Below are 72,089 nucleotides of genomic sequence, written 5' to 3'. Positions count from 1 at the left end.
TTTTGTTCTTTTCGCACGTGTGCGTGTTTTTCGCTCGTTTCGCTCGTGTGTATTTTTTGCTCGTTTCGCACGTGTGCGTGTTTTTTATTTTTTATGTTTTTTTTGTGTATTATTTTCTCGTTTCGCACGTGTGTGTTTTTCGCTCGTTTTCCATGTGTGTGTTTTTTTTATTATGTTTGTGTTTTTCTCTCGTTCCGCACGTATGCGTTTTTTTTTGTGTTTTTCGCTCGTTTCACACGTGTGTGAATTTTTTTTGCTGATTTCGCACGTGTATGTTTTTTGTGATTTTTGCTCTTTTCGCACATGTGCGTATTTTTTGTTCGTTTCGTACGTGTGTTTTTTTGTGTTTTTCGCTCATTTCACCAATGTGCGTTTTTCGCTCGTTTCACACTTGTGTGTTTGTTTTTTATTTATTTTTTTGTGTTTTTCGCTCGTTTCACACATATGTGTGTATTTTTTATATTTTTCGCTTATTTCGCACGTGTGCGTGTTTTTCACTCGTTTCGCACATGTGTGTGTGTATGTGCATGTGTGCATGTGTATTTTTTCATTTTTGTGTTTTTCGATAGTTTTGCACGTGTGCGTGTTTTTTGCTCGTTTCGCATGTGAGCGTGTTTTTCGTTTGTTTCGCACGTGTTCGTGTTTTTTGTTCTTTTCACACGTGTGCTTGTTTTTCGCTCGTTTCGCATGGGGGTGTGGTTTTTGTGTTTTTCGTTTGTTTTGCACTTGTGTGTGTTTTTTTGTGTTTTTCACTCGTTTCGCACGTGTCTTTTTTGTTCATTTTGCTCGTGTGTGTTTTTTGTTCGTTTCGCACAGGTGGGTATTTTTCGCTCGTTTCGCACGTGTATCTGTTTTTCGTTTGTTTCGCACGTGTGTGTTTTTTATGTTATTTGCTCTTTTCACACGTGTGTTTTTCGCTTGTTTCTCACGGGGGGGGTGTGTGTGTGTGTGTGTGTGTGTGTGTGTGTGTTTGTCGCTTGTTACGCACGGGTGTGTTTTTTTATTTTTTATTTTTTTCTATTTTTCGCTCATTTCGCACATTTGCGTGTTTTTTATTCATTTCGCACGTGTGGGTGTTTATCGCTCGTTTCGCACGTATGTGTGTTTATCGCTCGTTTCGCACGGGCGTGTGTTTTTTTTGTTTTTCGGTCGTTTTGCATGTGTGTTTTTTATTTATTTTTTTGTTTTTCACTCGTTCCGCATGTGTGTTTGTTTTTTTGTGTTTTTCACTCGTTTCGGACGTGTGTGTTGTTTTTTTTTGTGTTTTTCGCTCGTTTCGCACGTGTGTGTGTTTTCGTGTTTTTCGCTCATTTTGCACGTATGCGTGTTTTTCACCAGTTTTTTGCGCATGTGTGTGTTTTTTGATTGTTTTGCAGGTGTGTGATTGTTTTTTTTTTGTTTTTTTGCTGGTTTTACATGTGTGTGTGTTTTTTGCTTGTTTCGCACATATGCGTGTTTTTCGTTTGTTTCGCACGTATGTGTGTTTATTGCTCGTTTTGTAGGTGTGTATGTTTTTCGCTCGTTTCGCACGTGTGTATTTTTTTGTGTTTTTCGCTCATTTCGCACGTGTGTTTGTTTTTCGCTTGTTTTGCACGTATGTGTATGTGTTTTTTCTTTTGGGTTTTTCACTCGTTTCGCACGGGGTCTGTGTTTTTTCGCTCGTTTTACACGTGTGTGTATTTTTCGCTCGTTTCACATGTGTATGTTTTTGTGATTTTTGCTCTTTTCGCACATGTGCGTGTTTTTCTTTTGTTTCGCACGTGTATGTTTATTGCTTGTTTCGTACGTGTATATTTTTTTGTGTTTTTCGCTCATTTCGCCCATTTGCGTTTTTCCCTCATTTCGCACTTGTATGTTTGTTTTTTATTTACTTTTTTGTGTTTTTCGCTCGTTTCACACATTTGTGCGTATTTTTTTGTTTTTCGCTCATTTCGCACATGTGTGTTTTTCAATCGTTTCGCACGTGTGTGTGTTTTTTAATTTTTTTGTGTTTTTCAATAGTTTTTACACGTGTGTGTTTTTTTGTGTGTTTTTTGCTTGTTTCGCACGTGTGTGTGTTTTACACTCGTTTCGCACGTGTGCATGTTTTTCGCTCGTTTCGCACGTGAGCATATTTTTTGCACGGAGTGTGTGGTTTTTTTGGTTTTTTGGGTCGTTTCGCACATATGTGTATTTTTCGCTCATTTCGCATGTGCATGTGGTTTTTTTGTGTTTTTCGCTCGTTTCGCACGTGTATGTATTTGTCTGTGTGTTTCTTTTGTTGTTTTTTGCTAGTTTCACATTGTGTGTTTTTCGCTTGTTTCGCATGTGTTTGTCTGTGTTTGTTTATGTTTTTTGCTCGTTTCGCAAGTGTGTGTATTTTTCGCTTGTTTCGCACGCGTGTGTGTTTTTCTTTTTTTCCGCTCTTTTCGCTTGGCTGTGTGTTTTTCGCTCGCGTATGTGTGTGTTTTTTTGTGTTTTTCGCTCATTTTGAATGTGTGCGTGTTATTCCCTCGTTTCGTACGTATTTGTATTTTTCGCCCGTTTCGCACGAGTGTAGTGTATTTTTCTGTGTTTTTCACTCGTTTCGCACGCTCGTCTGTGTTTTTCTTTGTGTTTTTCGTTCTTTTCGCACGTGTGCGTATTTTTTGTTTGTTTCGCACGTGTGTGTTTTTTTATTTTTTTTGTTATGTTTTTTGTGTATTTTTCCCTCATTTCGCACGTGTGTTTTTTGCTCATTTTGTATGTGTGTGTGTTTTTTTTTATTTTGTTTGTGTTTTTCGCTCGTTTCGCACGTATGTGTGTTTTTTTTGTGTTTTTCGCTTGTTTCACACGTGTGTCTATTTTTTTGTGTTTTTTGTTCGTTTCGCACGTCTGCGTGTTTTTGCTCGTTTCGCACGGGGTGTGTGGTTTTTTTGTGTTTTTCGTTTGTTCTGCACATGTGTGTGTGTTTTTTTGTGTTTTTCGCTCGTTTTGCACGTGTGTGCTTTTCTCTCGTTCTATATTGTGTGTTTTTCGCTCGTTTCGCATGTGTGTCCGTATTTTTCGCTTGTTTCGTATGTGTTTGTGTTTTTTGCTCGTTTCGCACGTGTGGGTATTTTTCTTGTATTTTTCGCTCGTTTCGCACGCGTGTGTGTTTTTCTTTGTTTTTCGCACGGCTGAGTGTTTTTCGCTCGTTTCGCACGTGTATGTGTGTATTTTTGTGTTTTTCGCTCGTTTCGAACGTGTGCATGTTATTCGCTCGTTTTGTACGTATTTGTATTTCTCGCCCGTTTTGCACGAGTGTGTGTATTTTTCTATGTTTTTCACTCGTTTCGCACACGCGTGTGTGTTTTTCGTTCTTTACGCACGTGCGCGTGTTTTTCGCTCGTTTTGCACATCAGTTTTTTTTTTAATTTTTTGTGTATTTCCCCCTTGGTTTGCACGTGTGTGTTTTTCGCTTGTTTTGCATGTTTGTATGCGTGTGTGCTTTTTTTATTTTGTTTGTGTTTTTCGCTCGTTTCGCACGTATGTGTGTTTTTTGTGTTTTTTGCTCGTTTCACATGTGTGTATTTTTGTTTGTGTTTTTTCTTCATTTCGCACGTGTGCGTATTTCTCGCTCGTTTTGCACGTGTGCATGTTTTGTTTCTCGTTCGTTTCGCACGTGTACATGTTTTTGCTCGTTTCGCACGTGGTGTGTGGTTTTTTGTGTTTTTCGTTTGATTTGCACATATGTGTGTTTTTTTGTGTTTTTCGCTTGTTTCGCACGTGTTTGTTTTTAGCTAGTTTTGCACGTGTGTGTTTTTCGCTCGTTTCGCACTTGTGTGTCTTTCGCTCGTTTTGCATGTGTGTATGTGTGTTTTGTGTTTTTTGCTCGTTTCGCACGTGTGTTTTTAGTTCATTTTGATCGAGTGTGTTTTCGCTCATTTCGCACATGTGCGTATTTTTTGCTCGTTTCGCATGTGTATCTGTTTTTCGCTCGTTTTGCACGTGTGTTTTTTTATGTTATTTGCTCTTTTCACATGTGTGCGTGTTTTTACTTGTTTCGCACGTCTATGTGTTTTTCGCTTGTTTCTCACGTGTGTGTGTGTTTGTTGCTCGTTTTGTACGTGTGTGTGTTTTTTTATTTTATTTTTTTCTGTTTTTCGCTCATTTTGCACATTTGCGTATTTTTCGCTCGTTTTGCACGCGCGCGTGTTTATCACTCGTTTTGCACGTGTGTGTGTGTGTGTTTTTCAATCGTTTTCGCACGTGTGTGTGTGTGTTTTTTTTGTTTTTCGGTCGTTTCGCATGCGTTTTTTTAGTTAATTATTTTTGTTTTTCACTCGTTCCGCATGTGTTTGTTTTTTTGTGTTTTTCACTCGTTTCGCACGTGTGTGTTATTTTTTTGTGTTTTTCGCTCGTTTTGCATGTGTGTTTTTTTCGTGTTTTTCGCTCCTTTTGCACGTATGCGTGTTTTTCGCCAGTTTTCGCGCATGTGTGTGTTTATCGATCATTTAGCACGTGTGTGATTTTTTTTATATTTTTGTGTTTTTTGCTTGTTTCACATGCGTGTGTTTTTCGCTTGTTTCGCACATATGCGTGTTTTTTGCTTGTTTCGCACGTATGTGTGTTTATTGCTCGTTTCGCAGGTGTGTATGTTTTTCGCTCGTTTCGCACGTGTGTTTTTTTGTGTTTTTCGCTCATTTCGAACGTGTGTTTGTTTTTCGCTCGTTTCGCATGTGTGCATGTTTTTGCTCATTTCACACGGGGTGTGTGGGTTTTTTTGGTTTTCTCGTTTGTTTCGCACGTATGTGTGTTTTTCGCTTATTTCACACGTGCATGTGGTTTTTTTTTGTGTTTTTCGCTCGTTTCGCACGTATGTGTGTTTTTCGCTCATTTCGCACGCGATGCGTTTTTTCGCTCGTTTCGCACGTGTATGTGTGTGTCTGTGTGCTTCTTTTGTTGTTTTTTTGCTAGTTTCACATTATGTGTTTTTCGCTTGTTTCGCATGTGTTTGTTTATATTTTTTGTTCGTTTCGCATGTGTGTGTATTTTTCTTGTATTTTTTGCTTGTTTCGCAAGCTCGTGTGTGTTTTTCTTTGTTTTTCGCTTGTTTCGCACGCGTACGTGTGTGTTGTTTTGTGTTTTTCGCTCATTTCGAATGTGTGCGTATTATTCGCTCGCATCGTACGTATTTGTATCTTTCGCTCGTTTCGCACGTGTGTGTTTTTTTATTTTTTTACTCTTTTCACACTTGTGCGTGTTTTTTGCTCGTTTCTCACGTTTATGTGTTTTTCGCTTGTTTCTCACGTGTGTGTGTGTGTGTGTGTGTGTGTGTGTGTGTGTGTGTGTGTGTGTGTGTGTTTGTATGTGTGTGTGTGTGTGTGTTTGTTGCTCGTTTCACACATGTGTGTGTTTTTTTATTTTTTTTGTTTTTCGCTCATTTAGCACATTTGCATGTTTTTCGCTCGTTTTGCACGTATGTGTGTTTATTGCTCGATCCGCATGTGTGTGTGTTTTTCGATCGTTTCGCATGTGTGTGTTTTTTTCGATCGTTTTGCACGTGTGTGTTTTTTTCAGTCGTTTCGCATGTATGTTTTTTTATTTATTTTTTTTGTTTTTCACTCGTTCCGCATGTGTGTGTGTTATTTTTGTGTTTTTCACTCGTTTCGCATGTGTGTGTTGTTTTTTTTCGCTCGTTTCGCACGTGTGTGTGTGTTTTCATGTTTTTTGCTCCTTTTGCACATATGCGTGTTTTTCGCCAGTTTTTGCGCATGTGTGTTTTTCGATCGTTTCGCACGTGTGTGATTGTTTTTTTATTTTTTTGTGTTTTTGCTGGTTTCACATGTGTGTATTTTTTTGCTTGTTTCGAACATATGCGTGTTTTTCGCTTGTTTCGCACGTATGTGTGTTTATTGCTTGTTTCGCAGGTGTGTATGTCTTACGCACGTTTCACACGTGTGTGTGTTTTTTTGTGTTTTTCCTTCATTTCGCACATGTGTTTGTTTTTCACTCGTTTCGCACGGGGTCTGTGGTTTTTTTTGTTTTTTTTCTCGTGTTGCACGTGTGTGTATTTTTTGCTCGTTTCGCACGTGTATGTTTTTTTGTGATTTTTTCTCTTTTCGCACGTGTTTGTGTTTTTCGTTCGTTTCGCACGTGTGTGTGTTTTTTGCTTGTTTCGTACGTGTCTGTTTTTTTGTGTTTTTCGCTGATTTTGCCCATGTGCGTTTTTCGCTCGTTTCTCACTTGTTTGTTTGTTTTTTATTTATTTTTTTGTGTTTTTCGCTCGTTTCACACATGTGTACGTATTTTTTTATGTTTTTTGCTCGTTTCGCACGTGTGTGTTTTTTTAATTTTGTGTTTTTCGATCGTTTCACACGTGTGTTTTTTTGTGTGTTTTTCGATCGTTTCGCACGTGTGCGTGTTTTTTACTCGTTTTGCACATGTGTGTGTGTGTGTTTTGCTCCTTTCGCACGCGTGTGTGTGTTTTTTCAGTTTTGTATTTTTTGCTCTTTTCGCACTCGTGCGTGTTTTTCGCTCGTTTTACACTTGAGCGTGTTTTTCGTTCGTTTCGCACGTATGCGTGTTTTTGCTCATTTCACACGGAGTGTGTGGTTTTTTTTGGTTTTTTCGCTCGTTTCGCACGTATGTGTATTTTTCGCTCATTTCGCACGTGTATATTCTTTTGTTGTTTTTCGCTAGTTTCACATTATGTGTTTTTCGCTTGTTTCGCATGTGTTTATTTATGTTTTTCGCTCATTTCGCACGTGTGTGTATTTTTCTTGTATTTTTCATTTGTTTTGCACGCGTGTGTGTTTTTCTTTGTTTTTTACCCTTTTCGTACGGCTGTGTGTTTTTCGCTCGTTTCACACGCGTATGTGTGGGTTTTTTGTGTTTTTCGCTCATTTCGAACGTGTGCGTGTTTTTCGCTCGTTTCATACGTATTTGTATTTTTTGCTCGTTTCGCACGAGTGTGTGTATTTTTTCTATGTTTTTCACTCGTTTCGCACGCGTGTGTGTTTTTCTTTGTATTTTTCGTTCTTTTCGCACGTGTGCGTGTTTTTTGCTCGTTTTGCAGGTGTGTATTTTTCCCTCGTTTCGCACGTGTGGGTGTTTTTTTATTTTTTTATGTTTTTTTGTTGTGGGTGTTTTTCACTTGTTTTGCATGTGTGTGTTTTTTTTACTTTATGTGTTTTTCGCTCGTTCCGTACGTATGTGTATTTTTTTGTGTTTTTTGCTCGTTTCACACGTGTGTGAATTTTTTTGGTCGTTTCGCACGTTTATGTTTTTTTTGTGATTTTTACTCTTTTTGCACGTGTGCGTGTTTTTCGTTTGTTTCGCACGTGTGTTTTTTTGTGTTTTTCGCTCATTTCACCAATGTGAGTTTTTCGCTCATTTCACACTTGTGTGTCTATTTTTTATTCATTTTTTTGTGTTTTTCACTCGTTTCACACATGTGTGCGTATTTTTTTATATTTTTCGCTCGTTTTGCACGTGTGTATTTTTTTGTGTATTTGTCGCTTATTTCGCATGTGTACGTGTTTTTCACTCGTTTCGCACATGTGTGTTTATTTTTTGCTCTTTTCGCACGCGTGTGTGTTTTTTCATTTGTGTTTTTCGCTAGTTTCGCACGTGTGCGTGTTTTTCGCTCGTTTCGTACGTGAGCGTGTTTTTCGTTTGTTTTGCACGTGTACGTGTTTTTCGTTCTTCTCGCACGTGTGCATGTTTTACGCTTGTTTCGCACGGGGGTGTCGTTTTTTTTGTGTTTTTCGTTTGTTCTGCACATGTGTGTGTTTTTTTGTGTTTTTTGCTCGTTTCGCACGTGTTTGTTTTTCGCTCGTTTCGTATGTTTGTGTATGTTTGTTTTGTGTTTTTCACTCGTTTTGCACGTGTCTTTTTTGTGATTTTTGCTCTTTTTTGCACGTGTGCGTGTTTTTCGTTCGTTTTGCATGTGTGCGTGTTTTTCGTTCGTTTTGCACGTGTGTGTTTTTTGCTTGTTTCGTACGTGGGTTTTATTGTGTTTTTCGCTCATTTCGCTCATGTGTGTTTTTCGCTCGTTTCGCACTTGTGTATTTGTTTTTTATTTACTTTTTTTGTTTTTCGCTCATTTCGCACGTGTGTGTTTTTCGCTCGTTTTGCACGTGTGTATGTTTTTTAAGTTTTTTTTGTGTTTTTCGACCGTTTTTACACGTGTGTGTTTTTTGCTTGTTTCGCACGTGTGCTTGTTTTTCACTCGTTTCGCACATGTGTTTGTGTTTTTTGCTCCTTTCGCACGTGTGCATATTTTTCGCTCGTTTCGCACGTGAGCGTATTTTTCGTTCATTTCGCATGTGTGCGTGTTTTTGCTTATTTCACACGGAGTGTGTGGTTGTTTTGGTTTTTTCGCTCGTTTCGCACGTATGTGTGTTTTTCGCTCATTTCGCACGTGTATGTGGTTTTTTGTATTTTTCGCTCGTTTCGCACGTGTATGTGTGTGTCTGTGTATTTCTTTTGTTGTTTTTTGCTAGTTTCACATTGTGTGTTTTTCGCTTGTTTTGCATGTGTTTGTATGTGTTTGTTTATGTTTTTTGCTCGTTTCGCAAGTGTGTGTATTTTTCGCTTGTTTCGCACGCGTGTGTGTTTTTCTTTGTTTTTCGCTCTTTACGCACGACTGTGTATTTTTTGCTCGTTTCGCACGCGTATGTGTGTGTTTTTTTGTGTTTTTCGCTCATTTTGAACGTGTGCGTGTTATTCCCTCGTTTCGTACGTATTTGTATTTTGCCCGTTTCGCACGAGTGTAGTGTATTTTTTCTGTGTTTTTCACTCGTTTTGCACGTGCGTGTGTGTTTTTCTTTGTGTTTTTCATTCTTTTCGCACGTGTGCGTATTTTTCGCTCGTTTCGCACGTGTGTATTTTTCGCTCGTTTCGTACGTGTGTGTATTTTTTTTGTTATGGTTTTTTGTGTATTTTCCCTCGTTTCGCACTTGTGCGTGTTTTTCGCTCATTTTGCATGTGTGTGTGTGTTTTTTCTATTTTGTTTGTGTTTTTCACTCGTTTCGCACGTATGTGTATTTTTTTGTATTTTTCGCTCGTTTCACACGTGTGTCTATTTTTTTGTGTGTTTTGTTTAAGGGTGCACAAGACCCGGTCCGGCCCGAAGACCTGGACCGGACCCGATGACTTCGGGGCTAATTTGGCCCGGCTTCGTTATGGCCCGGTCGGACCTGAGGTTTCAATAGATGGCCCCGGTTATTTATCAAATCGGGTTCAGGCCAAGCCTCGGGTCACCCGGCCCTGGCCTGTTGGACCCGTGTAGTTGTTTGTTACTTAATATTTTGTTGTTATTGGTTGGTATGCCACTATAAATTATTATTATTATGTTAATCTTGTGTTAGTTGTTAACTTTGTTTTAATTGTCTTTTGAACTTTGAATGTTTAATGTGTAATTGATATAATTATTATTATGAAATTTTAAATTATTATTGTTAGATTCTAAATTATTATTATGTGAATGTTGCAATGTTATGGAATAATTATTTTCCAAAATTTAGAGGTTCCAAAAATGTAGAATCTAATTTTTTGTGATGTCGTGATAAAGTTGATCAAGACCCGGGCTTCACCCGATCTAGACCCGGCTTAAGTGTGGCTCGAAAGTAACACGATTTCATCGGGTCTAGGGTCGGGTAAGGGTCTCATAAATAGACCCGGTCATTATTTAGGGTCGGGTTCGGGTCACGACGAACCCGGCTTCACCCGGCCCCATGTGCACCCCTAGTTTTGTTTGTTTTGCACGTGTGCGTGTTTCTCACTCGTTTCGCACGTGTGCGTTTTTTGCTCGTTTCGCACGGGGTGTGTGGCTTTTTTGTCTTTTTCGTTTTTTCTGCACATGTGTGTGTTTTTTTGTGTTTTTTACTCGTTTCGCACGTGTGTTTTTCGCTCGTTTTGCACTTGTGTGTTTTTCGCTCGTTTCACATTGTATGTTTTTCGCGTGTTTCGCATGTGTTTGTGTGTGTTTTTTATGTTTTTCGCTTGTTTCGAATGTGTGTCTGTGTTTTTCACTCGTTTCGTATGTATTTGTGTTTTTTGCTCGTTTCGCATGTGTGCGTATTTTCTTGTATTTTTTGCTTGTTTCGCACGCGTGTGTGTTTTTTCTTTGTTTTTCGCATGGCTGCGTGTTTTTCGCTCGTTTTGCACGTGTATGTGTGTATTTTTTTGTGTTTTTCGCTCGTTTCAAACGTGTGCATGTTATTCGCTCGTTTTGTACGTATTTGTATTTTTCGTCTGTTTCACACGAGTGTGTGCATTTTTTCTGTGTTTTTCACTCGTTTCGCACACGTGTGTGTGTTTTTCTTTGTATTTTTCGTTCTTTTCGCACGTGTGCATGTTTTTTCGCTCGTTTTACACGTGTGTATTTTTTGCTCGTTTCGCACGTGTGAGTTTTTCGCTCATTTTGCATGTGTGTGTGTGTGTTTTTTTTGTGTTTTTCGCTCGTTTCGCACGTATGTGTGTTTTTTTGTATTTTTCGCTCCTTTCACACGTGTGTGTATTTTTTTGTGTTTTTTGCTCGTTTCGTACGTGTGCGTGTTTCTCGCTCGTTTCGCACGTGTGCATGTTTTGTTTCTCGCTCGTTTCACACGTGTTTGTGTTTTTGCTCGTTTCGCACGGGGTGTCTCATTTTTTTGTGTTTTTCGTTTGTTCTGCACATGTGTGTGTTTTTTTTTGTGTTTTTTCGCTCGTTTTGCATGTGTGTGTATGTGTGTTTTTTTAATTATTTGCTCTTTTCAAACGTGTGCGTGTTTTTTGCTCGTTTCGCACGTCTGTGTGTTTTTCGCTTGTTTCTCACGTGTGTATGTGTGTGTGTTTGTCGCTCGTTTCGCACGTGTGTGTGCTTTTTTTTATTTTTTTTTGTGTTTTTCACTAATTTCGCACCTTTGCGTGTTGTTTGCTCGTTTCGCATGTGTGTGTGTTTATCGCTCGTTTCGCATGTGTGTGTGTGTTTTTCGATCGTTTTGCACGTGTGTACTTTTTTTATTTTTCGGTCGTTTCGCATGTGTTTTTTTTCACTCGTTCCACATGTGTGTGTTTTTTTGTGTTTTTCACCATTTTCGCACGTGTGTGTGTTGTTTTTTTGTGTGTCTTTCGCTCGTTTTGCACGTGTGTGTGTGTGTGTATTTTTTTTTGTGTTTTTCGCTCATTTTGCACGTATGCGTGTTTTTCTCCAGTTTTCGCGCATGTGTGTGTTTGTCGATTGTTTCGCACGTGTGTGATTGTTTTTTTTTATTTTTTGTTTTTTTGCTAGTTTCACATGTGTGTGTATTTTTCGCTTGTTTCGCATATATGCATATTTTTCGTTTGTTTCGCACTTATGTGTGTTTATTGCTCGTTTTGTAGGGGTGTATGTTTTTCGCTTGTTTCGCACGTGTGTTTTTTTGTGTTTTTCGCTCATTTCGCACGTGTGTTTGTTTTTCGCTCGTTTTACACATATGTGTATGTGCTTTTACTTTTGGGTTTTTCACTCATTTCGCACGGGGTCTGTGTTTTTTTCTTTTTTCGCTCGTTTTGCACGTGTGTGTTTTTTTGTGTTTTTCGCTCGTTTTGAACGTGTGCGTGTTTTTCGCTCATTTCATACGTATTTCTATTTTTTGCTCGTTACGCACGAGTGTGTGTATTTTTTTGTGTTTTGCACTCGTTTTGCACATGCGTGTGTGTTTTTTTGTGTTTTTCATTTTTTCGCACGTGTGTGCGTTTTTTATTTTTTATTATGTTTTTCTTTTGTATTTTTCCTCGTTTCGCACGTGTGTATTTTTTACTTGTTTTGCATGTGTGTGTGTGTATTTTTTTTGTTTTTATTTGTGTTTTTCGCTCGTATCGCACGTATGTGTATTTTTTGTGTTTTTCGCTCGTTTCACACGTGTGTGTATTTTTTTGCATTTTTTGCTCGTTTCGCATGTGTGCGTGTTTCTCGCTCGTTTCGCACGTGTACATGTTTTTGCTCGTTTTGCAAGGGGTGTGTGTTTTTTTTTGTGTTTTTCGCTCGTCTTGCACATGTGTTTTTTATGTGTTTTTCGCTCGTTTCGCACGTGTTTGTTTTTTGCTTGTTTCGCACGTGTGTGTATTTTTCGCTCGTTTTGCATGTGTGTATATATGTGTTTTATGTTTTTTGCTCGTTTTGCACGTGTCTTTTTTGTTCGTTTTGCTCGTGTGTGTATTTTTCGCTCGTTTCGCACAGGTGCGTATTTTTCGCTTGTTTCGCACGTGTATCTATTTTTTGCTCGTTTTGCACGTGTGTGTTTTTTCTATGTTATTTGCTCTTTTAGCACGTGTGCGTCTTTTTCGCTCGTTTCGCACGTCTGTGTGTTTTTCGCTTGTTTCTTACGTGTGTGTGTGTGTGTGTTTGTTGTTCGTTTCGCACATGTGTGTTTTTTATTTTTTGATTTTTTTTTGTGTTTTTCGCTCATTTCGCACATTTGCGTATTTTTTGCTCATTTCGCATGTGTGGGTTTATCGCTCGTTTCACATGTGTGTGTGTGTTTTTCGATCGTTTCGCACGTGTGCGTGTTTTTTTCGGTCATTTCGCATGTGTGTTTTTTATTTATTTTTTGTATTTTTCACTCGTTCCACATGTGTGTTTTTTTTGTGTTCTTCACTCGTTTTGCACGTGTGTGTGTGTTGTTTTATTTTGTGTTTTTCGCTTGTTTCGCACGCGCGCGTGTGTGTATTTTTTTCGTATTTTTCACTCATTTTGCACGTATGCGTGCTTTTCGCCAGTTGTCGCGCATGTGTGTGTTTTTTGATCGTTTTGCACATATGTGTTTGTTTTTTTTATTTTGTGTTTTTTGCTGGTTTCACACGTGTGTGTATTTTTCGCTTGTTTCGCACATATGCGTGTTTTTCGCTTGTTTCGCACGTGTGTGGTTTTTTTTGTGTTTTTCGCTCGTTTCGCACGTGGGTATGTCTTTTTTTGTTTTTTGCTGGTTTCGCACGTGTGTGTGTGTTTTTTACCCGTTTCACACGTGTGTGTTATTCGCTCGTTTTGCACAGGTGCGTATTTTTCGTTCGTTTCGCAATAGGTGCGTATTTTTCGCTCGTTTCGCACATGTCTATTTTTTCGCTTGTTTCGCACGTGTGTTATTTTTGTGTTTTTTGCTCTTTCCGCACATGTGCGTGTTTTCGCTCATTTTGTAGGGGGCGTGTGTGTTTTTCGCTTGTTTCGAATACGTGTGTATGAGGGTGATGAGCGGATAATTTATACGCTTTTTGGCATTGTTTTCATATAGTTTTTAGTAAGTTTGAGCTACTTTTAGGGATGTTTTCATTAGTTTTTATGTTAAATTCACATTTCTGGACTTTACTATGAGTTTGTGTGTTTTTCTGTGATTTCAGGTAAATTCTGACTGAAATTGAGGGATTTGAGCAAAACTCTGAAGAAGGCTAACAAAAGGACTGCTGATGCTGTTGGATTCTGACCTCCCTGCACTCGAAATGGATTTTCTGGAGCTACAGAACTCCAATTGGCGCGCTCTCAACGGCGTTGGAAAGTAGACATCCAGAGCTTTCCAGCAATATATAATAGTCCATACTTTATTCGAAGAATGACGACGTAACTTGGCGTTGAACGCCAAGTACACGCTGCTGTCTGGAGTAAAACGCCAGAAAAACGTCATGATCCGGAGTTGAACGCCCAAAACACGTCATAACCTGAAGTTTGACGCCAAGAAATGCCTCTACACGTGAATTCATCAAGCTCAGCCCAAGCACACACCAAGTGGGCCCCGGAAGTGGATTTATGCATCAATTACTTACTCATGTAAACCCTAGAAGCTAGTCTAGTATATATAGGACATTTATCTATTGTATTAGACATCTTTTGACCACTTTAAGTCTTTCATTATTCGGTCACTTGATCATGGAGAGGGCTGGCCATTCGGCCATGCCTGAACCTTTTGCTTATGTATTTTCAACGGTGGAGTTTCTGCACACCATAGATTAAGGGTGTGGAGCTCTGCTGTACCTCAAGTATTAATGAAATTCTATCTTCTTTTATTCAATTCTCTTTTATTCTTATTCCAAGATATTCATTCGTACCCAAGAACATGATGAATGTGATGAGTCAGATTACCCTCATTATCATTCTCAATTATGAACGCGAGTGATTGACAACCACTTACGTTCTACATGCAACAGAGCTTGAATGCGTATCTCTTAGATTCTCCAACAGAATCTTCGTGGTATAAGTTAGATAGTTGGCGGCATTCATCTGGATCCGGAAAGTCTAACCTTGTCTGTGGTGTTCCGAGTAGGATCCTGGGAGTCCGGAAAGTCCAACCTTGTCTGTGGTGTTCCGAGTAGGATTCCGATCATGAATGACCGTGACGTGCTTCAAACTTTAACCTGCTGGGCGTTGGTGACAGACGCAAAAGAGGGATTCTATTCCAGTAGGAGCGGGAACCAACCGGTGATTAGCCGTACTGTGACAGAGTGCGTTAGCATAGTTTTCACTGCGAGGATGGGATGTAGCCATCAGCCATGGGTGATGCCTCCAGACTGGTTAGCTGTGCGAGTGACAGCCGCACAGGTTATTTCCCCGTGAGGAATGAAAGTAGCCACAGTTGATGGTGAACCCCTATACAAAGCTTGCCATGGAAAGGAGTAAGAAGGATTGAGTAGAAGGAGTAGGAGAGCAGGCGTCCAAGAGCTCTACAGCATCTCCATCCGCTTATCTGAAATTCCTACCAATGAATCTGCATAAGTGTTCTATCCCTTTTATTATTCCTTTTTATTTATTTTGAATCTAATCAAGTATCATGTTTAATCTGCCTGACTGAGATTTGCAAGGTGACCATAGCTTGCTTCATACCAACAATCTCTGTGGATTCGACCCTTACTCACGTAAGGTTATTACTTGGACGACCCAGTACACTTGCTGGTTAGTTGAACGAGATTGTGAAGAAAATAAACAATGCCCTCAGAGTATACATCTTTTATAAATCCAATTACAAGAAAAAAGGGAATCACAATTTCGTCCACCAAGTTTTTGGCGCCGTTGCCGGGGATTGTTCGAGTATGGACAACTGACGGTTCATCTTGTTGCTCAGATTAGGTAATTTTCTTTTCAAAAATCTTTTTCAAAATTTTTCTTTTTATTTTTCGTTTTTCCAAACTATGTTTTTCAAAAAAATTAATAAAAATACAAAAAAATTAGAAAATCATAAAAATCAAAAATATTTTGTGTTTCTTGTTTGAGTCTTGTGTTAATTTTTAAGTTTGGTGTCAATTGCATGCTTTTAAAATTTTTCTTGCATTGTTTTCGAAAATCCATGCATTCATAGTGTTCTTCATGATCTTCAAGTTGTTCTTGACAGGACTTCTTGTTTGATCTTGATGATTTCTTGTTTTGTGTCTTTTGTTGTTTTTCATGTGCATTTTTGCATTCATATTTTTCATGCATTAAAGATTTCTAAGTTTGGTGTCTTGCATGTTTTCTTTGCATCAAAAATTTTTTCAAAATTATGTTCTTGATGTTCATCATGATCTTCATAGTGTTCTTGGTGTTCATCTTGACATTCATAGCATTCTTGCATGCATCTTGTGTCTTGATCCAAAATTTTCATGTTTTGGGTCATTTTTGTGTTTTTCATTCAATATTTAAAAATCAAAAATATCTTTTCCTTATTTTCCTCCAAAATTTCGAAATTTTGGGTTGACTTGGTCAAAAATTTTTAAAAATTAGTTGTTTCTTACAAGTCAAGTCAAAATTTCAATTTTAAAAATCTTATCTTTTCAAAATCTTTTTCAAAAATCATATCTTTTTCATTTTTTTTAATTTTCGAAAATTTCAAAAATATTTTTCAAAATATTTTCAAAATCTTTTTCTTATCTTTTTATCCAATTTTCGAAAAATTAGCTAACAATTAATGTGATTGGTTCAAAAATTTGAAGTTTGTTACTTTCTTGTTAAGAAAGGTTCAATCTTTAAATTCTAGAATCTTATCTTGTAGTTTCTTGTTAGTTAAGTAATTTTTAAAATTAAATCTTTTTTTCAAATATCTTTTTCAAATATATCTTTTTATCTTTTATCTTATCTTTTTCAAAAATTTTATCTTTTTCAAAATTTGATTTCAAAATATCTTATCTAACCTCCTATCTTCTTATCTTTTTCAAAATTTGATTTCAAATCTTTTTCAATCAACTAACTAACTCCTTGTTTGTTTCTTATCTTTTTCAAAACCACCTAACTACTTTTCCCTCTCTAAATTTTCGAAAATTCTCCCCCTCTTTTTCAAAAATTCTTTTTAATTGTTTTAAATTCTAATTTTAATCTCATCTCATCTTTAATTTTCGAAAATCACTAACCATTTTTTCAAATTTATTTTCGAAAATTTCTCTTCTCTTTTCTTATTCTATTTAATTATTTAATTACTAACACTTCTCTTCACCTCTCTTCATCCAAATCCGAACCTCCTCCTTCATTCTTCTACCCCTTTCTTCTTCTACTAACATAAGGGAATCTCTATATTGTGACATAGAGGATTCCTCTTTCTTTTCCTGTTTTCTTCTCTTTCTTATGAGCAGGAACAAGGATAAAGGCACTCTTGTTGAAGCTGATCCAGAACCTAAAAGGACTCTGAAGAGAAAATTAAGAGAAGCTAAATTACAACAATCCAGAGGCAACCTTTTAGAAAATTTCGAACAAGAGGAAGAGATGGCCGAAAATAATAATAATAATGTAAGGAGAATGCTTGGTGATTTCACAAAGCCAACATCCAAGTTTGATGGAAGAAGCATCTCCATTCCTGCCATTGGAGCCAATAACTTTGAGCTTAAGCCTCAACTAGTTGCATTAATGCAACAAAACTGCAAGTTTTATGGACTTCCATCTGAAGATCCTTATCAGTTTTTAACTGAATTCTTGCAAGTCTGTGATACTGTAAAGACGAATGGAGTTAATCCTGAAGTCTACAGACTCATGCTTTTCCCTTTTGCTGTAAGAGACAGAGCTAGAATATGGTTGGATTCACAACCTAAGGATAGCCTGGACTCCTGGGATAAGCTGGTCACTGCCTTCTTAGATAAATTCTTTCCTCCTCAAAAGCTGAGCAAGCTGAGAGTGGATGTTCAAACTTTCAAACAAAAAGATGGTGAATCCCTCTATGAAGCTTGGGAAAGATACAAGCAGCTGACCAAGAAATGTCCATCTGACATGTTTTCAGAATGGACCCTATTAGATATATTCTATTATGGTCTCTCTGAATTTTCGAAAATGTCACTGGACCATTCTGCAGGTGGATCTATTCACCTGAAGAAAACGCCTGAAGAGGCTCAAGAACTCATTGACATGGTTGCAAACAACCAGTTCATGTATACCTCTTAGAGGAATTCCGTGAATAATGGGGTCCCTCAGAAGAAGGGAGTTCTTGAAATTGATGCTCTGAATGCCATACTGGCTCAGAACAAAGTGTTGACTCAACAGGTCAACATGATCTCTCAAAATCTGAATGGAGTGCAACATGCATCCAACAGTACTAGAGAGGTAACTTCTGAAGAAGCTTATGATCCTGAGAACCCTGCCATGGCAGAGGTTAATTATCTGGGTGAACCATATGGAAATACCTATAACCCATCATGGAGAAATCATCCAAATTTCTCCTGGAAGGATCAACAAAAACCTCAACAAGGTTTTAACAATGGTGGACGCAATAGGCTGAATAATAGTAAGCCATATCCATCATCTTCTCAGCAACAGACAGAGAACTCTGAACAAAGTAATTCTAATTTAGCTAATATAGTCTCTGATCTGTCAAAGGCCACTTTCAGTTTCATGAATGAAACAAGATCCTCCATTAGAAATTTGGAGGCACAAGTAGGCCAGCTGAGTAAGAAAGTTATTAAAACTCCTCCCAGTATTCTCCCAAGTAATACAGAAGAGAATCCAAAAGGAGAGTGCAAGGCCATTGATTTATCAAAGTGGCCGAATGCACAAAGGAGGAGGAGGACGAAAATCCCAGTGAGGAAGACCTCCTGGGACGTTCCCCAAGCAAGAAGGAGTTTCCTATTAAGGATCCTGAGGAATCTGAGGCTCAAACAGAGACCATAGAGATTCCATTGAATCTCCTTCTGCCATTCATGAGCTCTGACTATTATTCATCCTCTGAAGAGGATGAAGATGTGACTAGTGAGCAAGTTGCTCAATATCTAGGAGCTATCATGAAACTGAATGCCAAGCTGTTTGGTAATGAGACTTTGGAAAGTAAACCTCCCTTGCTCATTAATGAATTAGAAACTTGGATTCAGGAAACTCTACCTCAAAAGAAACAAGATCCTGGCAAGTTCTTAATACCTTGCACCATTGGCACCATGAGCTTTGAAAAAGCTCTGTGTGATCTTGGGTCAGGGATAAACCTTATGCCACTCTCTGTAGTGGAGAAGCTAAGAATCATTGAGGTACAACCTGCCTTGTTCTCATTACAACTGGCAGATAAGTCAGTGAGACAAGCTCATGGGATAGTAGAGGACGTGCTTATAAAAGTTGAAGACTTTTACATCCCTGCTGATTTCCTAATCCTAGATACTAGGAAGGAAGATGATGAATGCATCATCCTAGGAAGACCTTTCCTAGCCACAGCAGAAGCTGTGATAGATGTCAACAGAGGAGAGTTAGTCCTTCAATTGAATGGGGAATACCTTGTGTTTCAAGCACATGGCAATCTCTCTGTGACAAAAGAGAGTAAGCATGAAGAGCTTCTCTCAGTTCAAGGTCAAGAAGAGCCCACACAGTCAAACTCTAAGTTTGGTGTTGTGAAGGCACAACCAAACTCTAAGTTTGGTGTTCAAACCCCATATCCAAACTCTAAGTTTGGTGTTGGGACTAGACAACATTGACTTGATTGCTCTGTGGCTCCATGAGAGCCACTGTCAAGCTATTGACATTAAAGAAGCGCTTGTTGGGAGGCAACCCAATTTTATTTATCTAATTTTATTTTATTTTGTTTCTTTGTTATTTTTGTGTTTAATTAGGTACATGATCATGAGGAGTCACGAAAAAAATCAAAAAATTAAAAACAGAGTCAAAAACAGAAGAAAAAAAATTTTCACCCTGGAGGACGCACGGGCCGGCGTTCAACGCCCAGAAGATGCATCTGGCGGGCGTTCAACGCCAGAACAGAGCATCTTCCTGGCGCTGAACGCCCAAAACAAGCTACATCCTGGCGTTTAACGCCAGGATGCGCACGCAGAGGACAATCTGGCGCTGAACGCCAGAAACAAGCTTGAAACTGGCGTTCAACGCCAGAATCAAGCATCACATGGGCGTTTAACGCCCAGATCAAGCATCACATGGGCGTTTAACGCCCAGAACATGCACCAATGGGCGTTTGAACGCCAGAATGGTGCATGAAGGCAATTTACACGCCTATAGGGTGAAGGAATGGTATTTCTTTTCACCTCAGGACCTGTGGACCCCACAGGATTCCCACCTCAGGATCTGTGGACCCCACAGGATCCCCACCTACCTTTTCTTTTAATCCTATTCACACTCTCCTAATCCAAATCTCATTCTCAATGTCACCCTTCCCAAAAACCTTCACCAATCACATCAATTTCTCTTCCCAATTACCCCATGCACCATTCACATCAACCTCCTCTTCCCCATAAACCCCACCTACCTCCATTACATTCAAATTCAATTTCCCACCCATTCCCACCCAAAATAGCCGAAACCACTTCTCTCCCTCTCTTCCACTTTCTCTTCTTCTTCTTCTTCTTCTACTCTTCTTTTCTTTTTACTCGAGGACGAGCAAATTTTAAGTTTGGTGTGGTAAAAAGCCTAGCTTTTTATTTTTCATTCACCATCAATGGCACCCAAGACCGGAGTTTCCTCAAGAAAAGGAAAAGGGAAGGCAAAAGCTTCCACTTCCGAATCATGGGAAAAGGAGAGATTCATCTCCAAGAGCCACCAAGACCACTTCTATGATGTTGTGGCAAAGAAGAGGGTGATCCCTGAGGTCCCCTTCAAGCTCAAAAAGAATGAGTATCCGGAAATCCGACATGAGATCCAAAGAAGAGGGTGGGAAGTCATAACCAACCCCATGCAACAAGTCGGATTACTGATGGTTCAAGAGTTCTATGCTAATGCATGGATCACAAGGAACCATGATCAAAGTATGAACCCGAATCCAAAGAACTATCTCACAATGGTTCGGGGGAAATACTTAGATTTCAGTCCGGAAAATGTGAGGTTGGCGTTTCATCTACCCATGATGCAAGGTGATGAACGCCCCTACACAAGGAGGGTCAACTTCAATCAAAGGTTGGACCAAGTCCTAATGGACATTTGTGTGGAAGGCGCCCAATGGAGAGTAGACTCCAAAGGCAAACCGGTCCAACTAAGAAGACTGGACCTCAAGCCTGTAGCTAGAGGATGGTTGGAGTTCATCCAAAGATCCATCATCCCTACAAGCAACCGATCTGAAGTTACTGTGGATCGGGCAATCATGATCCATAGCATCATGATTGGAGAGGAGGTAGAGGTTCATGAAGTCATAGCCAATGAACTCTACAAAATAGCTGACAAGCCTTCATACATGGCACGGCTAGCCTTCCCCCACCTCATATGCCATTTATGCTACTCAGCTGGAGTTATCATAGATGGAGATGTCTCCATTGAAGAAGACAAGCCCATCACCAAGAAAAGGATGGAGCAAACAAGGGAAGTCCCTCACGGCCCCCAAGGAGAACATGAGGAAGTTCATCAACAAATGCCTCATGGAATACACTTTCCTCCCAACAACTATTGGGAGCAACTCAGTACCTCCTTAGGAGACTTGAGCCAAAACGTGGAACAACTAAGGGTGGAACACCATGAACACACCCTCACTCTCCAAGAAATAAGAGAAGATCAAAGAGCTATGAGAGAGGAGCAACAAAGGCAAGGAAGGGACATAGAAGAGTTAAAGAACATCATTGGTCCTTCAAGAAGAAGACGCCACTAAGAGGTGGATTCATTCCTTGTTCTTTATTTTCTTTCTGTTTTCGGTTTTCAAGTGTTATGTTTATCTATGTTTTTGTGTTTCTACTTCATGATCATTAGTGTGTAAACCATGCCTTAAAGCTATGAATAAAATCCATTAGTCTTTCACCTCTCTTAAAAGAAAAATGTTTTAATTCAAAAGAACAAGAAGTACATAATTTTCGAAATTATTAGTGAATTTGATTTAATTATATTGATGTGGTGGCAATAATTTTTGTTTTCTGAATGAATGAATGAACAGTGCATATTTTTGATCTTGTTGTCTATGAGTGTTAAAATTGTTGGCTCTTGAAAGAATGATGAACAAAGAGAAATGTTATTGATGATCTGAAAAACATCATGAAATTGATTCTTGAAGCAAGAAAAAGCAGTGAAAAAAAAAAAAGTGGCGAAAATTTTAGCAAAGATCCAAGGCTTTGAGCATTAATGGATAGGAGGGCCCAAGGAAATTAAATCCAGGCCTAAGCGGCTAAATTAAGCTGTCCCTATTCATGTGCTTGTGTCATGAAGGTCCAAGTGAAAAGCTTGAGACTGAATGGTTAAAGTCGTGATCCAAAGCTAAAGAGTGTGCTTAAGAGCTCTGGACACCACTAACTGGGGACTTTAGCAAAGCTGAGTCACAATCTGAAAAGGTTCACCCAGTTATGTGTCTGTGGCATTTGTGTATCCGGTGGTAATACTGGAAGACAAAGTGCTTAGGGCCACAGCCAAGACTCATAAAGTAGCTGTGTTCAAGAATCAACATGCCTAACTAGGAAAGTCAATAACACTATCTGAAATTCTGAGTTCCTGGAGACGCCAATCACTCTAAACTACAAAGGAGAAAGTGAGATGCCAAAACTGTTCAGAAGCAAAAAGCTACAAGTCCCGCTCATCTAATTAAATTAATATTCATTGATATTTTGGACTTTATAGTATATTCTCTTCTTTTTATCCTCTTTGATTTTCAGTTGCTTGGGGACAAGCAACAATTTAAGTTTGGTGTTGTGATGAGCGGATAATTTATACGCTTTTTGGCATTGTTTTCATATAGTTTTTAGTAAGTTTGAGCTACTTTTAGGGATGTTTTCATTAGTTTTTATGTTAAATTCACATTTCTGGACTTTACTATGAGTTTGTGTGTTTTTCTGTGATTTCAGGTAAATTCTGACTGAAATTGAGGGATTTGAGCAAAACTCTGAAGAAGGCTAACAAAAGGACTGCTGATGCTGTTGGATTCTGACCTCCCTGCACTCGAAATGGATTTTCTGGAGCTACAGAACTCCAATTGGCACGCTCTCAACGGCGTTGGAAAGTAGACATCCAGAGCTTTCCAGCAATATATAATAGTCCATACTTTATTCGAAGAATGACGACGTAACTTGGCGTTGAACGCCAAGTACACGCTGCTGTCTGGAGTAAAACGCCAGAAAAACGTCATGATCCGGAGTTGAACGCCCAAAACACGTCATAACCTGAAGTTTGACGCCAAGAAATGCCTCTACACGTGAATTCATCAAGCTCAGCCCAAGCACACACCAAGTGGGCCCCGGAAGTGGATTTATGCATCAATTACTTACTCATGTAAACCCTAGAAGCTAGTCTAGTATATATAGGACATTTATCTATTGTATTAGACATCTTTTGACCACTTTAAGTCTTTCATTATTCGGTCACTTGATCATGGAGAGGGCTGGCCATTCGGCCATGCCTGAACCTTTTGCTTATGTATTTTCAACGGTGGAGTTTCTGCACACCATAGATTAAGGGTGTGGAGCTCTGCTGTACCTCAAGTATTAATGAAATTCTATCTTCTTTTATTCAATTCTCTTTTATTCTTATTCCAAGATATTCATTCGTACCCAAGAACATGATGAATGTGATGAGTCAGATTACCCTCATTATCATTCTCAATTATGAACGCGAGTGATTGACAACCACTTACGTTCTACATGCAACAGAGCTTGAATGCGTATCTCTTAGATTCTCCAACAGAATCTTCGTGGTATAAGTTAGATAGTTGGCGGCATTCATCTGGATCCGGAAAGTCCAACCTTGTCTGTGGTGTTCCGAGTAGGATCCTGGGAGTCCGGAAAGTCCAACCTTGTCTGTGGTGTTCCGAGTAGGATTCCGATCATGAATGACCGTGACGTGCTTCAAACTTTAACCTGCTGGGCGTTGGTGACAGACGCAAAAGAGGGATTCTATTCCAGTAGGAGCGGGAACCAACCGGTGATTAGCCGTACTGTGACAGAGTGCGTTAGCATAGTTTTCACTGCGAGGATGGGATGTAGCCATCAGCCATGGGTGATGCCTCCAGACTGGTTAGCTGTGCGAGTGACAGCCGCACAGGTTATTTCCCCGTGAGGAATGAAAGTAGCCACAGTTGATGGTGAACCCCTATACAAAGCTTGCCATGGAAAGGAGTAAGAAGGATTGAGTAGAAGGAGTAGGAGAGCAGGCGTCCAAGAGCTCTACAGCATCTCCATCCGCTTATCTGAAATTCCTACCAATGAATCTGCATAAGTGTTCTATCCCTTTTATTATTCCTTTTTATTTATTTTGAATCTAATCAAGTATCATGTTTAATCTGCCTGACTGAGATTTGCAAGGTGACCATAGCTTGCTTCATACCAACAATCTCTGTGGATTCGACCCTTACTCACGTAAGGTTATTACTTGGACGACCCAGTACACTTGCTGGTTAGTTGAACGAGATTGTGAAGAAAATAAACAATGCCCTCAGAGTATACATCTTTTATAAATCCAATTACAAGAAAAAAGGGAATCACAATTTCGTCCACCAGAGGGTGTTTTTCGTTCATTTCGCATGTGTGTGTGTTTTTTGCTCGTCTCTTACTTTTGTGTGTTTTCCGCTCATTTCGCACGTGTGTGTATGTTTTTTATTTTTCCTATTTTTCGCTCGTTTCGCACATGTGTGTTTCTTTATTTTTAATTTTTCCTATTTTTCGCTCGTTTCGCACGTGTCTTTTTTGCTGGTTTCACACGCGTGCGCGTTTTTTTCTCGTTTCCCATGTGTTTGTGATTTTCACTCGTTTTGCTCATGTGTGTGTGTGTGTGTGTTTTTTGTGTCTTTCGCTCGTTTTTGACGTGTGTGTTTATCGCTCGTTTCGCACGTGTGTGCGTTTTTCGCTCGTTTCGCACATGTTTGTGTTTTTTTTGTTTTTCGCTCATTTCGTACGTGTTTGTTTTTCGCTCGTTTCGCACGTGTGTGTTTTACGCTCGTTTCGCACGTGTGTGTTTTATGTTTTTCGCTCGTTTCGCACGTGTATCTATCTTTCGCTCGTTTCGTAGTGTGTGTTTTTTTTGTTATTTGCTCTTTCCGCACGTGTGCGTGTTTTACGCCTGTTTTGCACGTCTGTGTGTTTTTCGCTCGTTTCTCACGTGTGTGTGTATTTGTCGCTCGTTTCGCACGTGTGTGTTTTTTTATTTTTCTATTTTTTTGTGTTTTTGCCCATTTCGCATATTTACGTGCTTTTCGCTCATTTCGTACGTCTGTGTGTTTATTGCTCGTTTCGCATGTGTGTGTGTGTTTTTCGCTCGTTTTGCAAGTGAATGTTTTTTTTGTGTTTTTCGCTCGTTTTGTACGTGTGTGTTTTTTTGTGTATTTCGCTCGTTTCAGACGTATTTGTTTTTCTAGCATTTCGCACGTGTGTGTTTTTCGCTTGTTTCGCACGTGTTTTTTAAATTTTTGTTGTGTTTTTCACACGTGAATGTGTTTTTGCTCGTTTCACAAATGTGTATTTTTTGCTCGTTTCACACAGGTGCGTATTTTTCGCTCATTTCGCACGTGTGTGTTTTTCGCTTGTTTCGGTCGTGTGTGTTTTTGCTCATTTCACACATGTGTGTGTTTATCGCTGGTTTCGCACGCGTGCGTATTTTTTGCTCGTTTTGCATGTTGATTGAAGACCAAGTTCAAAAGGAATGTTGGAAGCCGATTAGAGTTAGAAAAGGTGTACCTGAGATCTCACACCTAGTGTTCGCGGATGACTTACTACTTTGTGCAGAAGCGACGATGGAACAAATTACAAATGTCATAAAAGTTATGGAGAGGTTCTGTAAGGCATCAGGGCTCAAAATCAACAATGACAAAATCTCTATAATCTTCTCTAAAGGAACGGATGTAGCAGTCAAAAGAGAAATTTTTTGCAAGGTTGGTTTTAGAGAGCAAAAAGAATTGGAAAAATATCTAGGAGCAATGGTAACTAACAAAAGGGCTGGAAAAGAGAATTTAAAAGATATCTTGGAAAAGGTTCAAAACAAGCTAACAGGCTGGAAACTAAATGCATCTCCTTTGTTGGGAGGCTTACTCTAGCCCACTCTGTGCTGAATCCTGTCCTAAATTATAATATGCAACATGGTAGAGTCCCAAGAGTGATTTTGTCAAGATGTGGAAAAGCTCCAAAGAAATTTTATTTGGGGTGATGACCAGAATCAAAAGAAAATGCACTTAGTCGGCTGAAAAACTCTATGTCAACCAAAACATGCAGGAGGAATGGGGTTTAGAAATCTAACCACCATGAATGATGCGTTTCTTTTGAAGGATATGTGGCAGGCCTTGGAAAATCCTAATACATTGTGGATTCGGATTCTATCCTACAAGTATTATAATGGGAGGAATTTGAATAGTAATAGCTCTTCAAACACTACAGATTATCAATTCTGGAAAGAAATCACAAAGCTTTGGCCCAAGTTCAATAATGGGACCATCCAATATGTGAGAAATGGATTGTCTACTCTATTCTGAAAGCATTAAATGGATTGAAGGGGAAGCTCCTCTCATAGAATCAGCTTGTGACCTAGTTAATATAGACACTGAAAGTTTGGTGTGGGAATGGACCAATAGAGAAGGAATGTGACATAGAGAAACTTACTAACAATTTACCCCAAGATAAAGTGGATAAGATTCTTAAAATTAACCCTCACAGAGCTAAGAACAAGGACGATAGAAGAGGGTGGAGACACTCCCAAGGTGGAGACTTCTCTATTAATGCAACATACAAAGCTCTATCAAACTGGCCTAAATGGAAAAAATCGACCTGGACAAACATTTGGAGTTGGAAGGTACCACAAAGAACAAAAGTTTTTTTATGGACAGCCATGCACAGAAGAATCATGACCAACCAGAGAAAAGTTAGAATTTTCGGGGGTAATGAAATTTGTCAATTTTGTAATAGGGATACTGAAGATGTACTACATGTGCTTAAAAATTGTCCTAAAGCCTCAACTATTTGGTGTAAACTTATTAATACCAAGTTCATTCCTCAATTTTTTCAACTTAATTGGGAGCAACGGATAGAAACTAACCTCAAGAAACAATAGAGTGCGGACATTGAGTTGAACTGGAAAGACATTTTTACTACTACATGTTGGAGATTATGGCACTGGAGGAACAAGGAATTAAATAATAATCAATATCAAAGACCACCTCAACCACACAATGAGATCATCAAACAGGTTAAGAAAATACATGAGGCTTTGAGAAGAGCTTACCAAGTGGAGAAGCAAGGAGCAAAAATGAAGAGGAACATCTGTTGGAACCCACCCCCCAATGGGTGGGTCAAGTTGAACATGGACGAGTCGGCGGTGAGAACTCCTCTAGCAAGTGGATACGGTGGCCTCCTGCGAACGAAAGAAAGAAGATGGATTGCGGGTTTTACTTGCAAAATTGGGGGAGGATCAGCATTTGATGCAGAGTTTTGGAGTGTATACAAGGGTTTGAGTTTGGCTTGGACTATGAGTTTTCGTAGAATTATTGCAGAGATTGATTTTGCGATAGTGGTGAGTCTCTTAAATGGGGGGAAGAATTTGGGGAGACACCCTGACCCCATAATCAAGAAAGTGAATGAACTGAGGAAAAGAGAGTGGAATATAATTTTTGTACAGATTTATAGTAAAGGAAATAGGAGTGTTGATTACCTAGCTAGATTAAGTATGAATTCAGAAATTGACTATGTTTTTTGGAGTTTACCTTTTCCTAAACTTCTCAGTATTCTCACAGATGATGAAAGAGAAGTCACTACCCTGTTTAGTTTATATGTAGTTTCTCTTTTATTGGACTTTAGCCTTGTATAATACAAAAAAAAAAGATAAAAATGTTTAGCTCGTAATAAATTAAAATAAAAACTTTTGTATAAATCAAATATTTAATACCTGTAAGAAAAATTCAAAGCTTATTAAAATAAGTGCAAATTAATTTTTTATTGGGTGAAAATAGTATTTTTTATGATAATAGATCGTAAAAGTGTTAATATTAAATGTGACATTGTTTGATTTAAAATATAGAAATCAAATCTTCTCATTTTTTTTGGAGCAAAATTCAGGCTCTCTGATTTATAAAGTTTAAACAAAAAATTATAACAAACAAAACAAATTCACTGATTTGATATTAAAAAATTTTCAAAAATTTTCTTGCAAAGTAATCCGATCTACCAATTACACATTCTCATAAAAAAAATAAAAAAATTATATACAAAACCAATAGAATTGGACTGTATACACTCTTCGTCTAAAATAAAAAAAAATGTAGTATTAAAAAATGGTGATCCTGACTAACAAATTACCTTTTCAAATATAAATTATTTATATAAAATATAATAATAAAAAATTGAGATTTGTTGAATTAACTATTTATTTTGTTTTTTTTTTTAAATTTGAATGCATAAATTTACTGGCAAACTCTTAGGGTGTTAGCATAGTTGGTAGAACCGAACCGATAATTAAATCTATCAGAATATTAATTTATTGATTTATTAATTTAACTGAAGAGTTACTGGTTGAACTGATAAAATCAGTCCTACATAAATAAAAAATATAAAATAGTCTAAAACCTAAAATTAAAATTTAAAAAATATATATATCTTCACTAATATTTTAAAAACAATCAAGTTTCAACAAATTATAATCTAGTTATTATTAATAAATATATAAGATTCTAGTATTTCTTCATAATAAATATTTTTTTAATTTTATTTTTATATTAAAATAAATATTTTTTATTTTAATAACTAATTAATTAATTTATATATATTATATTATTATATATTATATGTATGTATTAAAAAATAATATTAATAAATATCATATAAACATAAAAAAATAATTATATTGTAACTAATAAAATATTTAATATTTTTTATTTATACATATTTAATTACATTTACATTAATAATTATGAATAATAAAAAATATAATTAATTTAATATAAATGAGTATAAAATTAAAATAATATCTAAAACATTATTATACATTTTTACTATATAATTAATAATTAACATTTAAAATAATAAAGAATAATATAGTTTAGTGGCAAGGAGAGCGTACAGCACAAAAAAGACACAAGTTTAAACTACATCTTCACCAATTTTAAATTTTTTTCGAATGATTCAGTTGAACCAATTTTGAACAGTTTTCACCAATTTTAACCGATTCTATAAGTGATTTAAAAATTAAACAGTCAGTTCAGTCCAATTCTTATCACTATGGCTGTTAACAGTAATCTATGGACTATCATTAGTGTAGACAACCAATATAAAATGGTGTATCATACGGTGTCTATATATATTTATCTAACTTATTAAAAAAAATAAAAATTAATATTTAAATTAAAAAATATAAAAGTAAATAAATTTGCCAAATAAAATAGGTAAATATGATGATATCTATCACATTATACTTAATTTACTAAAAAAATAAATAAATAATATTTAATAAATTTTAAATAATTTATTTTTTATTTTAAATATTTTATTTTTTATTTTAAAAGATAAATTAGACCATTTTTTTTTTATGGATATTACAACAAAGACAGCGTGCAATTCACCAATAAAATATTGCCTTGGCAGGGTTAAAAATTAAAATGCTCCAGTACCAGTAGTACCAAAACAAAACAACCGCTACACATTACGCCGCAATTAACACTGGAATAGCGAAGAAACTATTCTTCTTCTTCTTCGCGATCCCTTCAATGGCTTCGGGGCTTCAAAAGATTCTCACAAGATCAACAGCCAACACGAGATTCCTCGCCACTTCCCTCCAACGCGTTTCGCAAGTTCCCCCATTGAAACCCTCAGAACCGCAAACCCCTTCTATTCAACTCCCTTTCCCACCAATTCATCCGATTCCAGAAACGGAGTACTTTACCGCTTCTTGTTCCCCCGTGATTTTCCCTAGCTTCCCGTTTGGGTTTTTCTTAAATCCCATTCCCTCAATTGGGACTCCCTCGCCTGCGGATTCGCATGGTGGCTGTGGTGACGATGATTCAGGCAAGCTTTGGGCCGATAGTGTGAAGAAGAAGAGGAAGCGGAAGATGAACAAGCACAAGTACAAGAAGCTCAGGAAACGGATGAGGAGACAGACTTAGGGGAGGTGAGTCTGATTTTATTTTATTTTATTAATTTTGGGTAATGAGATTAGAAAATGCATTGAATATTTGAACTTGATGAATCGTTTTTTAGCTTGTTAGAAATCTGTCACAACTCACAATGTTTTTCGTTGAAGTTTGATTTTTGTTTCATAGTTTTTGAGACGAGTCTCTTCCTTTCTAACCTGGTTGTTGGGGAATAAAGTATGTTCGAAGTTGAAAGAAATGTTTAGCAATTTGCCCTAGAATTTAGACATAGTTTATGATAGGATGTAATGTCACTCTTTGATCTAGCAAACCCTCATAGGGAATGGGATATAGGGTAATTATTATGTTTAGTGTTGCATTGGATAAGGTAAGAGGACAGGGGTGTGTGCGTGAAAATTTATTTGTGTGATGTATTATTACACATGGAGTTTCAACATGGAATTATAAAAGCAAACACATTATGAGAACCAAGTATATGTCAATTTCTTCATGTGAGGTCTCAGATATCTTTTCTTCACTTTTTGACTTGCATTTGAGAAACTTGTATTATTAGTAAGTGGAAAATAGTACTTTATGATGGTGGTTCTTTTACCTAATAATGCTGGCCAGCTTTTGCACGTGGCATTGATCATACTGGGTTGTTACCACACTTGAACGAAGCTCTTTAAAGAGGATAAAAGATTTGGTTCATAGGATGGTAGTCTAGGAAAGTGTATGAGGTTCTTTTAATTGCATATTGTTCCATGATTTGTGAAGTTTTACTCTTTAGTTCTGTTCAGAAAGTGTTTCCTACCGGAAGTTATCATGTATGAACAATGGTTCTCTCTCCTTTATTTTCCTTTTTCCTTGTAATGAGTTGTTTCAAATAAGTTGATACACAAGAAAAATAATTAAGTGCAACAAATTAAATCCAATGATCCTGCCTTTTATGTTATATGTAAACAGTTGCTTTATACTCTTCAAATTAGCACTATTCCCTTATATTAGAATCTTTAGGAATTTTATGCCTAATAATTTTGTTTGTTTTCTTTTCCTTATCTCCACTAAGTACATGCTATGTGCTAATAATATCAACCTAAAAATTTAGCTTAAACTCTTATTGAAGTCTCAGCTTTGTTTCTTCATGAAATGTATACTATTGACAATCTCGATTAGGAATACTTAACTATATCTTTGAAATCAAGAGAAAGCAAATAAGCATGTTAAATACTGCTCTTGAACAATTATTGTGAACTCTAATTTATGAAGTTGGTTTCTTTTGAACAAATTCAAGCATAAAATAGGATTTCAAAATCAGACAATACTTATTAGTTTAACTATTTAATTAAAATATGTCTATCTGTGTTTGAAGAATTTTGCAGACAGATGAAATAAGTATCTTTGGAAGGAGAAAAAGTAGATAATCGGGTTAGGAATTTTGTCTCTAGGGTTCTGCGTAACATGCAACACCTAGAATACAATTACATAGACAGAAGTCAAGAGATGCTTTAAAAGAAATTCTTTAATATTTGACCATTTGTAACATGGATTCCTAGCATGATCACTGATGCAGCTAAGAGGTTAGTTGCTGAAGTTTGCTGACTGTTGCTAAGTAAAATTGTCAGCATATGCAAGGATGTTCACTATATTTAATTTGACAAGGTACAAAGGCCAACATAAATAGTAAAACAGTGTCAGCTTACCAAACGATGCTGCATAAAATAGAGGGATGCTAGTGCACAGAGCTCTCACTTGGTAGGGTTTGGAGAGGGAAGATACTCACACTCTTACTCATGGAAGCATAGAATTTGTTTATGGGATCTGAACCTGTGACCAGCACATAATGCAAAGATTGTTGTTGCATAGATGCATAAAATATCATAGCTATGGCAGCCTATTTCATATGGTTTCACTTGTTGGAGTCTACCCATTTTCCCATTAGGAGAGAGACTGTTCTAAGGATTTGCATCATGACCAGGTAAGTATATGATATTAACCTTCCTCTTGCAGTGTTGCACTAAGGCTCCCCCACACATACCAGCTGTAGGCTTGAAAAAAGTGAAGCAAATTTTTGGAGGTTTTTGTGATTTTTGATCCTAGTTTTTCTTACAAGTAGAAAGAAAACTCTACATTTACCAGATTCTTTGCCTCATCATAACAAGCTTTTTCTGGTGCATTAACTGTCCTTTTCTGCGACAGATATTTAGTTATGATTGGTCAAGTAAACAATTAGTATCTGGCTTTAATGCTTGGTGTGGATGATTTTATTTATCTCTTTATTCTATTCTATTCTATTTATTTATTTTTTTTTTTGATAGAAAAGACATCCTCACATTCAAATAGCATAGGTACAAAAGAAATGGCTGTTTCCTAAATGGGTAAACCCTATAACGTACAATACCAGTCCCTTTGAATATCACATAGACAATCTTATCCCAAATTTAACCAATTAATCATTAGTTGAAAAGAAATCACAATAACCCCAGAATTCCTTTCCAATCATATATACTAAAGTTCTAAAAAGACTATGGACTACCACAGTATCTTAGCTTCTTTATACGAGCCAAAGACTCTGAATTTAGTGAGTACATAAGTTCATAGGGAAAACCCATGACTTTCCATACCAAAAATCCTAGTCCTGAAGAGTTTTGAGTAGTATCCTACAGAGGGTGTTCAAATTCTCTCTAGCAGCTTCTTTATGCTGGTTGTCTCTGCGGTTCAGTTGTTGCCAACATATGATGAAGATACAGTATTCTCAAAGATGTTGTTTCCCTTTACCTATCTCGGTTAACTATTTTCAATTCCAGAAAATGACTAATACAGTTTCTTTTTCATTTTTTTAAGGTATGTTTTTATCCCTAATATTTGCAAGAAGTTTCAAAGTTACTCCTAACATTTTTCCAATTTCAACCCCAATATTTGGAATAAGTTTAATTATATTTGTATGTGTTAATTATGTCTGTTAATATGGTTTAAAATTGACCTCAATTTTAAAATTTATAATCATTTTTGTACATAATTGTATGGTTTATGTTACAAAATTAACTTGATTGAACTATGATTAATAGATAGCGTTAACACATAGAAATAGAATTGAAACATATATCAAACGTCAAGTGTAAAATTTATATAAAATTAAATGTTAGGGTATTTTTAAAACTTCTTGCACACGTTAGGTACAAAAAATATATTTTACCATTTTTTTAATAATCTAGCTGGGAAAGATTGGTGTTTTATGATTGTTTCTCATTTTTGTAATCACAAAAATTAAATAAAATATTGCTATTTTCCCTCCTAGGATATGGTTGTATAGAGTACAGGTTGATATTTGTGATTTTTCTTTTCTTCTTATAATTAAATAGTGAGTGAGGTAAATATCATATATATATACAAGAAAAAATTAGAAATTATTTTTCTGATACAAATTTCAAGCTGTTTTGTAGCTCAATAATTTTTCTGCTTTCTCTCCTACAAAATTTACAGTTGTCTTATACCCTAGAGTAGACCAACAACCTTGGGCGTTGCAATTGCATATGTTTATGAATTAAAGAAACTTTGAAATAGATATATAAATTCTGTTGGTTTTAAGTTAGTATAATCTGTTTTGGTGTCTCTACCAACTTGCGGCCAAATATACATTAAGATGGAGAAACAAAAAGGAAGGTGGAAAAATGGGTCTTCATTGATAAACTGCCATGGTGAATAATTTTAATACTAAAGTGAAGTGAAGAAAAACGGCTATAAAAGCTGATTCTTGTTGGGTATTCTTGCAGAAGCAAACCTCAATAGTAGTACTAGTATAATCAAGTCTCTTGCTTTAAAATAGATTGGTTAATGCTTTTTATTTAACTGGGTATTAATCGAGTCTATTCCAATTAATCAATAGTTTCTCTTTGCTTTATTTATATATCTCACATTTTCAAGTTTCTCTTGTTATCATAATATTTGAAAAACCGGCGTCTGTTTTTTCTGTTTCTTTCCCATTTGACCGGAAGATTGATGGATGATTACTTATTTTATAAAATATTCGGATCCTTAAATTCAGAATAAACATGGCCCTATAATGCTGGCATCTCTGCCATTGGCCGTATCTATATGAGGAGCATTGCTTCAAGCATTGATTTTATGGTTCAGCCATTTTTTCTTTTGTCCTATATTCTCAAGTGTTTCATTGTTCCAATTTGTTGAGCTAGTCTTTTCCTGTATAGTGTAAAATATATATCATTCTTACTACATGTGAAAGATTTCTTATCATGAATGTGATTATGTTGAGGATATGATGTAGTCCATATGCTTCACCTTAATTTGACCCTATTCATTGTGGAATTATTATGTGCAGGTAACACCATTTTCGCAGCTGGGCCACCCTAGTTCTATAACTCCCATTTTGATTGGCCAATTCAAATAAAATTTTGTTTGGAGCTTATCAACACCTTGCTACTTACCGCTTCCCTGAATTATTGGGGGGGGGGCACCTCCATTTTGAATATTTTGGTCCAGGAATTTGTATCATCTGCTTAAATGTTTTCCCCTTATGTTAGTGCATTGAATCTTTGCGTTTGCCTTTTATGTATCTTTTTTTTTTCTTTTAAAGAGGGAAGATTAGACATGATGGGAGGCATTACCCACGTTAACACTGCCACCTGTTCTTTTCAATTGCTTCTAACCATCAATTTAATGGTGCATCACCCAATGTTATTGTAATTACGTAAATGGGTGGGCTCTTTCTGCTGTGATTTATTGCATTTACTGTATGCTTGATTGGGGAGCAAAAACAAGGTAGAAATTTTACCTCATTTTATGTTTACCCTCAACTGAACATACCCTTAGCATTAAAAATATAGCTTCAGCTTAGATATAAGCTGTAGAAGTGATGGAAAGCATTTTCTTAAACAAAGACAGCTAGAAGATATAGCTAAGAAGAAACCAAACATTGCCCTTACTCTCTGTCCTTATTATTCTCTGATTAAAGATTTTAATAATTTTTTGGTGTCTAATTAAAGATTTTAATATGTTATATCGGTGGTTATTTCCTACCACAATATGATGGTTAGCGACTTAGCATTTGTCGTCTTAGCTTGATTCCTGGCTTAGTCCCGGCAATCAGGGTCCACAGAGTGATTGACATGATTATGGATCATATCTTTACTTTTGGGAAATTTTTACCAAATGGCCCTGGCTGGAAATCCCACATACCATATGATATGCCGATGCATGATTGGTTAAAATGGTAAATATTCTTTTCAATCATTGGTTTAAGATTGGAGTAACTGATGCTGGAAGAGTTATGTTCTCTCTAAGATCATCAATAGTGAAGCCGAATTGTGTTTTTAGGGAATAATGATGAGCATTGGTATCATCTTCTTGGGATTTTCCTTTCTGAGTTTTGCTTTTGCATGTTGATGAAGCTGACGCGTTTGATGAGCTCGAAATGAGGGCGCTGCCTAAGGATCACAAAATCTAAACTGGTTCTGTTGCATTCCTTTGTCCAATTATGATTATGATCTTACCAACCTTTGACCAAATAGACACTTGGATTTGTAATTCCATCGTTGGAAAAGATATGTACATATTTTTTTTCAGAATCCTTTTTGTAATCTAGGATAGGATGGTTTCACAAATAGTTCATTTCAATGATGTATTTTCAAGGGTTAATATAGTCTTAACATGACGAATGAGTTAAATTGAAAAATCGGACACTTCAAGATGATGACATAAAAAATGAAGATATTGAAGAATTTGAGTTTTAGTCTATTTAAAAAATGACGATACGATTCTTTGATTGTCTGTGTGTTACGTTGCATTAATATTAGTTTTGGTATATCATTTTTTTTAACCAGTGTACCAACTAGAATTTGTTACCAAAATGTCATTATTTTTCAAACTATTTATTTAAGTATCACCGTTTTGCCATGTCACACTGGCTAAAGCGGGATGCGCCCGTTGGAGAAATGCTTTTACGTTCTCTGTCTTTCTGAATGAAGACGTTTAACCAATAAGAGTCTTCTTCGTTAAAGGCGATGAAGAAAATATTGTCTTTACGCTAAGCGCAAATGTGCCTTTGTTGACATATCAAGTTAAAAAATATTGTTGATTTATATAATATATATAATTAATAATTAATTAATGTAAATATAAATATAATATAATGTTGCACCTTCTCCATCCTTCTCAGCATCAAGGACTTGAGAAAGGTGCATGAGAATCGTCGTAAGCTTGACATTTTTCATCTTTAGAAGCTCTTTAAAGTACTTTTATTGATGAATGTAGAATTGTAGATGTTCTTTTTCAGAGTATGACATGAAGTCTTAAAATAAACTTGAGGTCTCCCATCATATATATATATATATATATATATATATATATATATATATATATATATATATATAAAATAGGATTTAACCTTTGGTACTTACTTAATTATTCAATTAAGTCAAATTAATTTTCTCCCATCATATTTATTTCAACATGAACAAACTCCATTATCTTTTAACGAATAAAACTAACATAAAAATTGTATTATCTAATCAAAATAAATCTCATTGTTTAATAATTAAATTTTTACAGAAATTAAACTATCTTGCCGAAAAATCGTTTGAGGTTTATTTGAGTTACTACTCTAAAAATTTATTAAAAAATTTTATAATTAGTGTTTATTTAGGTGTCATTAAATTGATAAAAAAAGATTTTGATAGATTTTTTTTATTTTTTAACGTGTTTAGTAAATTTCTAGTAATAAAAATAAAATCACTAAAAAAATAAAAAATATATTTTTTAAAAAATTATCATTTACATTTTTTTAAAAAAATTTCTTAAATTTTATTTCACATAATAAATAAATAAAAAATATTTTTATATTATTATATACAAACATAATTAATAAATAAAATTTTTTTTTATATAAAATATCTAAACATAAAATTATTTTTATTTTTCTATAAAATTTAAAAAAATAACAAAATTTTTTTTAAAAGCTTACCAAATAAAGCATTAACCCGTAGCATTTCCTTTGTCTAATACACACACGTAATCAAGTTATAATTCCGTTTGATAACAATAATAACTGGACGTAGCCCCGTAATAGTTATTATTATTGATAGCACATTTCGAAAGGGGAGATGTCCCAATCATGCAAATTAATCATGAATGTACCAAAAAAATAAGAAATAAAAAAATGAATGATCAATGAAACCAGCTTAGAAGCTAAAAGAAGGGGTTGCAGAAAAGAAAAACACGCAGGCAACACAAAGAGCTCACTTTCACTATCACCACCACCTTTCCTTCCCAAAAGAAAAAATAAATAAATAAATAATTAAAAAGAAAGAAGAAAAGAAAAAGAAAAAGTAGTAGTAGAAGAAGAAAGATCTGAAGTTCTGAACCAATTCACTCCTAATTAGAAAAACCCAGAGAGAGGAGGGTGTCATTGTTTTTGTTATGGGGGGAGTGACGTCATCAATGGCGGCGAAGTTCGCGTTCTTCCCGCCAAGTCCGCCGTCGTACAAGCTGGTACGGGACGAGATGACGGGGCTGCTGCTGCTCACGCCGTTCCCACACCGTGAGAACGTCGAGGTGCTGAAGCTGCCGACGCGCCGGGGAACGGAGATAGTGGCGGTTTACATTCGGCATCCAATGGCCACGTCCACAGTCCTGTACTCCCATGGAAACGCCGCCGATCTCGGCCAGATGTACGAGCTCTTCATCGAGCTCAGCATCCACCTTCGTGTTAACCTCATGGGGTCCTCTCTCTCTCTCTCTCTCTCTCTCTCTCTCTCTCTCTCTCTCTGTGTTGAATTCACTGCTTTTTGGTGCTTTGCTCTCATGTTTTCTGGTGGTTGAGTTTCTGTCAAGTTGGCTTTGAAAGAGGAAGAAACTGATGATCATATCTGTTATTTTGAAGAATTTTCTTGGTTCAGTAATATTCATGGAGTAATTTTTACTTTTAGCTTTCACATATTCATAAGCACATTTTACAATGAAACATTGATACTATAGGTTTGTTATTTAACTATTCTAGCAAACAATTCTACAATAAATTCTTAAGTCTGGGTTTCTTTCTTAGTGTGCAAATGACCAGAATGACAGATATCATGAACCAAGTCTGTAAATACTAAAAATGTAGTTGCATTTAATATCTCGTGGATGTATCTCCTTAATACTTTCCCTATTTAGTAAATAGAGCTCGGGAGAATGATCAGAGTGATGCATTTTGGAGGTTTTTGTGGGTTCTACGTCTGTTGAGTGGAATCAATGAATGGTAATTCGGACTCCTTGGGGATGATTGTTGTCTGTGTTTCAGCTAAAAAGTCTTTGTGTAGTGTTCTGGTATGAGTGATGCATATTTGAGTTTGATTTATAAACTGAAGGACTAAATTGGGAGACGTGAAAGTTGTGATCAGTTGGGGATATTCCTGAATGAGTTGTGTTGTTTGATTTTCATGTTACCAGGGTTTGTAGGTGTAATGATACTAATTTGTGAACCCTTTTTGCATAATCTTTCTAGTGCATGTTATCTTTGAATATATGGGAATCTAGCTTCAGTGTGGTTGGTGTGTTCAGAATTGCAGTAACCTTTAGTACTGCAGCGCTGTTAAGGTGTGCCTCTACAATTGTGTTTGAAGCTCATGAACTTGGAGCAAAATCAGCAATAACTTATTCTTGCTGGCTGAAATCTATCTGACTTGTTAAATATCCACTTTGGATTAAAATCACAGAAATATGGACTACTTTGTGTCTAATGCATTGCTTAGAATTTAATTGGAGCTCAATTTGAAAGAAAAAAAGTTTTAAGATGGTGGTGATTCTTATAATTACTATATAATTTTATGTAGGTACGACTATTCTGGATATGGACAGTCATCTGGGAAGGTTGGTATTATTTTTCAAGAATACGAAATGCTTGTCTAATTTGTGTTCTGCATAACTATGGGCGTGACATGATGATAGAACTAAACTCATCTACTTAGGAGCATTATTTTTCCTGAACTGCAGCCAAGTGAGCAGAATACATATTCCGATATTGAGGCTGCATACAAGTGTCTACAAGAAAGCTATGGCACCAAGCAGGAAGATATAATCCTTTATGGACAATCTGTTGGCAGTGGCCCTAGTTTGGATCTTGCAGCTAGGTTGCCTCAATTAAGAGCCGTTGTTCTGCATAGTCCCATACTTTCTGGCTTAAGGGTCATGTATCCGGTCAAGCACACATACTGGTTCGACATATATAAGGTAGTATATATTTTTCTATTTCTAATCATTTCCTCATTCATACTCCTTGATCTAATTTGACGCTCTTTGAGTTGTGTTCTGCAGAATATCGACAAAATTCCACTAGTTAATTGTCCTGTTCTCATAATCCATGTAAGTATGCTTCAAACAAATTCTTTGTGCTATATAACTGCATCTGTTATTTAGTTTTATGTGCTTAGCTTCGTGACTATTTTCATTCTTTTGACATTTTTGTTTTCTTAGCTTACTGATATGCTTTTGGTACATCTGTTTCCTTATGCACAGATTTCTGTTAGTGCCAGATATTCAAAATAGAAATTAAATGGTTTCTATATTTTAAGTCTAGAACAATAAATGATAAAGAAAAGAATGTTCTATATAAGGGAAACTAGAAGAAGCGCAATGGAAAAACACAAGGAAAAGAAGGGAGAAGTGTATAATACTGGGGAAAAGTATAATTGTAGGCATAGCCTTTTGGAAGAAATGTGGCTACCTAATGATCTACTGATCACAGGGTCACAGGTTCTAGTTGTTGATACAGAATCAGCATCTTGACTCACAGGCAAACAGCTGTGTCCATCTAACACTCTAAACCTCAGCTTCTTGAAATCTCGCATACTATGTATGTATATTTCTTGTCTGTGGAAAGGGGCTCCATGCATACTTTAGTGTGATTGTGTCTATGCTGCAACAGGCGATGAGATATTCATTTAGAGAATCTCCGTTTACATTATCTCTCATGATTGAAACATATGCAACATTGTACAGATTTCAGTGTTTCTACTATAAATGAAAGACCTTAGTCTTCTCTATTAACTAGTAAATCTCATCTTTCAGTTTTTTTTGCAACACTTGCTACTGCATTGTTTACCAAAAATGGATAAGCTGAGATCAATACATAAATTCCACTATTCCAGTATTAGATTTTGAAATGTGTTGTCCTACACTAAGGTAGCATTTGAACGTTGAATAACAGATAACTCATTGACACATTCAAGGAAATCAACATTTTTCCTTTCCTTTTCCTTAATCAGACACTTGAGGATGTAAAAAACTTATCCATTTCAATGTTTGTTCCTTACAAATATTTATTTAATGATGAATTTGATTAATATCTTTTGATTGCAGCTACCCATGGTTTTGTTTTTCATTGTGTGCAGGGTACTGCAGATGAAGTTGTTGATTGCTCCCATGGTAAGCAACTCTGGGAACTGTGTAAAGAGAAGTATGAACCACTGTGGCTCAATGGAGGTAACCACTGCGATTTGGAGCTATTTCCTGAGTATATTAAGCATCTGAAGAAGTTCATAACAACAGTGGAGAAGTCCACATCCCAACGATTCTCTTTCCGAAGCACAACAGATAAGTTCGAGCAGCCTCGAAAGAGTACAGATATTTTCGAAGTAACTAGAAAGAGCACTGATTGCAGAGAAAAGCCAAGGAAGAGCACAGACAGGCCTGAGAAACTGAAAAATTTGTCCAGTAATGCTGACATGTTGGAGAAATTGAGAATGTCTTTTGATCGGAAGGATAGGTCCCGGAGGAGTGTAGATTGCCATGAGAAGTCTCGAAAGAGCATCGAACATCAATTGGAAAAGGCAAGAAAAAGTGTTGATCGGCTAGACAGAATAAGGACGGGATAGAAGGATAATTCTTTGTTATAATCAAATTATATTGATGCATGGATTGGTTTCATGGGGTTCTTTTTTTTTTCTTTGAAAAAAAAGAAGCAAAATTGTTATATTCTTGTTGTGTACGGACTTATTGACAGAGATTGGTAAATATTGCTACTCAAGAAAGTTTCTGGTTTTACAGTGGGAGTCACTTTTTGTTCAGATGGTAATGCCCCCTTTTGTTTCGCATTTCTTGTCCATATTTGAAATAAAGCTTCATCATTTTTGTCTAATTAAGAATTTGAAATAACTTGATCCTTTCATTCATTGCATATAGGCATATATATACACAAAGATGATGACAAAAAGAAAACAAGGAAAAAAGGAAAATCATCAAAATATGAACCTAAAATATAAATAAGCTGTATAAATAGATGAAGGTTTTGGAACTCTAATCGCTCCTGTTGATGAGATCTTCATCACATCATCGGCTTCATCATCTTCAGTGGACTCCAAGTTTGAATTTTGGATAATATCATTTTGATGGGCTTTTAAATCTGTTTATTGTATGTAAATCTATTGCATTAATTACTTGCACTGCAAAAAATTTAACTAATGGTCATAACGTCATGTAAGAGTAGTTTGGCTTTCCTTCTTTTCCTTCAAAGAGTACTGTTACCAACCTGTTTATTTGCCGACCTACAATCACCAAGATGAACTAGTTATGCATAAATACACGTATTGTTTAACTCATTTTCAATGTGTATTTTGTATTTTAACATGTAGGATAGCCTGATTTTAGTGTACATCTAACATGGTCGTTAAAAGTACCTGGAGTCGCCAAGTTCGACTATGGCGGAAGGTGGAAGGCGACCAATGCTGATTGCATGAACTGTTGAGAAGAGTGGAAACTGCTCTACCCATCCTCGATCACTTAGAACCTCATAAACCTCTTTTGCAGTTAATACACCCTAATTATCACAACAAAATACACATGAATGGGTAACACGCCAAGACGCAACATATTAACATTACTGGTTTTAAAAAATCATGCATATATAATTAGAAAAATATTAGCTGATCAATATTTTTCTTTGTTTTTGCCTTACATTTGAACCAACATTAGTAAATTCTTCATTTGAACCAATATTAACTAACTGGGACCAAGGATTGTACCTGCAATTTCTGGCCATTAAGCAACTCTGCCTCAAGCTGATCAAAAGACCTACAAAGTAGAAATTAAACAAATATGTCAGATAGAACTAAATTTTTATTATTTTTCTTAATTTACTCGTAAAGATACTCAGGTCTAGAGGTGAAAAACAAACCGCTTCCCTTGATTTTTTGCATAAGCATCAGCAACTTTCCTGTTTCTTCCACCCACTGCCATAATAAAGAAAAAAATTTCTCCTTTAAATAAATTGAACTATCAATACTATATGAATTTTCAAAGTACGAAATAATGATTTGAAACGAAACAAATAATAATTAAATCCATTTTCTTACAGCATGTGGTTATAAGGTCAGCTACACCACAACTTTCAAAAAATGTGCTATCCTTAACCGATGGAAACAACATCTTTGAAAACTTTATCATCTCTTTCAGACCAATTCGCATGATTGCAGCCTACACATATGGAGAACCCAAATTAAGAAACAAAATGAACAAACAAAAATAATAAGAAAAAAAAAATGTTGTCTTACTTTAGTGTTGTTTCCCATCTCCATGCCATCAACAAAACCTACCAAAATTTGTGTCATTTTATAAAATGTGAAGGAGGAAACCACAATTAAATTGTGAATATTGTGCAACAAACCTGCGGCTATGGCCACAATATTTTTCAGAGTTCCACACATTTCGACACCTTCCACATCTTGGACCTAATAAATTATAATGTAACAAGCCAACAAAACATAAAATATTTTAGGTTGAGAAAAATGATGTATAAACAATTTTTCAAGATTTCAAACTACATCATCAATTAACCAAAGATCTCTCTTCATTTTGTGCACTTATTTCTTTATTAAAATTCAATGAATGGAAGCTTGGTGATTAATTATTGAATATGTTGTTTGTTTGACACCTTTTAAAAATTCAATTTTCATTACTCTTTTGAAAAACACTTGTAATAAAATCTTTTAATGAATAACTTACAATTTTCTCGGTCTTCATGTTTAAATTGTTTAGAATATGTTTGTAATAAGTTATTTGTGTTCAAATATATGTGTTATTTCATACAATTTTAATATATTTATTATTTCAAGATGATTGATTTTTTTATTAGTTGAATTCTACAAATGGAAGAAAAGAACTCACGGCTGACACGATGAAATAGGGAGTTCCAAACAACTGAACCCATTTCTCAGCAGCTTCTTTATTTTTGCTGTATCCAACCGTTGCTTCACTAAATTTCTCCAAGGCTATCTAGTAAAACATCACACATTATTAGAAAATTATACCATATATAATAATATATAAGGTTAATTAAGCATGGTTAATTAGACTACCTCGTTTGCTATGTTAGCCCCCATCAAAACAGAACAATTGATTCCTAATGTTTTGGAAATGAGGGTGGAAATCATGCATGGGCCTTCCTTCTTCACCTCCATTCCTTTCACAAGGGAAATACCTTCTGTGTCTTTCCCTATTTTCCCAACAAGTTTTTTGCATATTCCTTCCATGAATTGATGTGGACTTACGAATACCAACATATTCGCACCCTTTACTGCAAAATTCGCAAAACAATAACTAATGGAACAAAACTTGATTTACAAAAACAACCCATGTTAAAATAAATCGGTAGATTTTCCATTCCCCATTTTTTTTTAATTTATGTTTGCAAAATTCTAAATTTGTTTCTATAAGCGTATGATTTTTTTATTAAATAATACAGTCATAACAAAATATTTGCATATTATCTATCAAGTGTCAATTGTTGTAAAAATTAAACTGGTAGAAAAGTTGCCAATAAAATGAACTACAAATCATGTGTCAGCTCAATTCGCTTAAAAATGGATCAGTCGAGTCAATAAAAATATGACTCGTTTATAAATAGACTATTTTATTATTTTGATATTATTCGATAGTAATTCAAAATACTTATCATTAATTCGTTTGGGTACAAGCAACTAGAATTTAGTTTTACATTAATATCAATTGAAATTCAAAATATTGTAATATAAGGTGGAAAGTTTATCAGTATATTTATTTTATACTATGACTTGTAAAGAAAAAAAAAAGAGAGAGAATAAAATTATTAGTCGTTTCATAATTTTTTTTTATCACACTATGGAATACATACACAAGTAACCCTAGCGGTAGACGGGTGGAGTTTAGGATTTTAAATAAAATTAATGAGTTAGATAGTCATTATTCAAAACCTCATCAAAGGGACTGAGTGTACTTTATTGTATCTTTTATTTTCAAATCTAACCTCTAGCTTTCAGAAACAATAGTTAAAATAGGATTATAGTATATCTTTGCTTTTATGTATCTAAGTTACAAAAATGTGTATGCATGCCAAAAAGAGTCACAATGTATGTATAGGAGGACACTGAAATTTAGGGAGGAAAAAAAATAATGGAAAAAATATTAAACCTGCACTTTCAACGTCAGGGTCTGCAACTACATTTTTTCCAAGCTTGATTCCAGGGAGATATTTGACATTTTCCTGGAAAAACAATACTTAGTCATTCAACGAGAAAATATTATTATTATTATTATTATTGGGGAATGGATGTGTGCTTAGTACTCACATTGGTTCTATTGATTACATCCGTAAGCTTCTCCCCACTTGGCAATTTCTCTTCGAACACCCACATTCTTACCTCATCTAAACATTTCAATGGATGAAGTGTGTTACATGAAGTTATGAACAAACAGTGAGACTTGTTTTCTCTAATTATATGAAAATTGGTCACGTTATTAATGGTAAAGAAGTGTTTAAATATTTTTACATTTTGATAGTTAAATGATTGTTGAATAAAATAAAATAGTCAATGATTGTACAGAAAATACTTAAATTGTTTATATAAGAAGTATCCAAGAAAAGGTTCTATGGTACAATAATTTACCATAAAAAAATATTGACATTTAATTAATAATGTCAAATATATATATACACTCCTAAAAGAATTACTTTTAGCTAGCTATCCTAACACAACATTATTAACCATTAAAATTGGTTTGTGTTTGAAAGATAACAAACATGAGAATGTATGCATGGTACTATTGCTATGTATACATGCATGGAGGAATATAAAGTAGAAGAAGAAATGTGTACCATCGAAGGAGCTGAGTCGAACGGTGTTAGAAGCAATGAGCTTTGCCGCAACACTGCCCCAATTGCCACTTCCAACAACTGTCACTTTGTTCTTCATTGGATTTATTTGGGTTATGAGAGAAGAAGAGAACTAAACAAAAAGGATAAAAAAATGAGAGATAATGAAAGGGAAGAATTTAAGCAGAGGGAAAAAGAAGAAAAGAGTGAATATAAAGTGAAGTGATTAAGAGGCCATACACGTTTTGAAAGAAACTAAGTTCATGGAGTTAAATGCGGCGATTCCATCAAACTTTCCTACGGTACAGCTTGGACAATATTAGTACTACGTCGTTTATAATTATTACCTGTTTATAATTTAATTATTACCTTCATAATAAAAATAATAATATTGTTACGAATATTAGGGGTTGGGTTAGAGACACTAGAAGGAGGCTTTTATTACATGGTGAATTCTATGGTGTATAATGAAAATTTATTTTATACATATGTTATTATTATCACTTTAAAATTTTGATAATTGTCTAAATAGATATTGTTTGAAGATAAACACTAAATAACAACAGCTGACATAAACCACATTTTATTTGTTGCTGACAGGTGATGGCTTTTGCTACACTATGCTAATTAGTTTAGTTTAGCCTTAGTTTAGCCTGAATAATTAATTTAGAAGATATTGGACCAGGGTATTTGGGATTTTTTATTTTTATTGTGATTGGTTTTTGTCATAGTGGTATCACTAAAAAACTTGGAAGAATTAAATAAAAAATTAAAATTAGAAAAATAAGAAGATAAAAGATTATCCATATTCAAAGCAAAATAGGCTGCGTTTAGTTTAACAGAACAATACAAGACATTAAAAATAAAATATAAATAATAGAACATTTTTATATTTTGTTTGATAATAAATTAGAATAAATTATAAAAATTTAATTTATTTTTATTATTTAAAAAAGTTAAGAAAAAAATATAATAATAAAAAGTATAATTATAAAAAATTAATAAGAATAATGAAAAATAAATAAATTGTATTCTTTGTTAGTATTACAGTGTTTTTTCTGTCAGGATAGATACAAAATATATTAATTCAGTGTCTTTAGATACAATATTTTTATTTATATATGTCTCATCTATCAAATATGACTTTGTGTTGATGTATCTCTATATATTCTGTCCTTATAAATAAACACAAAAATAATTACTAAAGTAGGAACTTTAAATCTCTACCATAACCATAGTTTCTCAAAACTCGTTATTTGGTCAGTAAATATGTCGAGAACAAATATGTCCAGAACAATTTGATTTAAAAAAACTAAATAATTAGATTATTGATAATAAAAATCAATTCATAACAAATTTATACGTCTAAAGGTTTAAAAAACTAAAATTTTTAAATTTATATTTTAAAATTTGTAAAATAACGTAAAAGTAATAAAATGATAAAATTATATTTTTTATTATTTTTATATTTTTAATAACATTTAAAAATATTTTTAAAAAATCAAACTAAATTACAAATCCTAATCCCTAATTTTGTATGCTAAATTTTTAACAACATTTTCTAAATTCTAACTCCAAATTCAAAATGCATCAATCCTAACTTAATCCTAAACCCTAAATTACAAATCCTACACCCTCAATCCATAATAATAATAATAATAATAATAATAATAATAATAATAATAATAATAATAATAATAAACTCCATCAGAGTAATTACTTTTTTTATAACAATGTTTTAAAATTTAAATTAAAACATTTTTTTAATACAAATATATTTTTAAAATAGGACATCTTTTATTAAATACAAAAATATCAAATAATTTTAACTTTAAATTTTTTGTAGAATAATCTCTAAAAAATTTATTATTATTATTATTATTATTATTATTATTATTATTATTATTATTATTATTATTATTATTATTATTATTGAGTGACTATGTATGTGTGTATGTATATTATATATTTTTTTATATTAAAAATACATACATAAGAATTTAATGAATAAATTTATCATTATTTTTGTCTAAAAAATACAAAAAATTCATGATATAGTATTATTGGGTAATTAATAATAATAATAATAATAATAATAATAATAATAATAATAATAATAATAATAATAATAATAATTTTATTTTATTTTTTTTGATGGAGGACTGTTATGTCTGACGGAGAAAAATGTTGGGAATTGATCTGTATATTAATTTTTGTAGGGATTAAAATGTCCGTTTTTAAAATCTTTACGGACTGATTTGAGTAATTACTCTGCCGCAAAATGAACTGGGAATTGATTTACTTACTGGAGTAAAACCTTAAAGATTAATCTGTGTATTAATTTTTTTTGGACTAAAATGTCCATTTTTTAAATTCTTAAAAACTGATTCAGATAATTACTCTTATTTTTAATTATTTAAAATTATTTTACAAAAAAGTATCGTCAAATAGTAAAAAAGTGTGATTTAAAATTAATAATATTTTTTAAGTATTATTAAAATTGTATAATCATCGTAACTATTGTAATAATAATCATAATAGATGGTAATACTTAGAAAATATATCTAAAATTAGAATTATACTATTTTTTATATTTTTATAATAGTTTTTCCTTTTATTTTTTAAATTAAAAATTATTTTTAAATATTAAAAAAATATTACTTTAACTTTTGCAACAATTTTTAGATGTTATCAAATTTACATAGCTGCTATAGCCAAACATTTATGTCTATTATTGGAGTCATTCATTCAAATAATTCCTCTAGGTAATCAACAGAAGATCCAGCCAACTTCTGCCGCCGATTCTTATTGAACTGAATCTAAAGTGCACTAAAACAAACAAAAAATCTACTCCATTTGTACTCTTCTTAACCTTAGTTTCAAAAAAGGCATGCAGCCGCCTCACTCTCCTACTCTGCACGTCGTCACCTGCGCCATCAACCTCCGTCACAGACTACGTCCGGGTCGCTGTCGCCTCCTCCAACGCTGCCATGAACGAGCCCATCATGCCGTGTTGCTTCCGCTGCGAGGACACCCCCACCACGGTCGAGAAGTCACGTCAAGTCGTACGCCTCCTCTGTCGTGCTGCATAGCCTTCCATTCCGTCGCCACCGCGTCGTTGCACCGCGCCGTCTGCCTCTTCCGTCACGTCGGGTCTCAACTGTCTCTGCCGTGACGCCGCGTCTCTTCCTTCTCCTCCATCGTGTCTTGTCTTCTCCTCCTCCTCTTTTATCACGCTGTCGAGTCACGATTTTGTTTTTTCGATTTACTGGATGTTTTATCTCTGTTTTGGAGTTCATAAACTTAGTAAACGATTTCATACGAGATTGAATGTTCATTTTATTCGAGATTGGATGTTTCTTTTATTTAAGAATAGATAATTTTTTTTATTACGATTGGATATTTCTTGTCCCTACACCAGCAGCAAGAATAATGGCACACCACAAAAACAACGATGTGGCGGTCTGCATGAGAGAGAAGGCCGACACTACGAGAGAAAAGGTTGACGGCACTGTGTTTAGAAAGCTGTTAATTTACTAAATTCAACGTAATTAATGTCAAATTAATCAAATTTTGATTTTAAAAAATAATTTAAAATTAATAAATATGAAATGGAGTTGTTTAAAAGAGTTGGTTCCTATGCTTTCTCGTTATTCGAATCAATAAAAAAAGAAAATCTTCCCATCACAAGATGGTCCAACCCACAATATAGATAATTCAAGTGAAGAATTTAATATGTGGAAAGTGACTGAAACAAAACATGCCTATGCCTTTTGGGACATAATATCTAGAAGCTGCTGCGGAAAACCCTCGTTTGCATTGCATGCGCAGCACTACTTTCTCTAGTGATCATACAGATAACATGCATTGGGATGGAAGAGACCCTTCCATAGCTTTATTTTGGGTTCTAGCTAATAATAATTGCTAAGCATTTCAACCTTTATTCAATAATTATTTATTATTGCTTTTTTGTCTCTCTCTGTTCTTCAGATTTGATCTACATGTCTACGTTATTAACTTATTGTTGTCGTTGCTTTTGTCTCAAATTTGGTTTTTATATTATTCTTCATATATGTTGCTTTTGGCTTCTGATCGATTTGGTGCTTTCTGTGTACTTTCGTTGTTGCTTTCTTGTCTCCTCTATATGCTGTTTCGGTATACAAGTTGACCAAGTAGGGAATTTAGTTTCCTCTTTTTTCACATGTTGCTAAAATTAAACATGGACTATATTAAAATGCACTAAATTTAGAAGCACGTATCCATCTAAATTGAGAATATTGCTGCTTAAAATAATGAACCAAAGTTATTAGAGACGAATATTAACCCAGTATTTCAAAGCGTAAAATCCATTCAATAATTACTTGTAATAAGATACATACTATAGTCACTTCAGAATATGATATATATACATCCTTGTATCTCTGAGTAACTGCTAACTATACAAAATTCAATTTAATATAGTATAGGAAAATGACCGTACTTGATTTTTTATTTTAAACTAGAAATATGTTATTTTTATACTTAAAAATGGGGTGATGCCCTACCCAAAAAACAGTTGGGGGCGTATATTCATGTTAAGGAAGCTGAAAGCAGAAATAGAAACAGAGCATAGGGTTGTGAAGAATGAATCAAAGCTAGTGTTGTGATGGAATCTCATGTAAAATGTACATACACATATATCACAGTAAGACTTATATACTAACCGTGTTACATCCTAAATCATGAAAGACTAACTGATATAACAAACATATATAGCTTTCTAACTGACCTCTAACTAACTTCTTTTATCATTTATAGAAATTTTCAATAGTTGTGATGGCACAATTTAACAGTGAGCGGCAATTGCATTAATTGTGATGGCACAATTTAAGGTAAAAATACAAACATTGAAACATTAATTGATCATAAAGTGAAAGGGATTCGAAGTACTATATATTACGTTTGATCAAAATGCTGAAAGAACTATGAACATCATTAATCAAGGGTCTAACTTATTATGCACAGGCCTCCGTCTTCGAGGTAGAGAATAATCCTCATCAGACCACCAATTAGGACCCTGCTTTTGCTTTTCATGTCCGTTGAGTCCCTCTGATCCTGCAATTTTCATACACAAATATTGAACCCAATGAAACCAAACTAGAAATAAACACACAAGTAAACTACCTGGAGGGTTAGGTCTGGCTGAAAATGTTAAATATTGGCTTAGCAACATGAAGAAAACAATTACTCTAAGTAACCGCGAAAACTTCATGTTAAAGCCTTTTTCTCCATAATACTATATCCCTGTCCTTCAACTCTTAGGAAGAATCCATAACCATAATGCTTGGTTTTTATAACTTAGATCTCAAAGGTGAATGTGGCTCCCGCTGAGGTGAGAATAGTATTGTCGGTTTGGTGCTGTGTGCGTGACATGTTTTTTGGGGTTGGTATCTCTTTTTGTTTCTTTCTATCCTAAAGGCTAAAGAGCCACCAACTTTTCAGAAAGGCTAACATCAATGTTAATATAGATTTAATCACGTGGTCCATAGCCTTAAAATAGAGACATTCAAGAGTAATTCAGGCATGTCAAAAAATCTGGGAATAATAATGGTAACTACAAAATTAAAAGTTCTTCCTTGTGATAATATTACAAGAGAATTAAGTGTCGTCGTAATCAAGTTGGGTTAGTCTAGTGGTTAGTTCACTAGTCCACTTAAGCAAATGTCGAAAATTCGAATCGACAAACTCTTAAATTGAGTTCTGATCTACGACATATTAGTTATTGACCTGCCGGACTGAGAGATATAGTAGAAAATCAAAATTAAGTGTCATAAGACTAGTACTATTTTAAATGTGAAAATAATTTAAAAGATTGTCTTTTGGTTTAAAAAGTCAAATTGATATTTTTACAACTTTATAAACTCAAAATGTTATTATCTCCACATAAGTTCCAATGGGTGGTTCTTGCATGTGAAAAGAAAAACCCTAATGTAATGCATGACACATATGATAGGATAAAATGCATGTCGTCATTGACATATATGTACATGTACATTACATGGATATGTACATAAATTCTCTTTAGTACCATCATCACTAGCTACTTGACACATAGCACTCTAAAACCTTTTCTCTTTAATCTTTAATATTAAGAGATGTTATCTATTTAGAATCTTTTGAGCTAGCTAGTAAGAGATCAGCAACTTTGTTTTTGCTGTTCTTTGAATCAAATTAACCTCTGCCAGTCAGTTCCAAAGTTATGATCTTTGTTCTTTGAAACATGCTGAAACTATTTTCCAAGGTTATGAAATTAATTTAGTTTCTCGAATTGTAACGGGTGATGTAAGTTTTCCTTGGGTGATATTTGTTTGTAAAAATTAGCTTGAATAACCTAAAAAAAAATTTCAATTTTAGGGGGGCTATAATTATTGAAATTTATTTCAAGAACTATTATTGAAATTTATTTCAAGAACTAAAATGAGACGTACATGGTACAAACACCTTTAACGATCAAATAAGCACTTACAGGGGAAAAAAAGAAAAAAAAAAACAAAACAAAACAAATCAAATCGGGGTCCTATTTTTAACATTCGACCCATGAATATCAGACTAAATACTCAATGTACAGAAGTTACAAAAAGGCTTCATTAATATAGGTATGTTTAAGATTCATATAGGTTTTCTTCGGAAAAAAAAATTAAAGAAATGGATAAAAGATCTTCATAAATTTTAATCATCAACGGAAATAAAACCTTAGCATGCTCGATCAACAAAGAAAATTTGAACTGAGATGTGGTAATTTAGTGCATAAGCTTGTATAGATATCTCAATTATTCCATGTGGATTTACAACAGATATATAAAATTTTCGCTAAATGTAAAAATTTTTTAATTCTAGAATTCGAATCACATTTGTGGTCACCTCAAAAGTTCCTACCAGAAAAGTGGAAGTTTTTCTTATGAAGCACTGTTAAATGGCTCCTTATCATTGTAACAAAAGTCCCACACAGCTTCCATAGCTTCCTTGGCAGCTTCTTCAGAACAATAGGGATTTCCTGATAATGACTTCATAACTCTTCTTCTGATACATTTCTTCAATTTTCATTCCAATTATTCAGTATTGTATACGTTACAGTAAGCAAAATGTATAAACAATGATAACAATAACAACAATAATAATATATTCTGTGCTTTCATTTAACAGCAAGGGAGCAAAGACAATATAAATCTTATATATAAGTTATGCAACAATGTAGTTTGTCATTTTAATGAACTTCAGAAAATAGAAAATACAGTTCTTTCCTCCATCAGCGGAGGAATCAGATATAAAGGAAAATGTTTTAAAGGGTGGTGTAGCAGTTTTTTCTTTTGGGATTTGACTATTTTGGCTCAAGAACTATGCTTGTCTCATTAGTTCTTTTTCCATCTCCAAGGCTCAAACTCGAGATCAGAGACCAATGAGCTTACCTACCACTCAACTAAACTGCTGTTGGTGTTTGTTTAGCAGTTTAATTTTGTTTTCATGAATAATTTTAACTTTTATAGAATATTTGCATGTGTTTGAATCCATTTCTACTTTAGGCACAAGAATAAGAGTAGCTCATAATTTAGAGACCAAAGATCACCATTGTCTCAAAAGAATAGAATAGTTTGCAGTAATCACTACATATTCTTCAAATGGGAAAATCAATTTACATTCAGCTTTTCTACATAAATGCCTGAGCAGAAAAGATGCAATGGAGATGTTTAGTAGATGCCATAAAGAACAGTTAAACTCCATTTATAATAAAAAAATTTATGTAGGTATATAAGATCTGATCTTGCTCTTCAGCCAAACAGTTTGGTGAGTGGGATTCAAGATGGCAATCTAAGATTCAGCAATAGATGCCGGACATTAAATTTAAATTTTCAAGTGATTACTTAGTAATCAGCAGGGAAAAAAGCATATATTTCTTTTAGTTTCCTACTTGTCTTTATCTTCAATGAAGTCCTATGAGCTATGATTAGGGACATAAACTATATAAACACACTAACATTGAAATTACCTATTACATTTTAACTTACTAAACAACTTAACAACAAACCCGACTTCAATCAGTTTAGGAAAAAGCTACCTGTGTATGCATAATTCTTCTCATGTCAGATATAGATGATTTCAGCTGCCAGGCGTTCTGGAGAATTTAGATTGCTATTTTCTAATTTTAAAACAATAAAGTATAAACTATATGTACTAATTAGTAATCAAAAAATGTCTTAAGATACTACTAAGGGGACTGAAGGAATTATCTTCCAGTGTATGATATCTGTGGACTCCACCATGGGAAGCATATAATTAAAAGTATTCTGAACTTTACTGTCACTACTGATCTAGAAACAAACTACTCCCGTTTAAGTCTATCAAATATTACACTCTACCAGTGAAAAGGTGCTGAAGTTCATGTTTATGTTTGAAAAGATTCAACTAAGATAAATGTTTGAATTAATGAAAAAAGAAAAGAAACAGGGCATACCGGTTCATGCCTTTGTATACCCATAAAACCTCGTAGAAGTTCCCGTTTGAAATGACAATCACCACTTAGATGACCAGCTCTTATCTGTTTCTCATAACCAGAGACATATTGATTAAAGGAAACTCGGGTACTAAAAATTTGTTAAACTAAATACAGATTATTTAGCAGATAGTTAGATTATAACCTCACTACAAGCATGGTGAGCACAGTTAGACCAATCCAAGTTGGCAGCACGACAGTCATCAAATGCATGAATTAGTTCATGAATCAGAACTTGGTTAACCTCATCTTCAGAGCTTATTTGATTGCTGCACAGCACTATCTGGGAAAAGGGAAATTGAATGAAGAAACTTAATATTAGTAAAGGCAAACTTCAATTGCCTTAGAAAATGGAGAATTGGAGACCTCTTCTTATAATCAAACTATCAAGCAACAAACAACAACAATAACAACAATGAAGCTTTGTCCCAGTAGCATGATTTCTTTCTAATCTTTGATCCATACCATAATATTCAACAAGGTTTTGTGTTGGCTATTGATGCCTAACACAATTATGCTCTCTTATTCTGGCGTGGTACAAGCTATGTAAACTTTTTGCAATAAAATATAAATATAGGATTAAGAATAAGAAGATGAATGAGCACAATATTTACATCAATAATAAGGTATACTATGATTATAATGAACATCTATTTTCTTCCTTAAGTATGTTCTGAATCAGCTTGTTAATAAAATGAGTAAACTTGCTCAAAAGTCTCATTGACTAATCAACAGTATATTTTTAACTACTGCAAGAAGTGTGGTAAACTTCCTTTCTTAAACAATTATGTACCCTGAAGAAAATCTAAAGCTATTCAATCTGTGATGTTGATGGTTTGATGAATCAAAGAGAGAGGAAGAGTGAAGGTTGAGAGAGGGAAATTGAACTCTCTTATTCTTTGAAAATTTTTCAAAATGAAAACGTAAAAAAATGTTTGTTAAGTGGTTACACCTTATGTAATCCTTATGTACTCTTACTATAAAATTAATTACATAATTGCTAATGAAAAAATGATCTAGATAACACACCCAAAGGAAAAAAAAGTAGAGAAAAAACGAAAAAGAAACTCTAACCAGTATATGTTAAAGGAAAGTTTCAATGTGTTGGCCAAACCAAAAATTTAAAATGCAGTTCTCAACTAGTAGAAAAAATTCAGAAAATAAATGTTCAAATTGGTCTCTCAAATTTGGGGCGAGTCAAATTAATATCCTAAGTTTCCATAAAATCAAAATAGTCCGTAGTCTAGTTTTCACTAAAGGACTCCTTCATCATTCACAGCTATCATGGAAATGACATTGTTTTGTTTCATCGCAATTTTGAGCATTTAACAGTTGAACTCTTATCAAAGGTACTAAAAGATGAAGGAGATCAATACCCCTTTTCCCTGAGTGTAACCACCGGCTGTTTGCGTCTCGCAATTGACAGCTTTGAAGAAATTATCGCCCACACCACACCCAGCTTTCTCCAAATGTTCCCTCAAAAACCTGACTACTGGAGCTGGCAAAAAAATAAATAAATAAATCAGATGATATTGTTTTCTTTCTAATCCCAAAAAATGAAAGCTTATTATTCATACGAAATTGACTTCACGGAACCGTTAATGGAAAAAAGCGTACGAAGCACTAAAGCTAAAATATAAGAGGGGAGGAATTGAGGTGTTTAACATTTGAGGCTCCTTTGAATCATGCCCTGGCACTCTTCCACGGTTATGCCGCCATTGCAGGATGAGTCAGAGCCAGTGGAAAAGTCCGTCATCCAGATTCCAGAGTGGTTGTTCTACTTTCACATGGAGGTATTAAATGAGTGCTTTACAGTGCTGTGAGAGTACGGATTTAGGCGGCGCGGATCTGGACAAAGGGACGGCAGCAAAATGAGGGGAAAGCGGAGGCGGAGGCGACGAAGATGTTAACGGTGAAGGGGGAGGACACGTGACGGATGAAAAAGACGATGATGAGGAGAGATGGAGGAGAGCAACAGACCGACGATGCTGGGTTTAAGGGACAAACCTAAAATTAGATAAAAAAAAGTCGGTGGAAGTTTGTATGCACTTGTTTCATAACAATGGAGAATACCTACATAATTTGAAGTCTTTCTGACAAAATTGTCATTAAAAATTTTGAAATATTAATTTTATATAAAAACATAACTATAAGTGGGTCTCTATCTTGTATGCCATAAATTAAGTAAATTACTAAAATACATAAGGTTATATTGCTTGATAAAAATGACTAAATTTCCAAAAAGTGATTCTGAGATTCACATCATACATTGATTCAAATTTTCAGATGTTAATTGCATTATTATTGTCTCTAACATTGATTTTTAGATATTATAATAATTGCTCAACCTCTTTTCGACAATAATTTAACAAATGAAGTGAATTGACACGCCAATATCACGTTAAATACTATTGCAACTATTATATAACGTGTAATAATATTTAGATTTTAATCTAGTGTGGTTTCTGTCCCGTTTATAACCCTAGTTGAGATGTTACTGAATTTAAGATTATAAAGTGAAAACAAGTTCACAACTTTCAAATGCCAGTTCAGCTTAGGGCCGTCAAAATTGGCCGATCATTCTGTTTATCCATTTAAATAAGTGTTAAAATTAAGTTCGTTTAAATTTTGAATTAAATGGGTTAAATTCGATTAACTCGAAAAAAATGACTGTTTATTTGTTTTTTTACATTTTTTTTCAAAGAAAATAATACTTTTAGCCGATAATTTTTTCGATCTGACCTGAAAATTTGACCCATCAACTAAAAAAATATTTTTTAAAGGTTTTTGACCTAAAAATGATATTTTTTGTCAAAATAATTTTTAAAAAATAAAATAAAAAATAAATGAGCTGACCCGTTTAATTTATCGGACTAACCATAAACGGTTCGAACTAAAAAATTATGACCCACGAATAAAACAAACTTAAACGGACCAACTCATTTAACCCACAAATTTAACAAGTCGAGTTTAAATAGACCGAACTAGTCCGTTTGACAGTCCTAGTTTAGCTAGTGGCACCTAATTCAACATGGCACCTATGTGTCAGGTTTACGGTGTCTAGTGTCTAGAATCTAAAAGAAACTAGCAGAAAGGAGGCCGAGGAGTGGAGGACTAAGACCATCTCCAGTAGGGAACTCATCCCAATTTCTATTTATGGCCCACCTGTCATAAAAAGTAACTCCATATCAGCTTTTGCGTCATAAACAGTAAATAGGAACTCAAAACATCTCTCTCTTCTCTATTAGGAGGAACTAACTTTAGTCTCTATTGTGGTCCCACTTAATTAATTAATTAAAATACTTAAAATTAATGTAATTAATTTTTTCAATAATATTATTTAAATTTATAAATTTAAAAATAATTTACTATTAAAAGATATTAATATTAAATAAATTTATATATAACAATAATACACAATATATAATTCGAGATTACACTAATTAAAGTTTTCAACGACTAATTTTGTAACAGCTAGTTTTTACAATTGTTAATTTTAATAATATAGTTAGCATTTTAAATTTTAAAAATAAAAATAACCAATTCAACCAAAAATTATTTTGTAAGGTGTAAAAATTAAATATATTTTTTAATGTAAGTAAATTTAATTAATTATAATTTAATATAATAATATAAATAATATTTAACATTAATTATGATATAAATAATTAATATAAATTATTAATTAAATAAAAATTTAATTATTTAATCTAATTAATTATTATAATTATTAATAAATTAATTATTATAATTATTAATAAATTAATTATTATTTAATATAATTAATTATTATTTAATTATTTAATATAATTATTTAATTAATTAAAATTTTATATAATTATTAGACAATGGAAGTCCCCGTTCAGAGGGACTCCCCATTCTTGATCCAAGAGAAAGCATTTTTTCTCAACTCACTCCAATGGTTAGTTCCTATATTTACTGGCGTGCACAGTAATAGGAACTCAAAAAAAGCAACTATTGGAGTTGCTCTAAGAGCATCTCCAATAAAAAAAAAATTTGGAGCCCGATTACTATAGTGTCAGAAAAAAAGAAAGATTTATCCGTCGAAGGAAAAAGAAGTTGAGTTCTTAGACCATTTCCAGTAGGGAACTCGTTCCAGTTCCTGTTTATGGCCCACCTGTCATAAAAAGTTACTCCATATCAGCTTTTGCATCATAAACAGTAAATAGGAACTCAAAGCATTTCTCTCTTCTCCATTAGGAGGAACTAACTTTAGTCCCTATTGTGGTCCCACTTAATTAATTAATTAAAATACTTATAATTAATATAATAATTTTTTTTAAATAATGTAATTTAAATATTTAAATTTAAAAATAATTCACTATTAAAAGATATTAATATTAAATAAATTCATATATAACAACAATACACAATATAAAATTTGGGATAGAAGTAAACTTGGAAGAAGATGAAGAAAAGTAGAGGAAAGTGTGAGAATAGAAGTGTATGTAAGTGATATATATAAAGTATTAAAATATTAATTTATTAATAATAACGGTAACATAATAATGGTTAGTTTCCAACTACTAATTTTGCAACGGCTAGTTTTACAACTATTAATTTTAATAATGTCGTTAGTATTTTAAATTTAAAAAATAAAAATAACCAACCCAACCAAAAATTATTTTGTAAGATGTAAAAATTAAATTTATTTTTTAATGTAAGTAAATTTAATTAATTATAATTTAATATAATAATATAAATAATATTTAATATTAATTATAATACAAATAATTAATATAAATTATTAATTAAATAAAAATTTAATTATTTAATCTAATTATTTATTATAATTATTAATAATTTAATTATTATTTAATTATTTAATATAATTATTTAATTATTTTAAATTTTATATAATTATTTATTTTTATAATAACTTGCCAAGTGGCAAGTTATTATTGGTTTAGTTGATTCCCTGTTCAGAGGGACCTTCACATTGAATCCCGTGAAGGAACTCAATTTTTCTCTCCCTCCAACGGTTCCTACTTGCTTTTGTCAGTAACAGGGCCTCAAAACTATGCCCATTAGAGTTGCTCTTAGACCATCTCCAGTAGGGAACTCATTCTAGTCCTTATTTATGGCCCATTTGTCACAAAAAGTAACTCCATATCAGCTTTTGCATCATTACCAGTAAATAGGAACTCAAAAAATTTCTCTCTTTTCCATTAGAATGAACTAACTTTAGTTCCTATTGTGGTCCTACTTAATTAATTAATTAAAGTAATTAAAATTAATATAATTATTATTTTTTATAATAATATTATTTAAATTTATAAATTTAAAATAATTTAATATTATAAAATATTAAAATAAATAACTTAAATTTGGTTAGTATTTTAAATTTTATAAATAAAAATAAATAATCTAACTAAAAATTATTTTATAATATGTAAAAATTAAATTTATTTTTTATGTAAAATAAATTTAATTAATTATGATTTAATATAACAATATAAATAATATTTGATATTGATTTAACATAATTATTTATATTAATTATAATTTAATATAACTAATTATTAAATAATTAATTAAATAGATATATAAGTATTTAATATAATAAATTATTATAATTATTAATAAATTAATTATAATTTAATTATTTAATATATATTTAATATATTTTTTATATTTTTTATTAATTTACCATATGACATGATTTTATTGGTTGTTGCAAGTCCCTGTTTAGAGGAATTCTCAACTTTGATCCACCTGAAGAGCCTTCCTTTTCTTTTCACTCCAATGGTAATTGAGTCCCCATATGTCACAAGAGAAACTCTATTTCTTAGCATTGGAGTTGCTCTTAGTTTCTACACCAATTTCGAGAAGAGAAAATTCGTTTAAATAGAGACTCTTATTATCCAATAACTTATTATTTGACAAATTATTTAAAAGATAAATAATTATATAAAATATTAATTAATTAAATAATTATATTAAATAATTAAATAATAAGTAATTCAATAATAATTAATTATATTAAATAATTATATTTTTATTTAATTAATAATTTATTTGAATATAATGTTAACTACCCCCAAGTACCATCATCACTGCCCCATCATCACCACCACTATCGTCACTATAACATAATTGGATACATAAGGATTTAACATTATATCGTTGTGCACAAACTTCGCATTACTCACAAGGAAAAGTGAACATTATTCCACTATGAAATGCAGATATAAAGTCCAAACCTCTTTAATTCATTCACCCCAGGTAAAGAAAGGATGAAGGAGTGTCTAACATCGTTGTGTGCAAGTGAAAAATTATTTTTTTTTTTCAAAATCAAAGATACCCAGAAAGTAAAGAAAACTAACACAGTTCAAAGATTTCATCTTTCTTAATTTCTTTATCATTAGCCTCGTTTTTTCCTTCGCCCTATTCTTCATAATCCTCCTCTCCTCTGATTTGGGGTTCTCAAATGCTTCAACTCTTCTTCCATAGTCGCGCCTACCAGAACCACTATGCCTCAAAGCTCTTTCTCACCAATTGAAAGACCAACTAAGCAACAAAAAATCACTACATGGCTGATAGAGGTCACGCGATGATACTGATAGTTGGAGATTAAAATTGTCGTTTTCTGAAGGTGCCGTGCTTGATGATCTTGATTTTGAGGCTTGATTTGACAACGGTGGAGTGGGAGGAGGCAAAGAGGATGTCACCGGAGATATTCTGGTGCTTCTGGGAGTCCAACAAGTTCATGTGAGAATAGTGGGGTGGAATAAAATTAGAGATCAGAATCTATCTATTTGATATATTAAAATTGGATTTTTCTCAAATAATGAAAGTAAGGTGTCAATTTTTTATGGATATATTTTTTCGCCAAAATGAATGCACTATTTTCACTTCTAAATTTGTTTTATAAAAATATTTTTATTATAATTATATTATAATTAGCATTTAAGTAATAATACATAATTATATTAATTTAGAAAAATATTTTTATAGTTATATAAAATTAATATTTAATATATTATTAAACTACTTATTAATTATCAATCAAAAATATTTTTAATCATTTTAATTATAATAATAATATAATAATAATAATATGATAATTATATGATAATGACACTGGTTATTAATAATCAATTTATATTTCTCTAAATAAATTTATTTTAAAAAATATTTTTATTATAATTACATTACAATATTACAATAATATTTAACGAATAATGTACCATTATACTAATTTAAGAAAATATCTTTATTATTCATCTATCTATCTACTTAATATATTAAAATTGAATTTTCTCCTAACTAATAAAAGTGAGGTGTGACTTTCTCGTGAACCCATTTTCCCTTCAAAATGAATGCATTTAATGAATAATGCATAATTATACTAATTTAAAAAAATATCTTTATTTTAATTATATAAAATCAATATTTAATTAATACATTATTAAACTACTTATCAATTATTAATCAGAAATATTTTTAATTATTTTAATAAATAATACATAGTTATACTAATTTAAGAAAATATCTTTATTATAATCATATAAAATCAATATTTAATACATCATTAAACTAATTATCAATCAAAAATATTTTTAAATATTTTAATTATATTCATATCCTTCTAATTCTTATTCATTATCCAATGATTTTATTAGTGGCAAGTTGTTAACATATTTATATTAATAATAATAATAATTTTATTAGAATAAATATCAAACTCTATTCCTAATATAAAAATATAAAATTTAATTCCTTCTATTTTTATTTTACCACTATAAAAGATCATGTATGCTAGAAGAAAATATCATTCGTATACCAATTACTCTTTCATCTGATAGCTTTTACAACAATATTTAATTAATACATTATTAAACTACTTATCAATTATTAATCAGAAATATTTTTAATTATTTTAATAAATAATACATAGTTATACTAATTTAAGAAAATATCTTTATCATAATCATATAAAATCAATATTTAATACATCATTAAACTAATTATCAATCAAAAATATTTTTAAATATTTTAATTATATTCATATCCTTCTAATTCTTATTCATTATCCAATGATTTTATTAGTGGCAAGTTGTTAACATATTTATATTGATAATAATAATAATTTTATTAGAATAAATATCAAATTCTATTCCTAATATAAAAATATAAAATTTAATTCCTTCTATTTTTATTTTACCACTATAAAAGATCATGTATGCTAGAAGAAAATATCATTCGTTTACCAATTACTCTTTCATCTGATAGCTTTTACAACAATTATTTTTCTTTCTATGAGGCGTCGTTGCAAGAAGACAACTATCGTAGACACAAACTACCACACTCTCCAACTTTCGTACTCATCATTTGGAGCTCTATAAGATATGTTATCTATGAAGTATTTATAGACCATGGTGTTATCATGTATGCATAAATAAAAAATATTTCGTATTTAAATTTAAATCATTTACCTGTTTGTGATATATTGTAGTGTGAAATTACTTTCAATATGTGTTGTGTAATGATATTATGTTCTAATTTAAACTTTTACTTTAAAACTGTATTATGATTTTATCTCATCATTTTTTCTTAGATATCAAGTTGACGTATTTTTATTTATTATTATTATTATTGAAACGAATGTGATATGAAATATACCAAAAAAAACTCTCACATTCAATTTATTTTATTGTAGTCTTCTATCTACTCTATTATTTTTATTTTCTTCTTATTCATTTTATTTTCTTTTTAAATGTTATATAATTTATTATAATTTATACCAATCTACTGCTATTTAATATACTAAAACTGGATTTTCTCCCAACTAATGAAAGTAAGGTGTCACTTTCTCGTGAACCCATTTTCCTTCCAAAATGATTGCACTATTTCTCTCTTTAAAATTTATTTTTAAAATTATCTTTAATTGATATAATTATATTATAATTGGTAATGAATGATACATAAGTATACTAATTTAAGATAATCTATTTATTATAATTATACTAATCTCTTTTAAATTTATTTCAGAAAATTATCTTAATTATAATTATATAACAATATTATACTTAGCATTTAATGAATAATTCATAATTATACTAATTTAAAAAAATATCTCTATTATAATTATATAAAATCAATAATTAATGCATTATTAACCTAATTATCAATCAAAAATATTTTTAACTATTTTAATTATATTGATATAATTCTATTTTTTATTCATTATCCTAAAATTTTATTAGTGACAAGTTATTATCTTAATGGTGACTTATATAATAATAATAATAATAATAATAATAATAATAATAATAATAATAATAATAAAAAAAAATAATAATAATAATAATAATAAAAAGATAGAAAATTATATTTTAGAGAAATATAAATTGATTATTAATAATGATAATTATATGATTAATTTTTAGTAATTATTAAATATATTTAATATAAATAACCAAGTTTAATTAGTTAATAAATGAAAGGAAAAATTATTTTACGATTGTAGAATATATATATATATATATATATATATATATATATATATATAACCAATTTAATGTTAATAATAATAATAATAATAATAATAATAATAATAATAATTTTTTCTTTTATTAAAACACTTGTCTAATTAAATTAATATAAATATTTAATGTAAATAAAGGATGGATTTTTTAGTTTGAAGGATAATATCAAATATTCCTGAAGATTTTAAAATTGTGAGTATATATTCTTCTTATATTAATATATGTATGTATGTTACCTCATTTTTTTCATAAATAGAAAATAATATTTACCCGTTAAATTTGTTAGTTGCTCAACTTATTTATTATGATTGAAATTGATATATAATCATAAAGATTTTGTTTCCTCCATTAATTTTAATAAAAAAATTCATGACGTAAAATAAAATAAAATAAAGTCAGTATCTACTTTTTTTCTCAATATTTTTTATATTTACGGTAAATATTAAATATAAAAAAGAAAAAATATTAATTATTATCACTTTTATTTATTTACATTCATAATTAAATTTAATATAATTATAGTAAGTCTCTATAATTATAACAATTTATATCTGTTACATATATAACAATTATATTATATATACTTAGCAAGTATTTCTATTTATATAATCTATTTAATATATTAAAATTTGATTTTTTTTCTCATATATGAATTCATTTTCCCTCCAAAATGAATGCATTTAATGAATAATGCATAATTATACTAATTTAGAAAAATATCTTTATTATAATTATATAAAATCCATATTTAATACATTATTAAACTACTTATCAATTATCAATCGAAAATATTTTTAATAATAATAATAATAATAATAATAATAATAATAATAATAATAATAATAATAATAATAATATACTTCTACTTAATATACTAAAATTGTATTTTTCTCTAACTAATTGAAGTGAGGTGTCAATTTTTCATAAATTCATTTTTCTTCTAAAATGAAAGCACTATTCTCTCTTCTAAATTTATTTTAGAAAAATATATTTATTATATTTATATTACAATTAACATTTAATAAATAATGTATGATTATACTAATTTAGAAAAATATATTTATTATAATTATATAAAATTAATATTTAATGCATTATCAACTAATGAAAGCGAGATGTCAATTCTTCATGAATTTATTTTTTCTCCAAAATGAAAGTATTATTCTCTCTTCTAAATTTATTTTAGAAAAATTAAAATTCCATGCTGAATATAGGTGGCAAGTTAAAAAAAATAAGCAAGTTCATAGAATCAAATCATATTTCTATAACATATATAAGAATGTATATTTTTATTATATAAAAATTGAATTTCTGCACTTCATGATGGGCGTGACATACTTCTTAGCGTGTTTCTTAATTTATTTTGTATAACTCATTGAATACAATTTATTACAGTAAATAAATTATATCAACTAATTATTTTCTAATTTATTTTTTGAATTCAATAGATCAAATAAAATTAATTATACTAATTATTTGTATTGACTAATTAATTTGATTAATTCTTAAAAATATTTTTATTTAATTTATTTTATTTATTTAAATATAACTAATTAGTTATTTAATTTTATTAGGATAAATATCAAATTCTATTTCTAATATAAAAAAATAAAAGTTTATTGATTTCATTTTTATTTTACCACTATAAAAGACCATATATGCTAGAAGAAAATATTATTCATTTACCAATTACTCTTTCATTGGGTAGCTTTTACAACAATTCTTTTTCTTCCTATGAGGCGTCGTCACAAGAAAGCAACTATCATGGACACAAATCAACACACACTCTTCAACTCCCGTGCTCATCATTCAGAGCAATATATGATATGTTATCCATTAAGCATTTATAGACCATGGTATTATTATATTTGTATAAATAAAAAAAATCCGTAATTAAACTTAAGTCATTTTGTTTGTTGCCCACGGTATCCTCCAACCCGATAGGTCAAGGACTAATCCGTCGCAGATCGGAGCTCCATTTAAGGGTCTGCCGCTGGTCAATGGGTTGCTGCATGCACAAGGCGAGATTTGAACCCCCGACACTTGCTTAAGCGGACGAGTGAGCTAACCATTCGACCAACCCAAGTTGGTTGCTTAAGTCATTTACCTATTTGTGTGGTATATTGTAGTGTAAAATTACTTTTAATTTGTGTTGTGTAATGATATTATGGTTTAATTTAAGCTTTTATTTTAGAATTGTGTTATGATTTTATCTCATCATTTTCTCTTAGATATTAAGTTGATGTATTTTTATTTATTATTATTGAAGTGGATGTGATATAAAATTTGTAAAAAGAAAAAAACTTACATTCAATTTATTTTATTGTAGTCTTCTATTCTTCTATTTGTTTTTATTTTTTATTCATTTTATTTTCTTTTTAAATATCATATAATTTATTATAATTTATACCAATTAATTAATTATAATTCATTATATAAGTTATTTTAATTCATTAATTTATAATATACATGATAAAATAGATCTTTTGTTACTTATACGTTTATTTTTCTAAAATCTAAATCTGAATAATTATATTTTTAGTTTTTGCTATGAACAAAATATTATTAATAATGAATAATAATTAACCACTCATATTTTTAATCAAAGTGTTTAGATGATTTTTATATTTATTAGTATTAATTATTGATTTTTTTCATAAATAAATTATATTATAATTTTATGTTAGTTCATAATTGATTAATGATTAATGTTCATAAAGCTATGTTACTCTAAATTTTATATTTTATAAATATTTTATTTAAATATATTTTTTTAACATAAAAATGTATTATTTTTAAAAATATCATAATTTTATATTTTTTAATTATTCTAAATGAATATTTTATCAAATACTAATTAAAGCCATTCTTCCATTTGTTTTTACTAATCTATTTTTTAACTATTATAAAAAATTAAAATCGTATTAATGAATTTAATATTAAAATTAATTTGGCTTTTTATTATTTAGAGTGTTTTTCAATCAATAATTTTATACTCTTTACTTTTTTTTCAGTTTTATTTTGAATTTTAATTTAGTACTCAAAGGTAGTGAAATTCCATTGATACGAAAATAAAGTTACAAAAGGGTCCATGGGATAGAATAAGTAAAATAATGTGATACCCACATTTCAACATCCAAATGAAACAACTTAGGATCTAAAATGTTTATATTTCTCTTTCTCACCGTCTATTATATTATCTATTCTATCTATTCTATTATATAAAAATTGAATTTTTACCTTTAACGATAGAATCAACTAGCATGCCTCTGCTTTATTTTGTTCAACTCATTAAAGTCAATTCATTATGATGAATTAATTATATCAACTAATTGATTTGAATAGATATTTAAGTATCACACAATTTAAAATTATGTATATTAATTATTTGATTTAATTTTTATGATATATAAATTTAAGGAATAAATTAAAATAAGATAATTTATTACTTATTTAAATTGAATACAAAAATAAAATTAATTTAGTTAAAAATTTATTATTTTCTAATCTTCTATACATAAAAATGACAAAACAAAATTATAAAAAAAAGTCTTTTTTCACTTTTGTTATTTTAATTTTATTTTCTTTGCTTTTTTATGTATAATTTTATTTTATATTAACTTTGTTTATTTAATAATAAATATACTCATATTAATTATATTATATAATAATATATTTTTTTCTTATATTAATCAAAGAATTTTAATAGTTATCAACTACATCTAATAGAATGACTGAGAAGTAATAACTACGAGAAGTTAAACCCAGGTTCAAAATGTTGAAACAAAGAAAAGAAAACAGTGGATATATGATTAGAGAAAAATGTATAATAATGACAAAATATACCAAAATTGAATTTTTTCTCCAACTAATAAAAGTGAGGTGTTAATTCCTCGTGAATTCATTTTTCTCTAAAATGAAATCACTATTTTTTTTCTAAATTTGTTTTAGAAAAATATATTTATTATAATTATATTATAATTAACATTTAACGAATAATGTATGATTATACTAATTTAGAGAAATATTTTTATTATAATTATATAAAATTAATATTTAATACATTATCAACTAATAAAAATGAGGTGTCAATTCCTTATGAATTCATTTTTCCTCCAAAATAAAAGTACTATTCTCTCTTCTAAATTTATTTTAGAAAAATATCTTTATTATAATTATATTACAATATTACAATTAATATTTAATGAATAATGTATAATTATAATAATTTAGAAAAATAAAATAAAGTCCATTAATTTATCTTCCGACTGCACACATGTATAGAATAACTTTAAGAAGGAGTCATGTATAGTAAATACGGTCGATGATTGTAAAACTATATACTAACATTGATATAATATTATTTCAGATATATATTTTGCAGATATCAAAGAAAAGTGTTGAGTTATTTTTTAGTAGATTTAAATTATTTATTGTTTATTAGAGAATTTTGTACATTAAAATTCTCTAATAATTTATTATTTATTTTGAGCTAATTTTGATATGTTCTTACTTGACAGTAAAATAACATATAAAAATTTGTTGGTGGATCTAAGTATTATTAAATTATTTATGGTCACATTGAGTATATATGTTTGATTTATTGAAGAAAGTAGATTACTAAAACCAATTAATAACTATTTTAGAGTTAATATATTTAACACTAGCTTAAGAAAAAATAAATAATACATAACATGTTATATTTTTATTAATCAAATTATTATAATTTAAATTAGTCTTAATAAAATAATTTAAAATTATAATTTCAATCTTATCACGTGCATGGCACGGGTTAATACACTTATTCTATTATATAAAAATAAGATTTTTGCACTTAATAACAGAACTGATGCGGTATGTTCATAAGGTATTTTCTGATTTATTTCATTTAATTCGTTAAAGCAAATCAATTATAATTAATTAATTATATTAATTAATTAATTTAATTAGATATTCAAATCTCACTATTTATTATAATTTATATAAATTTATTAATTATAATTAATTATATCAATTAATTAATTTAGTTAATTATATTAATTATTTAATTTGATTGGAGTAAATATTGAATTATTTAATAAATAATAAATATGATAACGAAATGTATGAATTAATTTAATTAGATTATTTTTTTAATACCATCTATTTATACCAGATCAAATATTTTTTACTCATTCACTTTCTTTTCTCTCTCTTCCCCTCTCTCTCGTGTTTAGGTATAATTTTTTGTAATTTATTGAATTTTTATTTCTTTTATCTTTATTTATACATTTTATTTTTTATATATTTTTTTATTTTTGTTTATTTTAATTGCTTATTATTAGGTGCACATTTTTTTCCTTTTAACTTCTAATTAACAAAAAAATGTGTCATTTTTATGTTATTTTTAAATAATCTTACTATATATATATATATATATTGTTTTTTTTGTGATTCACAATTAATATATACATTGTTCGTGTATGTGGTTTATATGTTAATGTTTTTATTGATTCTCTTTATTTTATTTTTTTGTGTGTCTCTTTGTTGCTCTTTATTTTAGTTATATATATTCATTGATTTCTCTGTATTGATGCTCTTTTTATTTGAAAATTGTGATAATTTAGAGTGTATGTTGTGATCCATGTGATATTCATTAATTTGGTGTATCTTTTTAGATGGTTTATGTTATAATGTGTTTAAGGAGTTGACTTAAAATTATAACATGATATATAAATTTATAATAGGGTAAAGTACTAAATTAGTCCTCTATATTTGGGCGTAATTCTGTTTTGGTTCTTAAGGTTTAAAGTGTCATATTTGAATCCAAAAATATTTCATTTAGCATCAATTTAGTCCCACAATGATGTCAAAGTTAAATAATTAATGGAATGTCTTACATAACAACAGTACAAGAACAAAATTGATAATCTGGAGAATAAATACAAGCTCCAGAGGCACAAAATCAATCGTTGATGCATCAGTACATTTATTTATCATTCTTTTTAGTTCTATAAAAAATATTTTATTTATATTATAAAAAAATAATAAATAAATGTATTGATGCATCCACAGTTGATTTTGTGCCTTTGGAGTTTGTACTTGTTCTCCAGATTATCGATTTTGTTCTTGTGCTGTTATTATGTAGCATATTCCGTTAATTATTTAACTTTAACCTCACTGTGGGACTAAATTGATGCTAAATAAAACTTTTTTGGATTCAAATAGGACACTTTAAACCTTAAAGACTAAAACAAAATTACGCCCAAACATAGAGGACCAATTTAGTACCCTTTATAATATGATTTAAAATATGCTAAAATATTAGGACATTATCATATAGATATTTTTTTATTTGTCCGTTCGATTCAACTATACAGGATGTTGAAAATTATACAATTATATAATTAATTATTTTTTTATATAATTATTGTATTGATCATTTACATTAGTGAGACTATTTTCAATATTAATATTTATAAATATGCTATTATTTATATAATTGATTGAATCGTCTTATTTGTTTAAATTTAATTCTATTGAGTTAATTATTCAAGGTGCTATCACTATTTTTATTTTTAAAAAAATTTTAAAAATTATTTAATAATTCTAATAATATAATAACAATTAAAAAAAGTAAGACGGTATAAAAATGCAATGACGATAAGATTGAAATACCCGTGATAAAATTATGTTGATAATATACACTTGGGTATTACTAACAACTATGTTAGTAATTACTTAAAATAAATAATAAAATAAGTTATAGGGTATTATTTTATTTAAATTATTAATAATTAAAAGAATAAAAGGTCAGTAATTATTTTTAAAATAGACATTAAATTTAATTATTTAAATATCATACAATTTATTATAATTTTTATCAATTAATTAATTGTAATTCAAATTGAATGATTATTTTGTAACGAAATTATTATTTTCTAATCTATTTATAGGCATATTAATTATAATCGTAAATTAAACTATTTTATATTAAATGACTTATATAATGGTCATCTTATTTATTATCATAAATGCTAAATTAAATAAGTCATTATTATTTTTGATTTAGAATTAAATAAGAATAAAATAAGAGATACCATTTTATTTAGTCTTTCGAGTTTAATGGGTGTCACACTCAAATATAAATAACGACTTCCGGATTTTAGTCTCTAACACATCAAAGCCATCTCTGTAACTCTTTTTTCATAAAAGGAATTTTGATTTAACTCTATCAGGGATACATAAGGTTTTCAAAGAACAAAGGAAAGGTTTGAATTTGCACGAATTTTAAATGTTCGAACTTACGGCGTTGCTTCAATTTGTTGTCGTTACGAGAATGACTCTAATCTATATGTGTCTAAGGACTAGAATAGATTAAATATTATTTAAGTAGTTTATTTCTAATATTGATATTTGATTAAATTAGTTTTAGAGAAATTTAAATTGTTGACTCAATTTATAAATTACGACTATTTTTTTGAATGTATTATTTTTACATTTTTTAATATAAAATTTCTTTTTTTTTTTCTGATTTTTAAGTTTATTTTCTTTCTTGGATATATATATATATATCACCTTTTTTTCTCTTTTTATATTTCAGATTAGTAATGTAATTATTAAAAAAAATATATTTAAAAAAAAGAAATATTAAAACATCACTATTTAAAAAAAAAGAAAGATACGTAAAAAAAAGGAAAACAAAATATTAAAACATTACTATTTGAAAAAAACTGTTAATATGCGTATGAATGGAGTCGGAATTGAGGAATATATATAGATATAAAAAATAAAAAATTATTGCATGATTGTAGAATAAAAAATAATCATATATATATAAAACGAAATAATTATAATAAAAAATAATTAATGTATGTGATTTAGATGTTTTTAATAACTCATAACATAGAGTTTAACAAAATATAATTCACATATTTTTTTATTTATGTATATGTATAGAATTATTTATGTATATATATATTAAGAAAAACTACCGTTATATATATATATATATATATATATATATATATATATATATATATATATATATATATAATTTAACAAAATTAATATATAAGGTTATGAAAAGTTCTATCTAAATTTGGCAAGAACAAGACGACTTACATAAAAATAGTTCTCATAAAGGTAAGTTGATTATTTTTCATGATTTTTTCAAGTGATGTTAGGTCTATTTTATAAATATTTTTTTGTTCATATTTTAATGTTTTTAATAAACGATAACATAGAGTTTAATAAAATATAATTCATATATTTTTTTATTTATGTATATATATAGAATTATTTATGTATATGTATATATATTAAGAAAAACTACCGTAATATATATAGAATTATTTAACAAAATTAATATATAAGGTTATGAAAAGTCTCATCCAAATTTGACAAAAATAAGACGACTTACATAAAAATGGTTCTCATGGATGATAAGGTAAGTTGATTATTTTCTATTATTTTTTCAAGTGATGGTAGGTCCAATTTATAAATATTTTTATTTCATATTTTAAGTTTATTTGGTAAGTAAACCCTTTGCACGCGAATCAAAGACAGTACGATTTTATAGATTTATAAATGCTAATAGCCTTTATATTTAATTTGTTTTATAGTGTGGTAATAACCAATATATTTATTGGTGGATTTAACTATTACTATATTATTTATGATCATATTTAGTATATATATCTGATTTATTGAAGAAAGTAGATTATTAAAACCGATTAATAACTATTTTAGAGTTAATCCAATTAACACTAAAAAAAACAAACAATACATAACATGTTACTTTTTTATTAATCAAATTATTATAATTCAAATTAATTTTAAAAAAATAATTTAAAATTATAATTTCAATCTTATCACGTGCATGACACGGGTAATTATACTTGTAGTTAAGTTATATTAGAGAATAATTTAAAAATTTTATTTAATTTTTTAGAGTTTAAATAATTTTGTCGGTAAAAATTCATCTTTCATATATATAACTAAAATTTTCATCTTTCACAGATAAAAATATAGTGTCTCAATTTTTAATAGTTAAAAATAAGTATTTATTCTAATAAAAAGAAAATATTTTAAATAATTAATTTGATTTGATTTTAAATGAATTAAATTGAAGTTTTTTTTTTTTTATTGGGGATGAGGCCAAGGCCCACGAAAAAACAAAAATTATATAGGGATAATTCTAGGGAGTTTGGAGCCCCTCATATCAGCTGCAAGGACATGGACTATAAGAATTAGAGACAACATACAGATAATTCCAACCATCATAGCATAACTATACTAAAATCTACCTATGGTATCATATATGTTATTTAATGTTATTACATTAAATATTAATTTTTAAACTATTAAAAATTTTATCTTCATTAAAATGTTATATATTCGTGGATTCAAACTGTGCGAGTTTCAAAAATATTATATTTTTGTGATGTTTTAAAAATATGAAAATATTTTTTAAAAATATCAAAAAAATAATTTTACTTTTTAATTTTTAAAATATATAAATCGCAAGGTGCGATTTCATTTTTTTTCATCTTTTAAGCTTTTGAAAAAGATTTGCAGAGTGTAATTTCAATTTTTTAAATTTTTCGCTTAAGTAAGTGTCGGGAATTCGAATCCCGTGCATGCAGCAATCTATTGGTCAGCGACAAATCTTTAAATAG

General features: G+C 31.5%; 3 protein-coding genes, 2 long non-coding RNA genes and 1 other non-coding gene across 8 annotated transcripts; 2 read left to right on the top strand and 4 right to left on the bottom strand.

Moving 5' to 3' along the window:
- Positions 1-17,017: 17,017 nt before the first annotated feature.
- On the bottom strand, positions 17,018-17,121 carry LOC112700186 (small nucleolar RNA R71). The gene has a single exon (XR_003153101.1). It is a non-coding gene; the product is annotated as a small nucleolar RNA R71 (small nucleolar RNA).
- An 11,646-nt stretch (positions 17,122-28,767) lies between these two features.
- On the top strand, positions 28,768-33,986 carry LOC140173506 (uncharacterized). Its single transcript, XR_011862579.1, has 2 exons — positions 28,768-29,311; positions 33,613-33,986. It is a non-coding gene; the product is annotated as an uncharacterized lncRNA (long non-coding RNA).
- A 2,352-nt stretch (positions 33,987-36,338) lies between these two features.
- Positions 36,339-40,333, top strand: LOC112697274 (uncharacterized). Of its 2 annotated transcripts, none has more exons than XM_025750381.3 (5): positions 36,339-37,009; positions 38,102-38,138; positions 38,262-38,498; positions 38,583-38,630; positions 39,659-40,333. In XM_025750381.3, the coding sequence occupies exons 1-5, from the start codon at positions 36,708-36,710 to the stop codon at positions 40,139-40,141; spliced, it is 1,107 nt and encodes a 368-aa protein (XP_025606166.1). In that variant the 5' UTR covers positions 36,339-36,707; the 3' UTR covers positions 40,142-40,333. The 2 variants fall into 2 exon arrangements, with proteins under 2 accessions (XP_025606166.1, XP_072053596.1); XM_072197495.1 differs by having other exon boundaries at positions 36,399-37,009; positions 39,669-40,333.
- A 78-nt stretch (positions 40,334-40,411) lies between these two features.
- LOC112697275 (glycerol-3-phosphate dehydrogenase [NAD(+)]) lies at positions 40,412-44,519 on the bottom strand. Of its 2 annotated transcripts, XM_072197496.1 has the most exons (13): positions 44,395-44,519; positions 43,868-43,944; positions 43,710-43,782; positions 42,620-42,837; positions 42,429-42,536; positions 41,929-41,992; positions 41,816-41,853; positions 41,618-41,738; positions 41,440-41,494; positions 41,288-41,336; positions 40,943-41,082; positions 40,795-40,810; positions 40,412-40,708 (listed from the first exon to the last, which is right to left on the bottom strand). In XM_072197496.1, the coding sequence occupies exons 1-13, from the start codon at positions 44,489-44,491 to the stop codon at positions 40,700-40,702; spliced, it is 1,065 nt and encodes a 354-aa protein (XP_072053597.1). In that variant the 5' UTR covers positions 44,492-44,519; the 3' UTR covers positions 40,412-40,699. The 2 variants fall into 2 exon arrangements, with proteins under 2 accessions (XP_072053597.1, XP_025606167.1); XM_025750382.3 differs by having other exon boundaries at positions 40,412-40,810.
- Positions 44,520-49,204: 4,685 nt separating this feature from the next.
- Positions 49,205-49,684, bottom strand: LOC140173505 (uncharacterized). Its single transcript, XR_011862578.1, has 2 exons — positions 49,555-49,684; positions 49,205-49,485 (listed from the first exon to the last, which is right to left on the bottom strand). It is a non-coding gene; the product is annotated as an uncharacterized lncRNA (long non-coding RNA).
- Positions 49,685-51,161: 1,477 nt separating this feature from the next.
- LOC112697273 (mitochondrial inner membrane protease ATP23) lies at positions 51,162-55,170 on the bottom strand. Its single transcript, XM_025750378.3, has 5 exons — positions 54,584-55,170; positions 54,295-54,416; positions 53,064-53,201; positions 52,880-52,963; positions 51,162-51,461 (listed from the first exon to the last, which is right to left on the bottom strand). Exons 1-5 carry the CDS (start codon positions 54,672-54,674, stop codon positions 51,327-51,329), a joined length of 570 nt encoding a protein of 189 aa, XP_025606163.1. The 5' UTR covers positions 54,675-55,170; the 3' UTR covers positions 51,162-51,326.
- Positions 55,171-72,089: the final 16,919 nt, after the last annotated feature.

The sequence above is a fragment of the Arachis hypogaea genome, chromosome 6 (genome assembly GCF_003086295.3).
Source record: "Arachis hypogaea cultivar Tifrunner chromosome 6, arahy.Tifrunner.gnm2.J5K5, whole genome shotgun sequence".
NCBI classification, from domain to species: domain Eukaryota; kingdom Viridiplantae; phylum Streptophyta; class Magnoliopsida; order Fabales; family Fabaceae; genus Arachis; species Arachis hypogaea.
The sequence above is the reverse complement of the archived record's forward strand: the minus strand, read 5'-3'. Positions and strand labels throughout refer to the sequence as shown.

Bases quoted from the DNA above. Each gene is read 5' to 3' on its own strand.
- LOC112697274 (XM_025750381.3), top strand. From the start codon at position 36,708: ATGGGGGGAGTGACGTCATCAATGGCGGCGAAGTTCGCGTTCTTCCCG. The intron at 37,010-38,101 runs GTCCTCTCTCTC...AATTTTATGTAG, and splicing joins CTTCGTGTTAACCTCATGGG to GTACGACTATTCTGGATATG. The intron at 38,139-38,261 runs GTTGGTATTATT...CCTGAACTGCAG, and splicing joins ATGGACAGTCATCTGGGAAG to CCAAGTGAGCAGAATACATA.
- LOC112697275 (XM_025750382.3), bottom strand. From the start codon at position 44,491: ATGAAGAACAAAGTGACAGTTGTTGGAAGTGGCAATTGGGGCAGTGTT. The intron at 42,537-42,619 runs GTAGTCTAATTA...ATGTTTTACTAG, and splicing joins GGGCTAACATAGCAAACGAG to ATAGCCTTGGAGAAATTTAG. The intron at 41,739-41,815 runs GTAAGACAACAT...CCATATGTGTAG, and splicing joins AGATGGGAAACAACACTAAA to GCTGCAATCATGCGAATTGG.
- LOC112697273 (XM_025750378.3), bottom strand. From the start codon at position 54,674: ATGACGGACTTTTCCACTGGCTCTGACTCATCCTGCAATGGCGGCATA. The intron at 53,202-54,294 runs GTATTGATCTCC...CCCTTTTCCCAG, and splicing joins GTTACACTCAGGGAAAAGGG to ATAGTGCTGTGCAGCAATCA. The intron at 51,462-52,879 runs GTATGCCCTGTT...TGAAAATTGAAG, and splicing joins GTATACAAAGGCATGAACCG to AAATGTATCAGAAGAAGAGT.